Below are 72,089 nucleotides of genomic sequence, written 5' to 3'. Positions count from 1 at the left end.
AAAACTTGGTTAATTTATGTTAAGGCAGGTTTTCTGACCTCTGCGTGTGGAAAGTATTTGTTTATTTCTCTCTTCTGCAACTTCTTATCTGCAGTGTTTTCCAACTCATCTTATTTCCTACTAATCTAACTAAAGCTAAGGTTAAAAAATGCTGCCTGTTGTTATTCATATTGGGGGAGTAGCCACTCAAAAGAGAACTATCTTACTATTTCCTATATCAGTTTTCTGCAATAAAAGGCTAAGTGATAGGCCTAACCTGGTCAGATCAGTGTTTCAAGCAAAAATGTAATTATTTTTTTCTCTGTGTTAATCTTGGAAAAATTCAATTTACATGGTCTCCAGATGTAATGAATGTGTGCTTATTTTATCTCACTTCTTAGAGAATTCATTCTTTTTGTCCACAATAAGGACCCACACACCAGAACATCCTTACCCACTACAATATCAGTGCTGAATGCCAGGTTTATATAGTGGTTTTATTTTTATTTTGATCAGACAAGAACCTTCCACCACAGCCTTCACAGGTCTCTTTCAGTCAAGCCACAGAATGTGGTGATTTGGCTACTTTGGTCTCCTCCCTTTGCATTTCAGTATAAATTGCATGGTGACAACTATCTTCTGCCTAACTGATCAGTGATTAGAGTAGCCACCCACGAAACAGGACATCTAGTTTTAGGCAGTCTTCAGCTGGAAGTCCAGCAGAACCATGTCCTATCTACTAGACCAGGTTCTTACGGAAAGCAATCTCTACTTCATCCCTTGACTCTTATATTCATGACTGTTGAGTGGCCTATTTCAAAAAGATGTTGCCCTAGAGCTTATAGCCAAAATAACCTTCTATGTATGGGTGGTCTGACATAAACTCTAAGCTTGAAGTTGATCTAAAATCTTACTTCATAGCAAAATACCGTAGACACTGAAAACTGTAAGCCATTATGCAAAGAGGAAGCATTTCCACTGCTTTTTTTTTTTTTAATAATATCCAAATGTATCCTCACAAAAGGAAATAAATTAGGATTCTGAGTAAATGAGGGCAATAAAATTTTCCTGTATATAAAATTTTTCCTGTATAGTCAACGTTGGAACTTGCTCTGGAGGACTTCAAAAAGTGTATCTCTGGAAAATGGAAAACAGCTTTTTACTGTGATGGTGGTTCAACACTGGAGTACGTTGCCCTGTGAGTTTATGGAGGTGCCATTGGTGGAGATACTCAAAACGCAACAGGACATGGTCCTGGACAACATGCTGTAGGTGCCCCTGCTTGCGTACATGATCTCGAGAGTTTTCTTCCAACCTCAATGATTCTGTACTTCTGTGATCTCTCTCCATTGATTTTTTTTTAAATTTAAACAGGAAAAAAAGGTGTCATTGTCATTGCTCAGGACTAGGCAGATGAATTTCAAATGCTTCTGAGCCTACACTGTGGACAGTGGATCCTATCTTAAATGCCTACTTTAGGCAGGTATTCAGAAACAAAAAAATTACCACACTGCAATTTTAGTACTTATTTAAAGAGTCTAACTCGTACAGGGTAGATATTTTGTATGCCGTGGGCTTATTTTTTTGCTATTGTCACATTACTCCTCAGTCATCTTTCAGCTTTGGTAGTAGGGAAAAGTAAAGTTATATGAAGAAGTTCTAAGGATTTTTATTTTAAGTTTTAAGAGAACAATCCTATCCTGCTTCATTCCTGGCAAAGTCATTCAATTTACTATTGTGACAGGAAGAGCTGACATGTATTTCTCTATATGTTAGAGACTTTTTGCAGAAACTTGATTTTACAAAGAAAAATATTATTGTTTGCTGTTGGTCCGTGGTTCTGTAACTGGGGTGATGTCACCACTTTCGTAACAAATAATTGCACTGCAATGAACTTGGAGGGGATTTTTTTAATCAAAGACTTAGTATATACTATGCAGAGCCATATTTTTCTCCAGAAAGGTGAGTAATCAATTCTGAGAAAAGTAGAATTCTTGTAGCTGAAATGCAGTAATGCCCTCAGGCCCTGGTCCCTGCTCTGTTATAATAATCACTATAAAAATACATGCAATAAGAAAGATGATCATCAGAGAGCTTTAAAACCTAGATAAATACTACAAAATGCATACATATTCTTATCCATTCCAAAGCACAGGAAGTTGAGCAAGCATGGCAGAAGGCCAGCATGGATGAACATGGAGCTCCTGACAGAGCCCCGGCACAAAGAAGGACCCAGAAAGTGGAAGCAGCAGCAGGCTATTTGAGAGGAACACAAAGATGTTGCCTGTGCATGTTGGAGTAGAGTTTGCAAAGCCAAAGCTGGGCTGGAGGTGAAACTAATAAGGGGGTTGGAGGGCAACAAGAAAGGTTTTATAATTACATTGGCAGCAAAAGGTAAGGAGCATGTGGGCCCATTGCTCAAGGGGACAGGGGATCTCATGACTAGGCAGATGAGAAAGGACAAGGTACTCAATGCTTTTTTTGCCTCACTTTTCACCAGTAAGGCTTGTCCTTAGGCTCCCCTAGTCCCCCAAGCCTACTAGCACAGTCTGGGAGTGAAGCAGGACCCACAATAGAGGAGAGTTAGGGATCACTTAATCCAGTTCAGACATACACAAGAAATCAGAGTCAGTCAGTATAGGACAATAGGTAGCAGACAAAAAGATGGAACATGGGAAATTCCAATTACATATTAGGGGCAAAAAAATCACCATAAGAGTGGTCAAATACTGGAACATGTTGCCCAGAGAGGTTGTGGGATCTTCGTATTTGGAGGTGTTCAAGACTTGAATAGAACAGTCTCTGAGCAACCTGATCTAATTAGATGTGCTGTTAGCAGGGAGCTGGACTAGATGAGCTCTGGAGGTCATCTGTGATTCTGTGAATTTTACCTTGTTTTATAGCCCCATATAATGAATACCTCTGTCTCTACGTTCTTCACATACACCATGACAAAATATAACTAGAACAGCTAGAACAGATCAGAGAGAATAAGGGCTATAGTGAAAGTTTCCAGAAAATACATGTTAAAGCATCAAAATATATGTAATGCCAAGTGCGCAGACACACAAAACTTCTAAAGGACACAAGCTTTTTACGCTGACTTTATATAAGACTGAATGAAGTCTGGTCCCTTAAACAGACCCAGCAAGATTGTCTGACCACAGGTATCACAAGGATCTTCTATTAGTTATTTAGGTTTCTGTTAAAGGTAAAGGCTGATAAAAGTACCTGTTGGGCCTGATGTTTCTGGATGACTTCTATAAAACGAGATCACAATTTGCTCTGAAGATCAGGACAAGTCAGGCCTGTCTCTATTTTACTGGATCATTCAGCAACATTGATCAGGAAGAATGAGAGCTTAGTAGACTACCGATGGGCTTAGTTTGATACTTTCAAGTAAGCCAGAAAACTAACCAGCTCTACACAGACCAGTCACTGGAGTTTTCAGATGAAGCTGTGGGCATTTGCATGATGTGATAGTTACAACCTTCATGAAAAGAATAGTGGGCTTGGATATTCAAAACCAGCAGCAGTGGGGAGATCTTGAATTTTAATCATCTGCCATTGCTTCTTTCTTGTCTTCAAAACGCAGTCATATACAAGTAAACTATAGGCTCAGTCTCATCTTACCTTTCATTCTTCCTTCCTTGCTCACTACGATGTTGAGTTCATGTTGAGCTCTGCATCCCAACGAGCTAATATTCCCATTAAAACCACCTCAGGTTCTGTTCCAGGGAATCTACAGAGATTAGGGTGAAGCTAAAGGGAACTTCACCATGTTACTGCATCTAGTGTTTTAGTATTTTATCTTTCAAATATTGGAAGGGGAGGAGGGAAAAGCAGATACTCCTTCATTCTCAGAAACTTCTTAATATAGCTTTGTACGTTATTATCACATTGTGCATTGGCAGTGTAGTGCACTCTGCTTTAACCCACTAGAGGCGTGCATCAGAATGCATGCAACCAACTAAACTTTAGAATCAAGCTATGAATCAAAGTTTCCTACTTGCGACTTGGAGTACTGTACAACGTACATAAACATGCTGTGTATTTTGTAGTGAAGCATCAATACAATGTAGTGTTACAGTATTTTTCATAAATACATTCCATAACAGAGACCAGTAATAAAACCAAGATGTTTTTTCCTGTTAATGAAACATGGCTGATTATAAGTTTTAAATACGTGCCAGAATTTACAGTAAAAACAAAAAAAGGAGTAATCTGAGTAGTTTAGAGGATCTTTTATTGTCCAATTAAGGATTTTCCAAGTGGAAAGTAAAATGCCTTTGGTTGTACTGTTTTGTTATTTCCAGATGTCTAATACACTGAACCCTGCGCTGCCACGTCAGTAGTACTCGGGCTATGGAAACCATGTTATCATTTATTTATATTACTGTAGCATCATAAACTGGGTCAAATAATTAGAGTTCACCAAACTGAAATTTACAAATTGATGACATACTCTTGGAAAAAGAAAACAAAAGAAAGAAAGGCAGTTTCATAACATCAGAGATTACATGTCCTTTAAAGACAATTTCTCATAGTCTGGAGTATCATTCCTGGAATAGATATTAAGTGTAGTTTAACCAAGCTACTTTTTATTTGGAACACTCAATCAGTTTCTTTTAATATACTACACCCTACATGTTCCTTTTGATCTAGTTGAAACAAGACTGTTTGGGCAATAACAGGCTGATTACCGGTCCCAAATAGATGGCCACAAAAATCTTATGTATGGTGGTTGGGAACCATCAGCTGTAAATGTGGAACACAGGCCCCTGGAATCAGTTTAATGTCCTTGTAAATTTTCTGTGTTTAACTAAAAAATTATTTGTTTTCACAGTTTTTTTATTCTTAGAGAGGAAATGGAATGAACCTTTGAAGACAGTAGCCATCTATCACATGGAAAATGTTCTACTGACATTGCAGCATTTCAGATTTGCACCAGGCAAGCTGCCAACTAATCTCTAGCACTCTGCTTTTCTTAAGCATATGCTGCATTTTAAACCAAAACCAGACTATACCAATACTCACATTTCAGCACACTCAAATGATGATGAACTATGAGATTCCCATGCTCAAAAGCTTTTCATAGAAAGCTTATTCAGATCCTCTCAACTGCTAGACTCCATGAATGAAAATATAAATCATTACATGTTCTTACTTATTATCTAATTACTTGTTTTGGTGCCACAGGAGCATTAAGTGTCATCATGATGACTAGGTAATATGGTAAATGCAAGAGGAGAAATTCATAACAATCTCTCTTTTCAGATAGGGTTTCTAATCTGAAAAAGGAATGAAGCATTGTCCATCTTTTGCTTAAGAACACTATATTGAAAAATTGTACCTGAAGGATTTAAAGGAGTGAAAACCTGACTAGTGGTGGTGGGTTGATCCTGGCTGGACACCATGTGCCTACTAAAGCTGCTCTGTCACTGCCCTCCTCAGCTGGATGGGGGAGAGAAAGTACGAGAAGCTTGTGGGCTGAGATAAGGGCAGGGAGAGATCCCTCAGCAATTACCATCATGGGCAAAAACAGACTCAACTTGGGGAAAAATTAATTTATTACCAATCAAATCAGAGTAGGATAATGAGAACTAAAACCAAATAAATCTTAAAACACCTTCCCCCCACCTCTCCTTCTTCCCGGGCTCAACTTCACTCCCCATTTCTCTCCCTCCTCCCCCCGAGCGGCGCAGGGGGACGGGGAATGGGGGTTGTGGTCAGTTCATCACACCTGGTCTCTGCCGCTCCTTCCTCCTCAGGGGGAGGACTCCTCACCCTCTGCCCTGCTCCAGCCTGGGTCCCTCCCACAGCAGACAGTCCTCCACGGACTTCTCCACCGTGAGTCCTTCCCATGGGCTGCAGTTCTTCACGAGCTGCTCCAGCCTGGGTCCCCCCACGGGTGCCATCCTTCAGGAACAGGCTGCTCCAGCCTGACCCCCGTGGGGTCCCAGGTCCTGCCAGCAAACCTGCTCCAGCCGGGGCTCCTCTCTCTCCCCACGGGGCCACAGGCCCTGCCAGGAGCCGGCCCCAGCGCGGGCTGCCCACGGGGTCACGGCCTCCTTCGGGCATCCCCCTGCTCCGGCGTGGGGCCCTCCCCGGGTGCGGGCACAGATCTGCTCCCCCGTGGAGCTCCATGGCCGCAGGGGCACAGCCGGCCTCCCCGTGGGCTTCCCCAGGGGCTGCCAGGGACCCTCTGCTTCGGCCCCTGGAGCCCCTCCTGCCCCTCCTGCTCTGGGCTGGGGGCTGCAGGGCTGCTCCTCTCACATAGTCTCACTCCTCTCTTCTGACTGCAGTTGCCATTGCACTGTTTTTCCCTCCTTCTTAACTCCGTTCCCCAGAGGTGCTGCCACTGTCACTGATGGGCTCGGCCTTGACCAGTGGTGGGTCCATCTTGTATCCGGCTGCATTGGCTCTGTCGGACACAGGGGAAGCTTCTAGCAACTTCTCACAGAAGCCACCCCTGCAGCCCCCCCCAGCTACCAAAACCTTGCCCAATACACTAGTATTTGCAATTTGGACTTCACCCTGTTAGCAGTTTACATTGCAGATCCAGCTCACATGGCACAACTAAGACACAAGTCAAGCCTGGCACAAAATGAATTAATTTTCTCTACGAAGGGAAGGAACTCCACAGAGAACACAGTGTCTTCCTGTGACCTTGCTAGTGCTGCAGTACTTTAGTGGTATTAAAGCATATGTATTAAGTTCAAAGCAGTCTCTGCAAACAGTCTTGGAAATGTTTTTATCTTCCAAGGAAGAGCAAATATTCCCATGTCCCCCCACAGTACTGATATTGAGAATTCAATTCATTTTTGTACAGGTTTACAATTTCACCTGACTTTAAGCTCCAGTGTCCATTTGAAAGAGTGATCCTTCAAGCTTTAGTTATCTTTTCAGGCCCATCTCCTCTGTGATTTGTTACTGCCAGCTAATCGAATCAATGCTGACAAAGGAGAGATTAAACCTGGTAATTAAATGTGGTAATATATCTGCCAGTACAGATCTCTGATCTTCATCTTCCACCTTTATTTTTAAGCTGGGATTCTAATAAAGCCAAAAAGAGCCTCAAGGTGTCAGCAGACCCTAGCTCTACACTCAGCATCCACATTCCCTAGTTAGACTTCCTTTCTGCTGGCAGGCTTGGACCTGGTTGTCACAGCAGAGGTCCCACCGTCAAAGTTTGAGGCTTTCATCAAAGTCTCAAATATTTACATGAAATTTAGCCACTGTCATTCTCCAGTAGGATTGTTGTACTGCAGCCTGGGGACTCTTTCTGACATGATAACCTTAATACAGTGACAACATCCAGGCTTGCAGCCAGAATTAATGCTCTTTAAACAATCACATACTGCTCTAATGCTTGTTAATCTTAGTGCAGAAGCTCTTTCATTTTAGTATCTACCTTTATGTGTCTGCTGGGTTGATGTTGCTGGCAGAAAGGGATTGCGTGCCTAATAAGCTTGGAATTGGGGAGTGATGTTCATGCTAACTCTCCACCTGTATTCCAAAGACTACACAGGCAGACAACAAAATACCCCCGTGCTCAAAGAATTCAGTCTCCCCAAGAGTGTGAGCCACCCCCTCTCTCATCCCTCTACAGGGCCTGTGATAGCTCTCTAGCAGAGAGAAACCTTCTGCTTTTAGCAGCTTTTCACATCTGGTTGTTAAGGACTAGTCAAGCATAGAAGAAAAGATATTTTTCTCTCCCTTAACCTTGTGATACATACCCTATCACAAGCTTCATTTCCTCCAGTAGCTACATCTATTGTTGGAAATAAATTCTAAAACATAGTGGTTCTGGACTGATGATGGTTTCTGCTCACTGCATTAATATCTGGTCAAAGTGCAAGACAGCAAATAGCAAACCCATAGAGTTTTTAACTGATTTCATTCCACACATTGCTACAAAGCTGATCTACTGAAACTGAAACAGAGATGAGAAATACAATGCCTAGTTGCTACAGAATAGATGCTAGGTTCCAGAAACACTGCTGTATTGATAATATTCATGTTTTTATTGATATTATTCTAGCTTTACTGACAGAAATCCAAACAATTCACACTTCTTAATTTAAAATGTACTTACACAACTCAAATTGGTTTTGTTCATTACCACATGATCATTCACAAAGTGAATGCCAATAAGAATGAAAAACATAAGATCAGGCCCATATATCCAAAAATTGAAACTCCAAAGATTATATGAAATGTTATACATTTTCTTTGAAAAAAAAGTGTTCATTTGTAGTGAATTGTGAAATAGACAATGGTAGAATAAAAATCTGATTATGAAACACATTGACTGTGAAAATTAAATACAAAACAGACCATAGCTGTTGCGTGTAAGTATCTACTTTACCTGTATAAAAATTGGGCCCTGAGAGTATATAGAACCTTACATATGTGTTGAAATAAGTCAGTGTCATCTTGCCTGATAAGGAATATAGAAAGAAGACCTGATTCTGGAAAATGAACCTAAGGTGAAGAAAAGGTATTTTTCAAAATACAGTGATGGAAATGGCAGGTATATGACTTTTTTAAAGAAAATTTCCTGAAATTTCTTGGCAATTGAGATACGCACAGAAAAACCACATTCAAAAGCCAGCATTACACTCCATTTTATAATCTTTCCACTGGCTCTGAGATTGCATAAGAGGCAGTTGAATAAAAGCTGACAAACACTAAGCTTTATCCGTTTACTGAAAACCCTATTCTTCTTAGGACCTTCTTACTCAAGTGGGAACACTACAAATGCTGACATTTCATAATAAAAATGAGTAACTGTATTATGGCAATATCTAATAAAGTTTTAAGACTGAACTGTTCAAGTGAAAGTGAAATGTTTTTATGATGCAGTGATACATTATCCCACATAATTGCAAGAAGAGATATATTTCTTTCATAGCTTAATGGAAATATGGATTATAGGTTCTCCGAATTTTCATTGAAACGGATTTAATTTTGACTGCTTTATTGTTCGTTGTCCATGTATCCCAGTGAATCCCTGTTGCAAGAAATCTACCTGTGTAGCGATGAATACCATTAAGGTTTGCAAGGCCACACTGATTGAACCACCATCCAGTGTTATCACTGAAGTTACTGCAGCTCTTCACAGGCTGTTCTTTAATAGTGCACATCGGCCTGCATCCGTCATTATCAACATCAAATGTGCTGAAAGGCATTGAATTCTGGTTATCTTCTTTTCTATATCCTCTAAATGCATCACCTAAATACAACAGATAAAACAGAAGGATAAAAGAGTGAGTAATGGAGAAACATAACCTTTCTTACTTGTTGTATACCTCACAAATTTTTCTTCTGAATTTATTAGAAAAGTAGATTTCTCAAAAGTGGTGCAAGAGCACCAAATAATGAGCTGGCAATGTGTTACAGACATAGGAAAGAAAAAGTATAAAATACTGGGATGCATGGAAGAAGTTGAAATTTTATGAAACATCTTTATACTTTTGTTGCTTTTAGAGACACACACTAACTATGAAGGCTTCTGTCCTCAAAGACAGTGGAAGAAAAGATAAAAGAAACTAAAAGTGTTGTTAACTTCAGATTTTCCAGTGATGTGCCCAAAGCCACAGAGTGAGTCATGAAGGAAAATGGAGTTGTTAAAACAAAAAGGTCAGTGACTTCTGGTTCTGTTGTCTTACTAAAGAAATAACATTTCTTACAAATACAGGTAAAGCACCAACATATTTAGAGAGTAACTGTTACATTGGTAATAAGGAACATTCTTGCATATTAGTAAATATGAGGCAAAAAAAAAATTAGAAAAAAACAGTAAGACATGGTGCAGTACTTAACACAAATCTTTGCACATTTGTTGTAGCTATGATATTAAGGGAGGTCTGGAATTGTAAATTAATTTGTGTCTATAGATCAGCCAGGAGCTGTTATATACTGAAGGCCTAATTTGTTCCAGTCGGGTTTCTTTCTCCATCCTTTGTACACCGCTGTCTGGGCACTTCTGAACTAATCAAAGCAATGACATCAGGAACACTTCCACTAACATCAGCAAATTTGGGATGAGATAATGGACGTCTAAAGAATTAGACCATTAGATAGGACCATTAGATAGATATACACAAACACGCACAAAATCCCTTATTTTATATATATTCTGTAGATTTGAATCCATTAAAGTTCCTTTTTTTTCTTTATTAATTTTCTTTATTAAAGGAGTGTTTATTCAATTATTCCATTAAAGACCTTGAAGCAATAGAATAAAATAATTTCTACGTAAAGATTGATGTTGGCATAACCAATCACTACATCAGTAATCATCTACCTGCATAAGTGTTCATTATGCACCAAATAGAGGAAAACAAATTAGAAATAAACATTTTTAAAGTTATCTTAATTAAGTATTACTCTGTTGAATGCATTTTTTCACATTAAGAAAGGGAGCAGCTATCTTTAAGTACTATAAAGAAGGAGGTTCTTACCAGCGTTTCCTGAATAACGCCCCAAATGGATCTTAAAAGAACATGCTTCATCCTCTATCCAAAATCCATCATATGATGCATAGGCGTGCTTGTCATTTTCTGATTCCAAATCCACATAAAGACTAAAACTAGTGGCTTTTTGATTTACTATGTGAAAAATCTTCCTCAGTCCAAGCCAAAATTCCCCTAAAACAGAAATATATAGTCAGTAAACCTCTAGAAACAGAATGTGTAAAAGAAAAAATTGATTCCTCTCATTTTTGTACTTTCCTTCCTGAACCAAGTGTAATAAAAGTTGTCTGATGTCTTTGAAAGACTAATGAAGGTACAGAGTAATCTTCCTACTTTGTTGGGAAATCCATGGAAAGAATTCCCATGTGCACATTATCTTTTTTCTCTGTGACATTTTTAGAAAATTTTCAACATGATAACTTTCAAGTGTTCATCTTCAATATATATGCCTTAAAGACCACAAAAACTGGATGTGCTGAAGATCCACTTGATTAAACAGAATTCAGTACTGTTCCTAAGGGCAATACTGGGAAATGATAAATGATATCATTCTGTGAAATGCAACAAAATTCAAACCCTATTCTTGAGATTTGCTGCCTTGGTAAATCACACCTTTTTCCATGAAAGGTTGCCCCATATGAGCTGCTCTTTTTGGTATAGTTGAAGAGTTGTGTGCTTCCGTTGCACTCCCAGATAAAATCCTGAAAAAGCAGCTGGTTTTAGAATTTCTGGATGAAAGATGTCAGTAAAAAAGTAGTATCACAGTTGTATTGGTATTAGGTACTGAAATATTTCCATTCTGTTTCTAACTTTGTATGCACTGTGGTGAAATAATTACTGATTTTTCTCTGCTTTAAGGAAATATTTCGCAAATGTGATTAAAACCAACTACGGCGCTTTTTTTAAATATGAAAAAAGGGAAAATATAATTTATACATTATTTCAGGAACAAAATATCACAACATTTTAAATGCCTCTTGTGAGACTGAGGATGGGCAATGGCTAAAGACTCTAGTAAGATGATAATCATTATTGAGACGATTACACAATAGATTTGATGAAAAAAACCTTAAGTACAAATAAGAATTTTAAGAAACAAGAACTTTACTCTCCATAACACTAAAGATCCCACACAATTCAGTGGAATGTAACTCACATAAAGACCACAGAAATGTTAGGTCCAAAGCGCTTTAGAGTATTTAAAATTAATACCAGAAAGGTCACCAAATCCATCCAGATATTCAGACCATGTTCTCTGAAATGGAATGATTCCATCAGTTCTTTTCTGAACCACAGTCCATCCACCTCCTTGAAAATCCATGTCACACAGAACCTAAAATAGACATAGATATAATTAGGCATTCTTGAAGCAGCTGTTACGAAGAAAACTTTTTAATTGAATGAAGGTGGACTATGCAGATGTTTTCTAAGCAACACACCTTTCAAGTACCTTAACAAAAAGCTCAAAGAAAATAAAAAATGAAGCTGCAGTGTTTTCTTACATGTTCTTGTTGGACTGCTTGATTTGGATGTTTCCTCCACCTCAGCAGAAACTGTTGTGTGCAAATGTCTGTTCATATCAGATATAATAAATAAGACTTGATAAATGTTAGAAGCAACATGCAATGTCATGTATTAATCATGTAAAATATTACAGATACAGGCACTAACACTGAATATGCCTTTATTTCAGCGAAGCAAAATAGACACAACTTGTTACATGTTCTCCCTCACTGTCACACCTTCTTCCCCAGAAATACTGTGTTTTTGATGCCTGGGAAATGTAGAGCCCTTAATAAAGGTAAGGTAATGGAAAAAGTGACAGCAATAACCCAGTATATAATAATTTATGCTGCAGCAGCAAAAATCTCTACATAAGAAGGGGCCCCAATCCAGGGAGGTCCCAATGTGAACATTCAACGGCCTGCAACTGAGCAGTCCCACTGAATTCATAACATCAACTCTCAGATTTATGAGTCTTTATGAGTCTTCGCTAAAATTTGTGCCCAATGGCATGTCAAGTGGCAGTGGTCCAGCTGCCCTCTGCTCTGCTATGGGATATCACATTATGTGGCACATTTTCTCCTCAGCCCATTTAACTTTAGACACATAATTGAGTTCCCTAAGCTAGGTACCTTATTGCCCTCGTGTCCCCTGTAATCCCCCTTACAGAGAGAAATGTGCATTCATAGTGTGGCTCTGGGAAACCAAGATCTAAATCACCCTCTGCAGATGTCAGTCACCTCCACTGTCTACAGAAAGGGCCCCTAGACCTTTGGCTGCTCCATAGGGATTGCAGCTCAGTGCCTAAAGTTAAGTGGAATGTGTCCAGGACACTCTGGGTATTTGTCAAGTATGTCCCCAGTGCCAGAGCTTGGCTAGTTCTAACTGGGATTAGAAAGCCCGGGCACCCTAATGTAGGTAGGTGCATATTGCACATTAAATACTGCACCATCCTGTTCAAAGGAGTTCTAAGGAATATTATGCATAATTAGTGCTTAAAACCAGAGGCTCATTTGTTAAGTGTCTCCCAGTATGACTAATATCAGGAGAATTAACCTGGATAATGTTTATAGCTATGGAGCCATTAAACTACTTGTGATAAGAAAAGTAATTTCAAAGTATAATGTTGGCTATCAGTAAATCGTAACAGTAAGCAGACGCACGAGTGGTGGAGTAAAGTAGGAATTTTTTGCTCATGTTACAGGGATGTACACAATGAAACATGTTTCAGAACAGAGAGATTTGCAATCTTAGCCAGTTGCTAAAAGTAGAGTCTAGATGGAAGTCCATTTAAGCCTCAAAAATTGTGGCAATTTGAGCTTTATATGTTGCACCCCCAGTGCCTGTACCAGCCAGATATTTTTCATGAAAGCAAAGACTTGTTCCTTGGCAGGAACACATCAACATCATATTCAGAACCTTTGTGACTTAAAAACATCTTCTCTATGAACAAGAAAGCAACAGGACAGAGCTGCAATGTGATCCAATACAACTTGGGGAATCTTGGTCTTCAGGTAAGTCAATGCCATTGGATGCTTTGAGCAATCCTTGCAAGACAAATACTGAATGAATCACAGTGAGGGTCATGTGCGTGAAAGAAAATTATGGGCTTTATTCCTTGGAGAGTCATATGCTTATTTCAGTCACCCAAGGAGGGTGGAACTGGAACAAAAAGAAACACAGAAGATTCCAAAATTAATATTTAGATGCAAATACCTACAACTCATTAAAAATAATCCCATTGCCTCATCCACTGTCTTGAGAAGCTGATTGCATACTTGGCTACTCCTCTCACTATGAGTCAGAAATACAAAGAGGAGCCCACTTGGTCACAACATCAATCTTCAGCCCAATATAAATCAGTGGGAGTGCTGATAATTCTCAGAAGGAGCAGATTTGGTTCTACATGAAAGGTCATCAGCCAATTAGATATGGCACCAAAACATATACCAGCTAAGTAAAAATATGAGAGAAATACACAAAAAACAGTCATTACTGTGTAGTTCCTTAATCCCTTATATGATAGAAATGATGCAATTTTCTTTCTTAAAGCCTTATAATAGTTTACAGCTTGTTCTGTGTCTCATAGTATGCAACGTATGAGGGGCATGACTGTGCCAGGTACAATTTAAATTAAATGAGCAGGAGGGTGCTTCTACTGAATATTTCTTCCCTTTCCATCTTTAGTGTGTATAAGAGGTACATTCCAAACAACCGTTTAGTTTGTCTGGCCCACCTTAGAAATACCATTGATCTAAATTTACTCATTTTAAAATGTATCAGAAAGTGATCATGATTCACTTTTCCAAAAGTGAAAATGGTTTTAATTGCGTCATGTTTGAATGCATAGAAAAAAAGCCCATTTGGGACTAATTTTCTGAGATGACGAGAACCTGCCACTAGCACTGAAACTGGATATTTTTAGACCTCCTGGAATTCAGGTTTCAATTAGCCCAAGTTAAGTATCAAAATCTATACTCACTTTTGAAAGCATGAGGTTTCAGACATGAAAACATGAGAACAGGATCAAGTTGTCTAAAGCTACCTGGTATTTTTATGCAAATGTTTCTAAAGACATTTTGGTTTAGTTTCGGTTACATTTAAAGGGCAGCTTGTTGCTGAAAAGGTCCTCACTGAAATAAATTGTTTCATGCTGGCTTTGTTTTCTGTTTTTTAGTTTCTTACTATTGTTTTCTGCCTCTTTGTATTTTTCTTATTTTGCTAGTCTGCAGAACTTCCAGAACTCTTGCCTATTAGCCCCTTAAAATGCATTACAATTTCTTGCTTATGTTTTAATGTCCTTATATTTTTGTTCATCTATGATTTCTCTTGTACCTTTCTTATGCTTCAACACATGGAAGAATTTGCATTAAACAGTTTTCCTTAAAATAACATTCATTATGAAACACACATCTTTTAGATATTTTTCTCCGAGAACTTTTTGGCACTATCTTTTCAGTTCTGTGTAACATCTACCAGACAAGAAATGAGACACTCACTCCATGAGTGCAGGCCTTTCGTCTCATTGTTTATTGTTACCTTGTGCTTTTAATCAAAATATTATGATTTTTCCTTTTGTTTCATGTTCTCCTGAAGGAACATTTCCACTCATGTAACTGATTCTCAGATTCTGGCAGTAACTTTAAATGTGGAAAGGTGTCAAAAATACTTTTGAAGTGAAAGGAACTTTATAATTTCAGATTTATTTGCCAAAAGCTGTAAGTGAACTGAGAAATCACTTTTCTCACATAGATCTGTCATACCATCTCTCAGGAAAAGTAATCTGGGTGAGGTATGAATATTTCCTCGGTGGAACCCTCCACAATCCAGACGAAATTCTGAAACTGATGCAATTTATGCTATGGTTCATCCAGTGGTGAGGCAGGCAGCATTTTCTTCATACTATAGATATGGTTGGTCTGTGAACACTTCTACCTGTCTCTGCCTTCCTTTTACCTGGAAGGAACTTGCGGATCTTTCCTCTGAGCTCGCTGCATTGTATAAAGAGAATGACAGGTTTTTCTATCAGGGGTCTGCAAAACCATATTCATTTTTTCTTTTGAGATCCCAGCATACTTCTGAAGCCTTCTCATAACCAGTTCGAGCTCTTCTTTTTTTTGTAGCATTTTGTAGGGTTCCAATTGGCTAGAGATAAAGGGATTCCTCCTTCCTTTGTTGTATATAAAGGAAGACTATAAAGTTAGATCCTAAATTTTGCAATTTATTAGCTGGCTTAAGCTCTACATTTTTTCTCCAAAAACTAATGACCCTAGCTTGTACTGCAAAATTAAAGGTTTGAAAGTGCCATATCTGTCTTTCCACTATGCATAAGGACTTCCCTAAGTAAAACAGCCCGAAATGGAAATGAACAGACAAAACAAAGTATTCCTTGTGTTTGCATGGATCTGAATGTCCTGAGCCTGAGGAAATTAACCCAAAACTCTCTTAGCTGAGCACTCTAACTCTGAGCAATTACAGAAAATGCAGGTGGTGATAGGAATCATGACTGCTGCAGTTCATGCTGAATTCCATCCTTTTTCCTTTGTCTTAAGAATATATATCCTGCAAACTGGATATGAAGACTAAAAGTTTAGATGCCTCTCTGCCTCAAGACTGAGTTATAATGATGCTCAGACAAGAGCTAAGCACCTATTCCTCAAACTGATATACATCTGCACCTATAGTTAGATACCTATACAATATCATGGTCCAAGCTATAGGTATCTGCAGAATCACCTCTCAAGAGAAGGCAATAGTATACAGTCAACCAGCAGAATAATTCAAAAAGCAAAAGGTCACATTTTAGGATCCAAATAGATCAGACACTTGGCTCCTCAATTTTCCATCTCTGAAATAGAAAAGAACAGCACTTCTCAATGTCCAAAAGGGATGCTGGAAAATATCTTGGGTTTTCCTCTTTGGCATGTTTTTCACCATATATGAAAACTGATGGTGGGATCTTATGACAGAGATTAAATTTCTTTGTAGAAAATGAGAAACTCGTCAAAGTTGTAGTAATGGCAGACACATCTAGATTATTTAATACATTTCTTACTAATCTGTTGAGAAATTGTCAAGGAAAACACTTCAAATGTATTGAATATATTCTAAGTACATCTTTTCAAGCAAAGTGTGACTATCCTGAAAGATAAATTTATTACCTCAAAAGGATAATTTGATCCTTCTGGATGGATAATGTACAGACCAGTTGGAGTTTTTGAAACTGAACCAATGGTATCTTTAATATCAGTGCAATCCAACCCTAGAGAACAAAGAATTTTATGAGGTTCATTAGCAAAATATGTTTAAAATAATCAAATACATCTTAAGCACAGAGCATTACTTTTCTTGGTAGCATATGAATGGTCTCAAATAGTGTTTTCTTGTCATGCAAACTTTAAAATCATGTTTTGTCGTGAATGTACCTTATAAATGAAAATTCTATGAACTCCATTAAGATCAGAAATAAGCATAAATTATATTTTATAAAGAAAGTTCTTTCTAATCCTAACTGGTACGATACTGAAATTAAAAATTATGTAACTGGGTTTTATTTTACAGATTTTGTTTAGGTAACACTTGTACTAAGTAAAAAGATGTATTATATGGGGAAGGATGTCTTTTTCCTGCAAATATTTGTATTTATACTTCTAAAAGCATTTATATCATAACATATACATTTAAAACCCTTTGCTTCTAAGTGTTAAGCCAGGTTTCTCTTAAACACACTCAATCAAGCAGTTTCTATGGCCAGTAGGTCTGCTCAGAGTTTCCTTTAGTTGGGATGGATACTACAAAGAAGATTAACTGTCCAATGTTCAAGTGACTTCAATCTCATTTGAAGAAGGTTATTGCAAATGCTTAGCACACTTTATTTCATTACAAAACAAAGTGCCATTTAGCAAAATCACACCTCTTATGAACAGGATATCCAGAATTATCAGTTGAAAAGGATTTAAAGCAGTCTTTATGATGGCACTCTTAACAGTTCACAAATTTTCTAGAGTTTATTTGTGCATACTAACACAGAATAACTGTAAATGTTATAATTGCTTACCTTTGCTTTAATTAGTTCTTTGGCAAGGTACAAAGATAAAAAGGGAAGAGGTCAAGACTAAATGCAAAAAATACTTACCATGAGATTGAACTGCTTTGTAAGGAAGTGGATCCAAATGCTTTCTCAAAACTTCTGCGTTCAAAAGAAGTAGTCTGTTCATGAGTTCGTTCACCTGTAAATTCAAATGAAAGACCTTTAAATGGTTGCAGTGAGGAATTTTATATTCTAAAGTTGTTCTTTTTGTCTCCTGGTGAATATAACCTGAAGTTAATTTTTGTGATGTGTTACTGATTCATACCTTCATTATGTGAATTGGTCCAACTTTTAATTTTTGCATCCAAAATCATTCTTAGGCACAATTCCATTTAATTCAAGAAAAGTCCTTCATTTTGATTGAGGCTTTTTATCTCTACTGAGTGAGTGCACAGTCTTTGTAAACTACTGTCAGAGTTAATGATAATATAATACACTATACTATATGACAGGACTGCAGATAGGAACCAGTGTGGAGGAGTGGTCCATCGCTTGCCCTACTGCCATGTATACCACTAAGTTATGGACCAGGTGGTGCTAATCACTCCTCGCAGAAATGGAACTCACACCTTACCCAAGGTGCAAGGAATGGCGATAGACTGTAATTCTATGGTTTAAATGACAACATAAGTGCTTAATTTTCCTCAGTTAGACAATAGCTGTAGTGCTAAATAATAAATAAAAATCTGTACGATGAAGAAAAAAGTACCTGATTAGAAAGGTAATCCAAAGAAGACTGTTGATCATCCATCATGTTTCTTACCAGTTTTTTTGTACTTCTTGCATATTCAACAAGAGAGTTCTGCAAATTTCCTTGAAAAGAAATATGTTCATCCACTTTGTTATCATAAATCTAGAAATATTCTTGACTGAATAATGACACATTTATTTATGATACCTAAATGACTATTGAAGGTGTTTACCCTGAGGGTACCTAGAAGTGAAATTAAAGTAGTACAGAGACCACAGATTAAATCCAAAGGTGCTAAGAACCTCAGCCTCACTGGTTGTAGTGAAGACATCTTAGAAAGAGATGGCTCTTCTTAAGGTTTGAAGAAAAATTTCATCTTATCTGTGGGCAACTTGGATAACCAGTTAATGGATACCACAGAAATACAAATGCAATTGATAAAAGACAAATACATAATGTTTTCTGTCATCCTACATTTACTCATTCACTCTGCTACTTACTCATGCTCCTGTTTTTTGCCTAAATATAGGCAAAAATGCTAAAAATACAAAAAATTAGCCTTGTCAGGTAGTTAATAATACATATTAAAAATCATATGGGAACGACAAAAACTTTGACAATTTTTTCTGATGCTGACTAGCTCATTTGCTGTGTAGTTTGTCAAGGCAGTGAACAGAGAACGTCCTGTATATATATCTATAAAAGGCAAGCTGAAGTATAGATTTCCTCCCACTTAACTAACTCCCACGTCCTTTCTAATGGAGAGAGCTACCAACATTCACAGACTTAGAGTGGCTGAGCTGCTGCCTGGATTTGCCTGTCCTCAGCAGTGATTATGAAGAGAGATTAGCACGATTACACTCTTAACTTTGTGACACTAGCTGCACCCCAAAACCACAGCACCCCAAATTTTCTGAGCAATACTCAGCCTGGGCAGCAGGGTCAAAGGCTGTCACGTGTGCTCAAGAAGATTAAAAAATACATTAGCACAGCGTAGCGTAGCATAGCGTAGCGTAAGATTGCATAGCACGGCATTGCATAGCTTGTTGCTGAGAGTATTCTTTATGAATACATACTGCACATGTAATGTTTTTCCCCTCGTAAAATTTTAGCTTGAACATCACATGGTACAAGGCATTGTTCTTTTTGTTTTGAAATATCTGCAGATACATTTTTCTCTTCTGCCTTGAGTGGTTCCTCCAGAGCTCCAACATTCCTTGTGCCCTGTTGTACCAAACAATGGAGGGGGAAATAAATTGATCATAAAGCATATATAAAATAGCTCAGTCTGCCAAAATGAAGTAGAATACTCCATGGATCGTCCTTCAAAACCTGTTTTTTTAAAGCTTTATCAAGCGATAATCGACAGAGTTGAGACCAAGGCCCATTAGTTGTCTTCTCCTTAGCCATACCTCACAAGAGAAAGAGAGTGTGAGGTGGAAAGAATAACCTCTATTAATTTAAAAAATACCACCAACTTTGCTGGTAAAGTATTTTCCTGTGAGTACTGTGAACTGGAGGCAAGAACTTGCAACTCTTGCATTTAAGAAGCTCTCATTTTAGGAATCAACACACGCAACAGATGTCTCAAATGCTAACAAAGTTATTTTCACTGGAAAGGAGCAGGCTTTTGGATTTACCACATATTAGCAAAACACTTTCACTCTTGAAAGTCCCTAAATTAATTACTTAGACTCTGATCATGCAAATACTTGCACAAGTTATTAATCTATGCATATACACACAAGCAGTCCCAAGCAGATTTGTAGACAAACCCAACACTAAAAAAAATATTTTAAATGCTCTTACAGAGGAAAGAATAAAGGAAAACTATTCACAGGCATACAATTATCTGAAATAGTAACAATAAAAGCATTGGTAAAAGTAGTTACACTTATTAATGTTTTTTTAAAATAATATTTTCATACTTAGTATTTTTTCTTCCACGGCACCATTTGATATAAAATAAGGGAATGCCTCTGACTCATCACTTAAAGAAATGCTAGAAGTAATTCCTGAAATCTGTGTCATTGTAAATAGACTAAGAAACATATTTTCATTTGAGTCTTTGGTTTTTAATTCCATAATCTCAGCAAAGCATTGTAGTATGCTGTATTTTCAAATGAAAATAGGACCTTTAGAAACTTAAAGATTTTAATGAAAAAGAAAACTTATTTAGACTTGAATAGATCTTCAACGTAATTGTTCTCCTTTCTCCAGGTTTCTCTTTCTGGTATTGGCACTACACTGGCAAAGCACTGAACAGGTTTTTTTCCTGGTTTTTGCTTTTAAAAAGTGAAAATAAAAATTACATAAAACTGTTAACAAGGAGGTTTTACAAAAAAAAGATTTCTGAATTATTAATGTAATTGCATTCTCTGTCTGGAGATAAATGCTAGCGAACTAAAAGAATATGTTTCTTTAATTTTGTAATAAGCAAAAAATAAAGGAAGAAAAACCCTCTAAGAGTTATAAATAGATCACTTGAAATCATGGGTTGTTCCAGGGCTTTATCAATCACAGCTACTTACCAGACGTTCAATTAAATACTATCAAGCAATATTTATTTTTTGTAATCAATATTTATTCTTAACAAAAGCCAACATAAGACAGGCAATTAAATCTGACCTCAGCAATTCAAGCAAAAACTGTGACTCTGCCAAAAACAATAGTTACTCTGCATTTACAGTCATGCAGATGAGTTTAAAAATATGGCCTAACAACTGAGCTGTGATGAAGGACATTAAGACAAAAATGTTCTAATATACTAAATTCCTACAGTTTCTGTGTAGTTTCTTTTCTCTACCTGAAAATACCTGATTCTTCTGTATTTTTGTATCTATCCTGAATAAAGCAAAAACATCTCTCACTCTCCTGAGAAATCATTTAGTTACATTCATTATCTTATCTAAGCAAAGTAATGTAAAATCTTACCTTAGATGAACAAGGCTTGACATTACTTATGACAGCTTCTCCTAAACTGAACAAAAAAGTATTAAGACAAATCAGTGAAGTTGCCCTAAAGCAGTTCATCTTTTACTTGAAGAAATGAAAACGTTTTGAGGGGTTTCAAATTTCCGTGGAAAGGATTGTACGCTATGAAGTCCTGAGCTAACTATTTGGGAATGTCTACAGCACAAAAAGCAGCCAACACATCACTCCTTTAATGCCTGGATTTAATAAACCACATTTCAATTCCACAGCAGATTTTATATACTACTGCCTCTATCCTGAGAGCAATTACTGCTTATCACCTTTACATGACACATCGAACATACATATTTTCATCGTGATAAAACTGTGACAGATTTTCTTATATGCTGTTTTTGAGCAGTGGTATATATTTGATATTGAGTAGTCTGGGCTACTTGGAAAAAAAAGCAAGTATTAATCGATGTTTTCATCTTTCTACACAGATTTTTACCATTAAAATGAAGGCATTTACACTGGTGTGGTGGCAATGCACTAGAACTGGCTGTGGAAGCAATTTTAGAATACGGCCCAAAAACGAATTCTAAATGGAAAACTGAAAAATATTACTTTAAAATAATATTTTGTGTTACGTTGAAAATTGTTTACTGGGAGGACAATAGCAGTCTCTTGGTCTCACTGGTAGCCCATCCTTAGGAACAGAAGTATTGATAGTGGGGCAACCATTCAGATACAATGATTTTTACCCCTGAAAAATGGCAAAGTATGAAAGAATGTCCTGAAAAAGAAGAATAAATGTAGTCCACAGAAACTTAATTAAAGCTATATAGCAGGCACTTACAGTTTTCACACACTCAGATCCACTATTTTTGTATCTTAACAACTGGATCTGACATTTTAACCAAAAAGCAAATTATTTGGAAAGTTTATTTGGAAAGTTCATACAGGTCCAACAGATTCTCAACTCCTCACACATATTAGAGAATTCAAGTTGGCTGAATAAACAAAACCTCTTCTTCTAACGTACCACTGGGAGATAGACTGTCTAGAGGATCATCAGAATGCACTGTTCAACATCACCTTACACTGGTAGAGCCAGCCAGTGTTCCAAATTCGTCTGGATACTGTGGTTCATCTCCATCCCTGTCTAAAGTTGGAATGCACTGGAAATAGCTTTTGCTACAAGGAGATTTGAAAGCATTTGGGGGGGGGAGTTAACACAGCTTTAAATCCAGATTTTAATCCTTTTTTTAATCCAATGTTTTATTTCAAAATTAATAGCTAAAGGGCATGAAGAACCTGCACCTGGCCTCTTCCTGAGAGGAGCACATTCAACTGCCTGTGAAATCTTTAACAACTTTGGTTCTTCAGTATCTCTCAAAAGAAAAAAAATTAATCTGTTCTAAAGTAGTGCATGGCACATTATAGTTTTCCAAGATAAGAGTTACTAGAATTTAACTAGTGTATCAGTTGCTGCTCTCTTAAAAAGATGCAGGTTGTGATCCATAGTACAGTCTCAGGGAGGTAAGAAGGTTGAAAAGATTTTCACAGCTATCTGTATATGATGTTAAGATGGAATAAACCCTTTTTATTCCTCTTCCTATGCACAGAAATAGGAACAGAAGACAAATTTCAGGAAGGAATGGTTAAAATAGTCAGAACCTTGGCTGAACTCCTTCTCCCGTGCAGTTGCCTACATAGTTAAGCTGAAGCTTGGAGGAAAGCTTAAAGGGTATTAGCAGGTTAATCCCCCCTGAAACAAGAAGGAAAGAAAAAATGTGTTTCTGCAGCAGCATAGCTATGCTCCAGCCTTCAAATAAGATTTGTAATAAATTCAGAATCTGTCTCACAAAGTTTTAAGGGCTGATCTTTACTTTTCACTGGAATATCAGTCTCCAGCCCACAGTAAAATTTATGAAACTTCTTTCAAGCCAGCTGCCAGAGTGGGACCTTCCCTTTTATAACCACGTGAGATCAGGCTGCTTGCTGTCCCAGAGTAATCATACCGTTCTGAAATACATGGTCCTCAGCTAGTCACCTTCTTGTCCCACAGCCTGAAAGATCTGAGGTTACTCACTGGGAGAAACACCTAATAAACCTAAAAGAAGGCTATGAAAAAGTAAAAAAAAAAAAAAAAAAAAAAAAAAAAAGGGAGGAAATTTGAGAAGGTATCTAAGGCAAAGCTGTGAGTGGGACTGGATAAGATCAAAATGTGCAACAAGTCTAAAGGTCAAATTCTGCCAGCCTGAATTGACCATGATCTTGAATCTTCCTAGGTGTGACATGGGCTCAAATTCTGCAGTTGTTTCCCAGCTCCGATTCAGTCCCCTTTGGGTGACTTGTTCTCCATATTGATAGAGCCTTCTACCGCATGCTGGATGAAACACAGCATCTTATCAGGCAAACTGGGATTTTAAGAGTTTCTGAGGGTTGAAAAGTACATGGGAAGTACCATCTCGAGGTAGTAAAGTGACAACCAGTCTTCTACTTGCAACATGGAAGAGTTCAGATTGGGTGAAGAGGTGGATTTGAGGCTGGTATTATGAAATATTTTAGGGTCATCTTCTCAACTGTGATAACCGGGGTGCTATAAATGGTAAGCACATTTGGCAACTTGAGCATCGGTGGTCTTGACTGTAAAATGGTAACACCTACTTCACAAGCTCTGCTACAAATGGAGGGGGGGGGGAGTTGTGGAGAAAAGTATTTTATGAATGTCAAGTACTATTTTTACCCTGCTAGTCAAAGACGTAGAACAGCTGCACACTGAAAAAAGAGAAGAACTGGTTTAAGCTCAAACACAACAACCAAGAAACGTCTTGCCAGGAAATCACCAAGGCATTTAGCCTTCTGCCGACAACTCATCCAAGGTATGGCAGTATCCCAAGACAACACACCCTGCCTTGTCTGAAAAAAAAAAAGTTTTTCAGTCTTAAGAACAAATCACATTTTTTCACTTTGTGTAACTTTATTTATTTTATGTACTTTTAATACTTTTGTACAAAATTTTATACAATTTTACACATATTTTCACTGTTTGCATTGCGATTTCTACACCCTGTGGTTAAAAGAAAATGTTTATCCTGTTAACTCCAAATCTTTACCGTCAACAGATTTAACAGACATCCGCAGGGCCCTCTGCAAACACACAAGCAGCAACGGGCTCAGGGCGGTGCTTCGTTTGCCCCGCAAAACTAATGAGAAACGTGTTTGTTGAAAACTTGGTTTGTTTGTTTGTTTTTTTTAAAAAAAAAAAAAACAACAACTGTATCCAGTTATTTATAAAAGTGCAGAGCAGATGGAAAGCCCGGTGAAAGCCAAGCTCTCTCCCCGGTGAGAGTCCGGCACCGGAGTCCCCGAAGAAGGGGGCAGACACGGAGGGTGCCCGGGCGGAGCGCGGTGCCCAGGCCCGGCTTCCCCCCTCGGCCGGGGACCTCCGCGGGCCGCCGAACTCCGGCCCGGCCCCCACCCGCCCGGTCCCTCGCGCCCGGTGTGAAGTCTAGCGCAGGCAGCAGCAGTCAAACCGCCGCCCCCCGCAGCCCCTTCCCCGCCGCCCCCCTCAGCCGCGGCCCCGCCCCGTTGCGAAGGAAGCGGCGTCCCTGGTTGCTACGATAGCGGCGGCGCGGCCGGACCGCGCTGAGGAGCTGGCCGGCGCCCGGCACTGACCGCGGCGCGCTCCGGTATGGGGCGGCGGCCCCGGGGCTGAATGGAGCCCGGCGGGACGGGCGGCGGGGCGGCGCGGGGAGGAAACCTCCCCGGCGGCCTCCGGGACGGTGCCAGTGGGAGGCGGCTCGCTGCTTTGTATCCTTCCGCGTGGCCGGCGGCGGTGAGGGGCTGGGGCGGGCCGTGGGGCAGGCGGTGGAGCGGGCCGCGCGGGCGGCCCGCAGGCGGCCTACGTCGGGAGTGGCCTCCCGCAGAGGGGCAGGGCCCGCGGGGCCGTCCTGCGCGCTGCGAGCGGGGCTGCGTGGGGCCTGTGCGGGGCGGCAGCGGTGGTGGTACGGCGGCCAGGGTTCGCCTCGGCGGGGCTTGAAGTAAAGCTTGCACGTCGTTTTCTGAAGCTGCTGCAGAAGCGTGGAGTTGTCCGGCAGCTTCGGAGTTTTGTTGCTTTCCCTCTTGTAAGAGATTCGGCCACTGCGAATCGTATTTTCCATCCTAACTCGGGGATTAGTATTTTCTTGAGTTTAAGTAGTAAGAGACACTAACACAAGTTCTAAGCTGCTCTTCTGCAGTGCTGCCTAAACCATCACATAAGCGAGGCAGGACTGATCTTGCTCAGTGGAGAGCTTTTATCTAGTGATATTAATGAATTTCCGTGTAAACAACCAATCCTTTCGATAAGGAGGGGGCCTTTCTTTTAATTGAAACATTTTCCCCGTGATAAATGTATCCATGTGCTACAGATTTAGATAATGGAAAGATGTATCTTCAAATAAACATAATAAAGGTGAGATTTTTTACCTGCTGATACCATGAAAGATGAGTGCAAAACCTGTGATAAGATCACTGCAAATAGTAAAATGCAATTAATTTTTTTTCTAGATGAACATAAAGTAAGGTATTACCATAATATACACTTCTGGGACCAACTGTTGCGTACTTTGTCAGAAGGCGTACCAGCAGTTTGTATGTCATGGATAAAGTTTGCCCTTTCCCAAAAAGGTATGTAAAGTCAATCACAGAGGCTATTACACCTTTTATTGGGCTGTTTGATACACTTTCCATTGTCCTTAACACAGTACTAGGAATAGAGTTTTAACATTCCATTTTGAACGGGATTTAGAAGAAGAACGTCGGGCATTGAAAGAAGATCAAAAAATATGTCGGAGTAGAGCACAGAAATATTTGATAGAGACAAACAGAAGAAGAAGGTAAGTAACGAGAGTTCTTTGGTGGGAGATTGTGAAAAAAAGAGCCAAACCTTGAGACACCTCTATATATTTCTACTATTTGCACATTCACATTGTTAAATAGCCCCACTGCTTTGTTCTAGAGGAATCTAGGTTGAAAAGTTTCACCAATCCAGTTTCTTGCTATAAGACAAATAAAATACAAAAGGAACAATATTCTGAGTTACTCGCTACTTTTTGGAAACTCACTGTAGTCACCCCTTATTTTATAAGGTAAAGGTAAGTAGCACTTTCATCTTGTGGCTCTGATCTGCATTTCTAGTGTTTCTCTGGTTTTTATTAGCTTCAATGGATGTGTGAAAAATACGTTCAGATGGACAGAACAGGTCAGCAGGCCGGCAGCTGTCATTGCCTTCTGAGGTATATGCTTTTCCATCTGAATGGCGTAACAGTCGCATGGCCTCCCCTGCGTGGTGGGGCTTTGTGCTCCCACTTCCCAATAAACAACACGCGTAAGGAGATGAGGCTCTGTATACTGTAAAGGTAGGTGAGTTCCTCCTTGAGACAATTCAGAGCAAGTCCCAGCCTCAGACCAGCTTCCCTTGCCTAGTGTTAACTCTCTGAAATGCTCACCCCCTGTAGTTCCCATATCAGATGATTTCTGTTATACAATGTTTACTTATTGAAATACATTGATAACGCATAAGAGAGGCAGTAGGTATTGTTTATACTGCTGTTTTAGCTTGACAGTGTGTGCTGTCAGCATATATTTTGAAATACAAAGAAAAATGGAAGAGAAAGTATAATCACCTGGGAGTGATTAAAGACTGTGCGACCCACAACCTTTGCAAATAATAAACTAAGTCTCAGATGAAAGATTAAATATCTTATTTAGTTTCTGGAACAGTACCATTGTAAGACTGCACATCTCAGATGAACACTGTTTATTGTATTACTGGTCTTGAAATATTATACTCTAATGTAAAAGCAAACACCAGACAGCCTGCATATTTCTACAGCCTGGTGTAGTTAAACTAATACTCATTGGTGTATAAATACATTTCCATATGAATTTCATTGGGACCTTAAGAAGCACAGTATAAATCTAAGTTACAAAGGTGAGCCAGTTAAAAATTTAGGTATGGTATTCATAAAATGAAATTGTTTCCATTTGTGATAATTGAGAATGGCATAAATATAAGCATGATAAGCAGTTCAAATGGAAGTCTGTGTTGACAAGTCTTCCCCTAATATCTGAAAAGGAGTTAGTTGTCTAATGTTAGAACGGTCGTAAGTGCATACGGTATTAATAAACTGTGTAATATAATTCAAAATTCAAGAGTCATTGCATATATGGACAAAAGTAATTTGGAAATAAAAAGATCCTTGAAATTGAATATTTTTTTCCTGACTTATGCAGGTAGGAAATGATTTATCTCCTAATGGATCAACTATCAGGTCATGTCTCAACCCTGTGTATAAGCCAAGATCCATTAGCTTTGTAACACATGTGAAGGTGTTGGCTATGATGATCGTTTCTCAAAGATAGCATGACTTCCTTAAGCTCCACATTCTCACCTGGCAGCACCCTAAATTCTCCCTAACAGGGCTTGCAGGCATGTATCTGAAGTTATTCTTGGCACTGCTGGTTTGTAATTTCAAAACTGAAATTGTTTCTTTCTTTTTTTTTTTCTTTCAACATATGGAGAGTAGACATGAGTGCACCGTGAAGTATGACAGGCCATTTTCTACTTCTAACCTTCACACAGAATGGTTGAAGTTGGAAGGGACCTCTTGAGTTCATCTGGTCCAACCCCCCTGCTCAAGCAGGACCATCTAGAGCTGGTTGTCCAGGACCATCTTTTGAGCATCTCCAAGGATGGAGACTAGAACCTCTTTGGGCAACCTGTGCCAGTGCTTGGTCATACTCACAGTAAAAAAAGTCTTTCCTGATATTCAGAGGGAACCTCCTGTGTTTCAGCTTGTGCCCATGGCCTCTGGTCCTGTCATTAGGCACTGTTGAAAAGAGCCTGGCTCCATCCTTTTGAATACCCTCCCTTCAGGTATTTATAGACATTAGTAAGATCCTGCCTGAGCCTTCTCTTCCTCAGACTTGAACAGTCACAGCTCTCAGTCTTTTATCCTAGGAGAGATGCTCCAGTCCATTCACCATCTTTGTGACCCTTCGCTGGACTCTTTCCAGTATGTCCATGTCTCTCTTTTACTGAGGAGCCCAGAACTGAACACAATCCTCCAGCTATGGCCTCCTCAGTGCTGAGTAGAGGGGAAGGATCACCTCCCTCCACCTGCTGGCAATGTTTTGCCTAATGCAGCCCAGGATACCCTTGGCCTTCTTTGTAGCAAAGGCACATTGCTGGCTCATGTTCGTCTTGGTGTCCACCAGGACCAGCAGGTCCTTTTCTGCAGGGCTGCTTTCCAGATGGGTGGCCCCCAGTGTATGTTGGTGCCTGGGTTTGCTACTCCCCAGTTGCAGGACTTTGCGCTTCCTCTTGTAATCTTTAAACTCATAAGGTTCCTGTCAGCCCATTTCTCCAGCCTGTTGAGGTCCCACTGGATGCCAGCACAACTGTCTGGTGTATCAACCACTCCTCCCATCTGCAAACTTGCTGATAGTATAGTCTGCCCCATCATCCAGATCAGTTTTGGGCAACAGCTGACTGAGTATGAGCTGGCAGTGTGCCCAGGTGGCCAAGAAGGCTGATAGCATCCTGGCTTGTATCAGAAACAGTGTGGCCAGCAGGGCTAGGGAAGTGATTATCCTTCTATACTTGGCACTGGTGAGGCTGCATCTTGAATACTGTGTTCAGTATGCCCCTCCTGAAAAGTAATAGCAGTGAATTCCCTTTAGCAAATAGATCTAGGGACGATAGAGCAGAAGCTCAGTCATGTCATTTAGGTTCATTCTTGCTGTGTTGCATCATGGAGGAAATCTTTTCTGTGGGTCTTTTTTTGTGTTTTTTGAAGAACCACCAGCAGCCTACCAGAGTCCAAGTCTGGTAGCCCCTAGTGCCCAGCACTTTTTAAGCTAATGAGAACTGCATATGCAGAGAGCTTGCAGATTGAGGTCTTCTATTTTCAACCTTTTCTAATGGTATTTATAATGAAATTTTCCCTGATTGTGTGGTCAACACCTCTAAAATGCAGCAGCTTCAAAAAAAGCTTTTTAAAAAAACTTAACTTTTGACAAGGTGTGCTCAGTTAATTGTTTTTTTTTTAGTAAAAGACAAAAACATCACTTGCACAGAAAAGAGCAAGGATAGCTTTGCAAAGCAAAGTCTCAGTAACTTAAGTCACAGATGTTTTTCAAAGTGAATACTTAAAGGAACTCATACTCCTACCCTATCTGATACCATCAGTTTCTTTGCATCTCTGGTACTGACCAAGCTGCTTAGTTTTGTGTTAACAGCAGTGCTTCAATACAGCAAACAATCAGCCTACTGCTTATCTTTACACAAGTTGCATGACTAACAAGAAAGTCATTCCTTTATTGAATTGCTAATACATGAAGTTGTTTCAAGATTTCAAGATCGCTTAAGAATTAAATGTGCTCTGGGGCAGTGGCTGACAGATATTTTGTTTAAATAATAATTTAATAAATAATTAAATAAATAAAAATTAAATATTCCAGAAATAAGAGCTACTGACTGAGCTCATATAAATGAATACAATGTCATATTTTGTGTTTATATACCACAGTGCTTTTTAAATAGCAGCAGTCAATTTGGGGACTGTACCCATCCCACTGTTACTGCTCAATGCAAAATATGTCAGTCAGCCCCACGCATTATGGCTACCTCTGTTAAGAAAGAAAGGAGGGTAATTGTCATAGGCGACTCCCTTCTGAGGGGTACAGAGGGCCCACTATGCCGACCAGACCCAACTCACAGGGAAGTCTGCTGCCTCCCTGGAGCCTGGGTGAGAGATGTCACCAGGAAACTCCCTGGTCTGGTACAGCCCATTGATTACTACCTGCTGTTGGTCATACAGGTTGTCAGCGATAAGGTTGCACAAAGAAGTCTAGAAGTGATTAAAAAGGACTTCAGAGTGCTGGGGCGACTGGTTGATGGAGTGGGAGCACAGGTAGTGTTTTCATCAATCCCTTCAGTGGCAGGGAAGAATGCTGAAAGGAACAGGAAAACACACCTGGTTAACACATGGCTCAGAGGCTGGTGCCATCAGCAGAATTATTTTTTTTTGACCATGGGGTGGTTTACATAGCACCGGGCCTGCTGGCAGCAGATGGAGTTCAACTATCTCAAAGACGGAAAAGGTTTCTTGCTTATGAGTTGGCAGGGCTCATCGAGAGGGCTTTAAACTAGATTTGAAGGGGGAAGGGGATAAAACCAGGCTCACTAGAGTTGAGCCTAGGGGTGGCGTGCCAGAGTTGGGGGTGAAATTGATAGCCCAGCTCAAGTGCATCTACACAAACGCACGCAGCATGGGCACCAAACAGGAGGAGCTGGAAGCCATTGTGCAGCAAGACAGCTATGACTTAGTCACCATCACAGAAGCATGGTGGGATGACTTTCATGACTGGAGTGCTGCAATGGATGGCTATAAGCTCTTCAGAAGGGATAGGCATGGAAGGAGAGGCTGGGGTGGCTCTGTATGTTAGGGAGTGTTTTGATTGTACAGAACTCAACAATTGTGATGACAAGGTCCTTACGGATAAGGACGAGGGGAAAAGCAAACAAGGCAGATATCCTGCTGAGAGTCTGCTATAGACCACCCAACCAGGATGGAGAGGCAGATGAAGCATTCTACAAGCAACTGGCAGAAGTCTCACCATCGCTAGTCCTTGTTCCCATGGGGGACTTCAACTTACTGGATGTCTGCTGAAAATATAACACAACAGAGAAGAAACAGTCTAGGAGGTTCCTGGACCGTGTGGAAGATAACTTCCTGACACAGCTGGTAAGTGAGCCCACCAGAGGAGGTGCCCCGCTTGACCTGCTGTTTATGAACAGAGAAGGACTGGTGGGAGATGTGCTGGTCGGAGGCCATTTTGGGCTTAGCGACCATGACATGATAGAATTCTCAATTCTTGTTGCAGTAAGGAGGGGGTCAGCAAAACCACTACCATGGACTTCTGAAGGGCAGACTTTGGCCTGTTCAGGTCACTGGTTGAGAGAGTCCCTTGGGAGACCGTCCTAAAGGGCAAAAGGGTCCAGGAAGGCTGGACAGTCTTCAAGAAGGAAATCTTAAAGGCGCAGGAGCAGGCGGTCCCCAGGGTTTTCAGCTCCCTGAGCTGGAAGACAGGGATGGAGAGCACAATAAACTCCCCTTAATGCAGGAGGAAGCATTGAACGGCCTGCTACACCACCTGGACACCCACAAGTCTATGGGGCCTGATGGGATCCACCCGAGAGTACTGAGAGAGCTGGCGGAGGAGCTTGCCAAGCCACTCTCCATCATTTATCAGCAGTCCTGGTTAACAGGGGAGATCCTGGACGACTGGAGGCTTGCCAACGTGACGCCCATCTACAGGAAGGGCTGGAAGGAGGATCCTGGGAACTACAGGCCTGTCAGCCTGACCTCTGTACCGGGGAAGATTATGGAGAGGTTCATCTTGAGGGCGCTCACAGGGCATGTGCAGGACAACCAAGGGATCAGACTCAGCCAGCATGGGTTGATGAAAGGCAGGTCCTGCTTGACCAACCTGATCTCCTTCTATGACCAGATGTCCCACCTAGTGGATGAGGGAAAGGCTGTGGATGTTGTCTACCTGGACTTTAGTAAAGCCTTTGACAGCGTCTCCCACAGCATTCTCCTAGAGAAACAGGTTGCTTATGGCTTAGACAGGTGCATTCTTCCGTGTCCAGAGAAGGGCAACGAAGCTGGTGAGGGGTCTGGAGCACAAGTCTTATGAGGAGCGGCTGAGGGAACCGGGGTTGTTTAGTCTGGAGAAGAAGAGGCTGAGAGGAGACCTTATCGCTCTCTACAACTATCTGAAAGGGGGTTGTGGTGAGGTGGGTGTCGGTCTCTTCTCCCAAGTAACTAGTGATAGGACAAGAGGAAATGGCCTCAAGTTGCACCAGGGGAGGTTTAGATTGGATATTAGGAAAAATTTCTTTACTGAGAGGGTGGTCAGGCATTGGAACAGGCTGCCCAGGGAGGTGGTGGAGTCGCCATCTCTGGAAGTGTTCAAAAAACGTGTGGATGTGACGCTTCAGGACATGGTTTAGGGGACATGGTGGCGCTGGATTAATGGTTGGACTTGATGATCTTGAAGGTCCTTTCCAACCTAGTGATTCTGTGATTCTGTGAAAAATCTGGCTGGATGGCTGAGCCCAGAGAGTTGTGGTGAATGGAGTTAAATCGAGTTGGTGGCCAGTCACAAGTCGTGTTCCCCAGGGCTCAGTACTGGGGCCGGTCTTATTTTACATCTTTATCAATGATCTGGATGAGGGGATCGAGTGCTCCCTCAGTAAGTTTGCAGATGACAACCAAGTTGGGTGGTAGTGCTGATCTGCTGGGCGGGAGGAGGGCTCTGCAGAGGGATCTGGACAGGCTGGGTTGATGGGCTGAGGTCAACTGTATGAGGTTTAATAAGGCCAATTGCCGGGTCCTGCACTTGGGTCACAACAACCCCATGCCACGCTACAGGCTTGGGGAGGAGTGGCTGGAGAGCTGCCCGGCGGAAAGGTACCTGGGGGTGTTGGTCGACAGCCGGCTGAACATGAGCCGGCAGTGTGCCCAGGTGGCTGCAGGTAGTTGGTTCACTCTGGAAATGCAATTGTCTATGTGCATTTTTAAATAAACCTTACAGTCCGCTATCTCAGTTCAGCGTTTTGAATTACCTTGAAATGTGAATAGCTAATCCATCTGTTGTAATTGTGGAAGGAAACACTTTCCCAATTCATATCACTTTCCAGTCTATTCCCATTACGGTAATTTTTTTCAAAAATATTTTATTTTCAGTATACTCACAAGCTTTGTGCTCCACCTGCTGGCTGATTATCATTGATTATTTAATGAAAGCTCTTTAAATTATTCATCAGTGTTGTTGATGCAGAGCAAAAAGCAGTCTACTGCCAGAAATGGGAGAAAAATGTTAGCACTTGGTAAACAGAGAGGGCGTAGTGTTAAGAATTTAGTATTGTTTTCTACATCAGAATGAAACTGTGAAAAGTAGTGGTCACTGTAACCATGTAGACTTGTCATCCAGTATTGCCATTTCTGGTAATGGGCCACAGGCTTGTGCTGAATTTGCAAGGCCTCCGGACAGATGCTTGCCAAGCTTGCGCTCTCTGAACTTTTCTTGACCTGCCTGCAGCTTTGTTTTGCTTGATTTAGCTGTAACAGCAGTTTCTCTAATTGACCAGGTGTCTGTGGCTAATTTATTTTGCCTTTGTTTATCTTTTTATGGTATGACTGTAGTTTTATATAGATAGCAGTAACAAGCAGTTATTCTGTGTAGAATGAGATATTTATGACTAACATAATGATGTTGTGTAGGGAAATACAGGCCCGGCATGATCGCAGAGGCCTTGAGAACTGGAGGCGCAGGATGCGGCGTAGAGGAGTACAGGCAGGGGATCATAGGAGATGGCACACAGGCTTGGCTCTGCAGACCCCACGGCCACAAACAACTCACCAATAGTAGGTGAAAGAAATGCAGATCTAGATCTGACAAAACTGGCTTTAGGGGTAACAATGAGAGCAAAGAAATATTATGTAAGATATGTAGAAGGCATGATGTATGGAATATTTGGATGTACTGTGGAGCTGCAGAGCAATGAAGAAAGACCAAAGGTGTAAAAGTGTGTTAGCAAATATAAAAATGACAGCAAGTGGCTCCTGAGGTAAGGAAAAAGAAAGCATTAATCAATGACATAGACAGTGGGATCGAGTGCACCCTCAGCTGACAAATGAGCTGAGTGATGCAGTTGACATGCCTAAGGGATGGGACCTCAACCTGTCCAGAGGGACCTGGACAAGCTCAAGGAATGGGCTCGTGTGAACCTTGTGAGATTCAACAAGGCCAAGTGCAGGGTCCTGCACCTGGGTCGGGGCAATCTGCGGTATCAGTACAGGCTGGGGGATGAAGCGATCGAGAGCAGCCCTGCTGAGAAGGACTTGGGGGTACTGGTGGAGGAAAAGCTGGACATGAGCCGGCAACGTGCGCTCACAGCCCAGAAGGCCAACCATCTCCTGGGCTGCACCCAAAGCAGTGTGGCCAGCAGGTTGAGGGGAGTGATTCTGCCCCTCTACTGCGCTCTGGGGAGACCCCACCTGGAGTCCTGCATCCAGCTCTGGAGCCCTCAGCACAGGAAGGACATGGACCTGTTGGAGCGGGTCCGGAGGAGGCCACCAAAATGATCAGAGGGATGGAACACCTCTCCTGTGAGGACAGGCTGAGAGAGTTGGGGTTGTTCAGCCTGGAGAAGAGAAGGCTCTGGGGAGACCTTATGGCAGCCTTCCAGTTCTTAAAGGGGGCCTGTAGGAAAGATGGGGACAGACTTTTTAGCAGGGCCTGTTGCAATAGGACAAGGGGTAATCATTTTAAATTAAAAGAGGGCAGATTCAGACTAGATAGAAGGAAGAATTTTTTCACAATGCAAGTGGTGAAACACTGGCCCAGGTTGCCCAGAGAGGGCGTAGATGCCCCATCCCTGGAAACATTCCAGATCAGGTTGGACGGGGCTCTGAGCAACCTGCTCTAGTTGAAGATGTCCCTGCTCATTGCAGGGGGGTTGGACTAGATGACCTTTAAAGGTCCCTTCCAACCCAAACTATTCTATGATTCTATTTGATGATTCTATTAAATAATTTTATGAACATGAATATGATTTTGCATCTGGTGAAGGGACTCCAGGTGCTGACAACTCACCGTAACACCCCAGCACCACCAGAATGAAACACCCAGCCTTGGGACACAGAAGAGCAATGGAAGTGTGAGCATCAGGAAACGGGGTAGAAACTCAGTGTGTGAATAGCAAATTATCACTATTATTGAGGCTTTCTCTGTACAGAAGTATTCTAACTGTCATTATTTTTTTAGTAATAATTAGGTAATAATTATGTCTGGATTAATAGGGGTTAGACTCTTAAGTTTTATCTATGCTATGTCATGTTATAACGCAGCCAGCAACCAAGCACCACGCAGCTGCTCACTCACTCCCCTCTGGTGTGATGGGGAGAGAATCGGAAGAATAAGAGTGAGGAAACTCGTGGGTTGAGATAAAGACGGTTTAACAGGGAAAGCAAAAGCTACACACAGAAGCAAAGCAAAACAAGGAATTCATTCACTGCTTCCCATCGGCGGGCAGGTGTTCAGCCGTCTCCAGGAGAGCAGGGCTCCATCATGCCTAACAGTTACTTGGGAAGACAAACGGCATAACTCTGAATGTACCCCCCCTTCTTTCTTCTTGCCCAGCTTTATATGCTGAGCATGATGTCATATGATATGGGATATTCCTTTGTTCATTTGGGGTCAGCTGTCCCAGCTGTGTCCCCTCCCAGCTTCCCGTGTTTCCCCAGCCTTCTTGCTGGTGGGACGATGTAAGAAACAGAAAAGGCCTTGACTCTATGTAAGCACTGCTCAGCAATAACAAAAACATCCCTTTGTTTATCAACACTGTTTTCAGCAGAAATTGAAAACATAGCCCTATACTAGCTACTGTGTAGAAAATTAACTTTATCCCAGCCAAAACCAGCACGTGCTAACAAAAAAAATTCTTCCCTTTATATAAGGTGTGCTTACTTTTTGGCCATAAATAGGATTTGGAGTGTAACAACTAGTGGATATTGTGGGCAACTCTCCAGTGAACTTTTGAGTCGTTTTGGAGGAAAGCCATTATGTAAGCCGTTATGGCATTGTACGGGTCAGTCCTTCTGAAGCCCTTAGAGCAATTTGTGGGTGTTCTTTTGTATTCAGCATACAATAATCAGAGAAGATGAGTGAATAGAGTTAATATGCATCCCTATGGTCCTGGCAAGTATCTTACTTAAACAAAAAAATTCATTTATGGGCAACCTCTGCAAATTCTCTTAAGGATATACAGTGTGTTTCCTGTTTGCCCATGAAGGGGATTTTGAGTGTGACACCCCATTGTAGCCTTTTCTTGATCTTGCTGTCGTCATTAAGTGTACAAGTACACTCCTACCTCATTTTTAAAATTATTGTGCACTGGTTTGCAAACATGATATGGCAATGGATGAATAATATCAACCCATTATCAAAAGGTTAACTTCATAGCATTCCGTATGCACTGTATATATTCCTTTTTTTATTTTGACCCAAGGTAGTAGTAAGCATTTAGTCCACCTGGGAGTGTAGCATCCATCACTTCACTGTGAAGATAATTTAATAAAATTAACCAGGAAATAGTTCCACCATCTGGTCATACTGTTTTTAATATAAAAATGCCTTCCACATAATGTCTGTATATGTGAAACTGCTAAATATTTTAAGTTTCGTATTCCAAATTCACTATAAACATTTTGGCAGCCGTTTCAAAAATTGCTGCACTGCTGGGTTGTTTATAGTAGTCAGAAAAACTGGGTTAAAAAAACACCAGTCAGGAAATTCTTCTGCTAACTCTCCATCTTAAAGCTATACTCTTTTGCCAATGTTACATCCGTGATATGAACCTAAGCTAGTGGCTTAAGAAGAGTGGCTGAAGAAACATTTGCTTTAACTGTTTTTCTGTAAGATGTCAATGCGCATTTGTAAAATTATTTATTTTACATAATGCACCTGGGTATCACAATTTACATCCTGTGAGGTCAAGGAATTAATGATGCAGGCTTCACTGAATATCTTTAATGCATGTCCTTACATTTAAAATAAGATCCTTTCTCTCCCTCATGTCTTAATCCAAACCAAATAGTGATCATGATGAGCTGTGGTGAAAAAGATCTCTTGCATCAGCATTTGGACTTTCTTATTTCCAGCTATACGGAAAAAGAGTCTTTTTTTTATGCCAGTTAATAGGAATGTGGAAGAGTGCAGCTAAGTCATACTCCAAAATCATTTTAAAATGAAGGCTCTGTCAGAATTTACTCTTTCCTTTTTGGAATTATACTCTGGAATTACTCCAGGTGCGAAGTTGTAGCATTTCCCACATGTCTGAATTTAACAACTACAGTTCAACTAAAGGCCTTCTTGAGCAGCTTCTAGAAATTTTAAGGGGATCAAGAAGAAGATGTTTGAAGTCCTTACTAGGATAAGTAAGTCTGTTTTCTCAGTTGTGATTTTCCTATTTCTTTAGTCAGGATAAAGATGTACAGTATTGCGGATTTCTGTATCAGATTTTAACATTGGTGAAATACAGGAATACTGAAAGTTGACAATGGACTCTAGTTCTACTTTTTTCGTTCTAATTTCTGTATGAACAATTGAAGTTCCTAACCAAATTGCAGTAAGACATTTTATGTGGATAGAGTTCTCTGCAGATTTTTTCTATTTTTGAATAACTGCTTGTTTGGCTTCACCTCATGCCTCAAGTGAAGTCATTCCTGCTTACTGACAAGCTGAAGTTTGCAAATGATACTTGCAGTCTTGCGATCATATTTTAATTTAATTATTTCACCTTGCATAAGTCAATCTTCTCTCTTACCGTTCAGCCGAAGCTGTAGAGTTTTATAACTTCATCTCTAGAAGAGTTACCTTGAATTGTAGAAATTCACCTGGATTTTTGAAAGTGTAAGCATTAAGCGTCATTTGCAATAAACAGGTTGTTAAAATAAAATGTAAGCTACCATCTGTATGGTGTATGTATGGTGTATATATATCTATATGGTGTGTACATATATAACAAGATGTAATCTCAGCAGTTCTTGTGATCTAAGACAGTTTTGAGGAGTACTGCTGCTGGGAGACCAGGAGCTTTCTGCAGGGAAGGTACTTCCAAAGTAGAAGCAGTAACTGCTTATGTTGTTCACTGGCATTTTGATTTCTGACCTTGGAGAACATTAATCCAGATTGCTACATACATTAGCAAAAGCAGAGGATCCTTTTGCACATTTTGTCTCTCTTCTTACTTTTGGCTTTTCATGTGCTCCAGCACTGTCTTTCTTGAGCTTAACGTTGGTAGTACAGCAGGTGTAGTATTGAAGAAAGGAAGATCAGATGTAACACAACTTCCAGTTTCCCCTTATGATATGGGGAGGAGTTTTAAGTGCACCCATAATGACGGCAGGAATGCAAGTACATAGTCTTTGTAATTTAAGGTTTGTAACAGCTGCATGGAAACTGTTTACAGTGCATTTCTACTTTAAAAAAAATAGTATCTATTTTGTCTTTGGTTTCTATTAATGAAGTGTAATAATTTGTCCATAAAATTGGGAAATCTTAGTCATTAGTTTCAGTATGTTTTGACAACCATGCATATATAACTTTTGAAAATAGTGAAAGTTCCTTATGTCTCTGTCTGCTACGCGTTGGCTTCCAGGAGGATTAAAGTGCTTATTCCTGTAAAAATATGTACTTAGAAATTAGTTGGAAGTTTTCCTACTTTTTACTGTTATGCAATTACAGCATTTAGACTTTCTAAAATAAAAAGTACCTATTTCAAATAATTTTTCTGTTTGTTTTCACAATCAGCCTTTTGAAGGAATACTAGGGAGGGTCAAGTTGAATATTTCAGTTTGAACTTTTTCCCTGAAAAGCAAAAGAAAGAATAATTAAAATAGCTTGAGTTAGGGAGTTCCTCTGTTAAGTAGCAGCTTTGCTCCATTAAGCAAGAAGATCTATGAAGCAACTACAAGTGACTACAGTTGTGGGAAGGTATCTTATTGTGATGAGAGAAATAAAGAATGTATGGCTAAACATTACTGCCTTTCTCTCCACTAATGCTGGCGATGAGTGGGACCCTACCTAGTGTACTAGTGACCTGTGAAATCACAGTTCTAACACACAGAGAACTTTAAAGATGGAAAGTTCCCAGCTGTAGTGATCCTTGCATGGCAGACTTTAGAAGTTTATCTTGAAGAGCGTTACTTTTACAGTATTACTGTATTTAAATATGACTTGCCAACATGGGCACTGTGCCAATGGATTTGCTGGGTTTACTTGACTCAAGGAGCTAGTTTAAGTTTGTCGGTAACAGTTGATGATTTTGTCAGCAGGAATAAAAATTCCACATAGCTTCATCACGTTCATGCCTACCGAAGGAAAGCTTTGTGATGATGGTTGTTTTCGATTAGAGCCTGCTTTGCTTTCCAGCCAGTAGGACATATTTAACGTATTTGATATTAACAACTGATTCTGTCAGTCATAGTTTCACAATACTGTTTTATCCCATTTTGTGCTACTAATCTGATTGTCTTTCAGGAAGCTTCTCAAAAACTAGAAGTTGATACTAACTCTTACATAGTTATAGGTAAAACTTCAGTTCCTTTGCCTTATTTCTGAATAACAGCTTTTAAACTGTTACTGTTTCCCCTGACAGCTTGTGAAAGGCACACACACAGGGTATTTGCAGTTCACCTTCCTGTTGATCTGCCCACTGTGATACATTTACGTGGTAATGTAAAGGTTGTGGCAAAAGTCATATTGGTCACAAGAACTGTCTGAGTCTGCATGTTAATTCATGTCTAAGAAAGAATCAAATCTCTGGTTGAGGCTAAAAATTACGAAGATTATGGTGTGTCCCTTCTTCACCACCCAGTGTCCCATTTATGTTCAGACAAACCATAAAAATCCAGCTATGCTGAAGTTCATAGCATTTAATTTATGGACAAGCAAGCTTTTGTACTAAAATTGCAAACTGATAAGCAAGTAAGTTACTAATATTTTGGCAAATGTAATTAGAAAACAGGGATCATCTACTTTTGCTTCTTAAATACAGAGCCTTTGAAGAAAGACGGAAGCAAGACGAAGACAAAGAACAAAGACTTAGAGAACAAGTTCTGCAGCAGAGGAAAATTAAACTTCAGGAAGCAACTGATAAGTTCCAGCGTGCTCATCTGCCCTTTCCTCAGCACAAGCAAATAGGTTTGTAAATTAAAATTTAAACATTATTCACAATATAAGCGTTTTTCTATTAATAGAATATAACTGAGGCAAACAGAACAATTAACTTCACTCAAATTAATTGAATTCATTAGTATAAGCAAAACACAACTGACGAGAAGCTCAGATCTGATACATACAACAAAAGTGAGTAGAGGGAATTTAAAAAAAACGTGTTTTTTTCCCTAAAAACTATTGTGATATATTTCATCATATTCCACTCACAGTAAGTACATCGCCTCCTTGGGGTATTGTGGTTTCCTGGGTTTTTACCCAGTTTTTTCACTGCAATGTGCTTATTTCTGACAATACTGTGCTTCCACAGCTGGGTGTGAAGTGTTACAAGGCCACTGTCAGTTACTAGGGTAGCATAATGATCCCCTATTTGAACCTCTGAATATGAAATATTCAAGAATGTGCATTTTGTTTATGATTAAGTAAAAGCAGTTGTAGCCTATATTAATGTATTACATAACTCTTGCTGAATTAGTCAGCTATTTAAGCTTTTCTCTTGCTGGGAAGTAATGATCACTGCAACTCAGTTCCTGCTTTCTTGGAATCAGTGCAAATTGGCAGGCAGCATCATCCAAGTCTGATTTCCAGTCAACTTTCCAGTGTTGAAACTCTTAAGATACGGTATATTACTTAGGTATTCTTTAACAGATTTACTCTCCCAACTGCACTTGCGCCAACTGTGAGGTAATGTCTCTGACTTCAAGATCAAATGTCAGATTAAAATAACAAAATAGAACAGTACTGGTTTAGGGCTTCTTCATAGCTCTACTGACATCCCAGACTGTGTAGCAATATAATGAATCACAATATTTTTTTTCTTGGTTTTCCTTTATAGCAATTCTGCCTCTGCCACTTTCTACCCTACTTTTGCTAACTTGAAAGAGGCCATACCTTGTGCCTGTCTGGACTCTTTCTTTCTCCACTGGTTTGATTAGTAAGTTGCAATTTGGCCTTTATAAAATGTCTGCAAGCCATAACTTTGGCTTAGTGCGTGAGTGGAATAATCATGATGTAAATACAAAGTTAGTGCTGGATTTTTTAACCACTTTTTCAACAGTACAGTCTAAAAACAAATAGCAAAACTGTGGAATACATGTGTTACTGTAAACACTTAATAGACTGGGGTTTTGTTTCAGAGGAACTAGAGATGCTCCAGCATGTCTAATGATGCTAAACCACTCAGTTTATCGTAACAATCTGGATTTAGGGTTCCAAACTTAAGAAACTTAACCAAACCATTTATGGTAAAATATTCCAATTTTTAAAATATTTTTTCCATTTTACTTTTTACTCTAATCCCTCTAGTCCAGAAAAAAACAGCTTTTCAGTTAGAAGAAGCTCTTGAGCAAATTAAAGGGTCATTTTTAACACCAGGACTGTGCTTGCCCGACAGAAACAAAACCAACTTCAGGTAAGCATTTCTGTTTACCCTGATGATCAAAAGAAGTAAATTGCTTAGTGTATTCAATAAACAGTAGATGATTACTCTTTAAGAAATTGCAGGCCATTTCTCTAGTGGCAAAGAAAGCATTTATATGAACTGTTCCAATGAAATATTATGAAACATCGTTGAGTTGTTTGTCTGCGTTTGGTAAAACAGCAGAGGAGGTGACACAAACCTTTTCCCTTCAGCAGAATTCTGGGAATAGTTGGGTCTAACCCGGTCCCCATTCAGTTATAGCCTGACTCAGATTGCCATGGTTATCAAACCATCTGCTGTTCTCTGAAATATAAAGAATTCTGTCTAGATGATTTCTTATTCTCAAGCAGATTTTTTTCTTTTTGACATTCAAGGATAGTTTAGTTTGTATATTCATCCCATGATCTTACCTTCTTTGCAGCTGTCATTCCTTTAAATTTCTCATCCTCTATATGTATCTTGAGCATCCTGATAACAATTTCGCCTGCAGTTTCATTTTATATCACACACAATTTCAATTGCTTACTTTTCACGCTACCCAAGCACTTTTTCTAAGGTACCTTGACTTATCACAGAATGCTTCTCCATGCATAGTTTATCTGCTGTACTTGATACTCCTTCCTGATTATCCCTGTCCTAATCTCTTATTTTTTTTAACGTTTCAGTTCAGGGTTTTGTTTGTGTTGTTGCTGCTTTTGTTATTACTATTATAATTATTTTCTGCATGCTGTAAGTTGTGTAGATGTTCAGAACACAGATAAATTCTGTCTAAAAGGGGTCTCCCTACTTTTGAGCTTCAGTGTGCTCTTCATTGTGACATTAATATTCAGTTTGATTACATTTCTACTGCTGATTAAAACATGTTTGTAGGCAACTAACTGGGCAATTGAGAAAATATTTCATACCTTTCAGAGCTAAATACTCATGCTATCTGCTGGTCAACATGCATATAGTTCTGCAGCTACTACACTGGATTGACATAATAAAGAAGAATTGCAGCCATAAAAACAAACAAACAAAAAATCTACCTGTAAATTGAAATTATGACCAAGAAATGTAGATGTTTCTGAACCCTGTCTCAGGGTTTCTGATTGTTTGTCTGATTTCACTCATAGGCTCAATTAAGGACAGCAGCTCAGTGCCTCTTACCCCTGCCTTTATCATTTGTTTCTTTGTTTTTCATCTTTCTTCAAACTGCTCCTTGTGCCTCAAGGGCTCACAGTTTTCTCTCAGGCCATCTTTAAACCACGTACATTTTCCTTAATTTCTTACAGTATAACATTGCTGTCACTCCATATTATATTTGTATAATTTAAAAAATTCACTATCCTGTAATAATGATAGTCTGTTCTTTTCCTGATTTTCATTTTTATAACCTGATTTCCTGAGGAAATTAAATTTATATGTTCATATTCTTTTACAGTTTGTGTTCCCCTAGGAACCAAATTTGAGAGAGAGCTAAGAATCTCAAAGATAATTATATTTCTACAAGTTTGAAATTAGCAATTGAGCAAGGAAGAAATTATTCATACAAGTGACCCCAACTTGAAAAAGACTTAAAAGTTGAGTCCACATTGACCAATTGGCAGGTCACAAGCCAATTAGTACAGATAAGACAGCAGACTAATATCTTTGAACCTGCCACAGAATGTGCTGCCTCTTCCCCAGCTGGTAACTTGAGGATCAGCACAGCAAAGTAAGCTTTGGCACAGAAAAGAACTTTGAGAAGGTTCTCAAAGCTGAAGGTTCTTCAAAACTCACCAGTTCTGAGCTGTAAATCTTTTTAAATGTCTTATAATCCCTTTAGTTGGAAATTTTGGGACAGCTAATAACTAACTCGGATGAGGTAGTAAATCCCTTTCTGTATTTCTCTCTCTTCTTACACTTCTATGAACACTCAAACTGAAAATCTTGTATCATCTTTAGAATTCACCCTCCCTCAGAAATAGAACGTATAGAATTCATTGACAGTCTCCTTTTATGGGAAGAAATTAATACTGTATTAAGTATTCAAGATAAATATGGCTGCAGACCCAACTGGATATAGGTGAATTTTATAAGGTTCTAGCATTCTTAATGTCTATGTTTAAAAAGTTGTAAAAAATTAAATTAAGCAATGGAGACGTATTACCTCCTCTTGGAGAAAGGCAAAAAAACCTGCAACACCCAATAAGTGAAAGATTATATTCTGTGCTTGCAGTAGAGCTACTTTGCTGCTAGTAAGATTTAGTTATTAAAAGCTGAAGCAAAGATTTTGCTCAACTCGTTAGCTGACAGGGATTGGTATGTGTGCATATCAGGTGTGTAAATGGTGCGCTGCTCTTTGTACAAGATATATTTCCCTGTTTGTGTTTAAAAGCAAATTTGTATTTGATTAAGTTCAGTCTTGGGATAGAAACTTAATTACAACAAATCAAAAATGTTGTCTGAAAAAAGTTGGAATGTAGAAACTTTTATAAATATAAATAGTCTAAACCTCCAAATAGATATCGAGGAACTTCTTCCTGCCCCCCCTGAAAAAAAAGAACAGATTGGGGGGCGGGAGGCAGATGTATATCAGTCTGGTCCACGGTAACAAAGTCTTTAAAAGTGGATAAGTACAGAAAACTTTTGGATAGGGAGGATATCTCCCATTCAAAATAATACAGAATACAGTTTTCTGAGTTTTATAAATAAATATAAGAAGTTGTTCTCCCTTTTTGTTATCAGCCAGCTCATCAGAAATAATAAATTCCTTTTTAGACTCTGCCAAATATATATCTCTGCTTAGGTCAGTGCAATTAAGCCAATCTTTTTGGAGTATTGCATAAAATCTTCTGATTTTTGACCCATTTGACACAGATGTACTGAAAAGAAAAGAGATTGATTTTAACAGGGAATGTAATTTTGGATACAGAAGGAGGATGAAACAGGCTCAGAAAAAGGAACTGTGGAAACTTAAGACGAAGAAGTGGAGACAAATGAAGGAAAGGGACTATTGAGTTTCTGTACATCTATTAGACATATGGTAGCCATCTCCAGCTAGTAACAATACATATTTCCTAATAATGCATCTCTGCTGGATGGGCAGTAGAGGAGGATGAGGTCTGTGTATGTATTGTGTGACTGCACTGTTCAAATTTGCTCAATAGAGGAAGGTAGTTTTTGTGTAGCATGAAATAGTCATAGAATCATAGAATCTTTGGGTTGGAAGGGACCTTTAAAGGTCAGCTAGTCCAACCCTCCCACAACGAGCAGGGACATCTTCAACTAGATCAAGTTGCTCAGAGCCTCATCCAACCTGACTTTGAATGTTTCCAGGGCATTTACCACCTCTCTGGGCAACCTGTGCCAGTGTTTCACCACCCCCTTTGTGAAAAATTTCTTCCTTAGATCTAGTCTATTTCTGCCCTCTTTTAGTTTAAAACTGTTACCCCTTATCCTATCACTACAAGCCCTGCTAAAAGTCCTATCTTCTTGTAAGTTCCTACACTGCTTATTGCCCATATATGAAAGAAACCATCATCTTCACCATCACCTTCACTGAAAATGAGGATGGGTAAAACATGCATGGCAGATCATCTTGTCAGGCCAGATTCCAATAAAAAAAAAAAAGAAGAAGGAAATATGGGGAAGTACGATTTTCATATTTAGTTGTGTATAGACTAAAAGTTCACTTTTGTCCCAAATAGCTTGGTGCCTATTCCTAGTGATCTTACCCAGCCTTGTTCCAGTTATGTCTGCTTTTTATTCTTGAACATATCTTGTTATACACTCCCTGCCTTCCTAGTCTCTGATTGCACAATTTCCTTGTCATTTGGCTTCACATGCTTCTTGGCTGCTTTAATTTCTGGGTGTCAACCAACCCAATGATACTTGCTAATTCTCTTCATCATTTTCACATGTAGAAACCTATGGTTTCCTCTATCTTAATTTGAGCTCACCCTGACCACAGAACCCAGCTACACTAGCTATTCCAAAGATTTTTTTTTCAGGTAGCAAATACAAATTCTTTAATGTACCACATTGCTGACATTACATCTCATCAGTAGACTTGGGATCTCTAGATACTGCAAAGCCTTCTTGCTGGTTGAAGTAAGGGAATATCTGACAGTATCTGTATAAAGTTATCCTCTATGTAAGCCAACTTTATGCAAAAATAAAGCCCATTTTGCTTGTTTGTTTTTTTTAGAAAAAATCCTCTGTGTTCCATTTCTTTAAATGACCAAACCATTGGCTGACATTTTCCAGATTCATTCAGCCTGATGCAGTCACCCAACAACGCAGTCAGAAAAGTCTGACTATTTATAAATAACAGAAGAGAAGGTTTAAAATGGAAAGTGTTGGACAGTTTTAGATAGTACTAACAGCACCACCTGTAGTTATATATGGTATAGCTGTCCTTCACTTGCCAGGCATTTATTGATGAAGTATACTTTTGGAAAGGAACATATTTAAAAGTGTACAGTTGACGCATAGGAATAAGCCAAGGTAATAATTTATTTGCTTGCATCAAGAACCACAGATGACACATCATCCTCATCAGCATCTAGAAATGGTTCTTTCCATCAGAAGCAGATTTCAGCAATGGTTGACTGGGATAAAACAATACAAGAAACCAGTAGAACGAACATGGATAGTAACCAACTTCTCTTCCAGAAAAATCTGAAAGAAATGCAACAACTGCTTGAAAAACAGCATCTCAGCAACTTGGAGGTATGATATTTTCATGTGATTCATTAAATGATGCTTCTTAAATGTAATAGAAAGTTTCTTGAATGTGATAAAAATGAAAGGTCTGTCAAGCACACTTTACCAAGTAGACAACACTTGGGGGCACACTGCTCTATGCCTTACCAATAGATTATTTACAGTAAAATTATACCTATTTTTCAATAAGAGATCAGAGATCTTTAAAAATGTTTGTAAGAATATTTTCACAGATTCTTCAAAGATATCTGTCACGTTGTCTTTCCTTCTGTGAACATAAGATTTGTATGTCAGACTTTTTTGCCATTAGTCTATCACAGGAGTCTTGTGCTAGCTGGAAACTTAAGTTGGCGGCTTGCAATTTGCACTTAAGTTTCTGCTTTGCTGATTGCTACAGCTCAGCACAAAATTCTATAGCAGTATAATTATGCTAGGTCAAATGTTGAGGTTTCTTGGGTTTTTTCCCAATGTGTGGTTTCTTAGGGATTGACTTCAAGTCTCTAGAGATAATTTTGTGTCATCTTTGGAACAGATGTAGGTGTTCCAGTAACAAGCCCATTAACTTTCTGCCTAAACTATTTTTTGTACCCAAAATCAGTTTCAAAAGTCACCTTAGAAACACAGTGAAAATCAGGAAGGACTGAGCTCCAAAGAGGTTTCTTATAACTGCACTTTCAAGTGTGATTTTAGGTCTGTCATTGTTGTCTTTGATTTTGGAAACACTGTCTTCGATATTACATTTTTCTGAAACAAGACAACATAAATTTGGACTCATTCTTTTATTCTATAATATTATCTACTGGTATCTTGATTCACGATGTCTGAAATGACCTTGACACTATGAAGCACCATCCCTTTATATTGGTGATGGCTAGAGGCATGGGATCATTGGTGGCAATAGAGCAAGGGCTTTTCCTTTTAATGCATGTGTATGGATAACTTTTGAAAGACTGTATACAGTTCAGATAGATTTTGGGTTCTTTGATACTGACATGATATTTTCAGGCACATTCATCTCTGTACCTCCTCTGTTCTGATGGTTATTCATGAATCTTGAACGGCTGATGGCTAACACAGAAAATCTCACTCAACTGGAGTAAGTTTCAAAAAGATTGCAGAGACAGAAAGTATGGTTTATACTGTCAAGGTTGTTGATTCATCTTCAGTCTTATTTCCAAGCCTAAAAGAAGGAAGAGCAATTTATGGAGGAAAGCTGATAAACATGAATTCTAGATAAACACTTTCAAACAAAATACAAAAAGGTCTAAGCTTTTTTTTTTAATACTACATTGTGCTTGTCATTGGTATGGTGCTTGCAAATCTCTCCCTAAATGATGATGCTGAATTTGGCAGTAGCTGCATTAGGATGTCTTAGAATTAGAAAAAAAAAAATGTAATCTTTCTCAAAAGAATAATGTATAAAAAGGTTCTTCTTAGTATATCGAAACACAACTATACTGTAGTGTATTTTATCAAACACAATTATCACATTCAAATTGAATTCTGTGGAAAAAATGCTGAGTCATGCATTATTTTTTACTTATAGATTTTTTTAAATGTTATCATCAGCTTCGGACACTGAATATAATACAGGAATTTTTGTTTACAATATTTTTGAAAATACTTTGGCCCTGTAAAAAATTTTGCTTTTTTTTTCCCAGAATATATTTTTCTGCTACCACTAGGGGTTGCTCAGCTTCTTCCCTCTGATAAATAGTTTCAAATTATAAATTTTTATACTTCCAATATTTGGACTTCCTTTCTTGAAATTACATGCTTTGAACTCTGATTAGAAAAATAGTCAAGAGAACTATTGTCTTTGTTCTAAGGCCTGAGTTTTGGAAGTTTAATATTTGGATTGTGCTGGTGTGCATGTGCATTGTGACTTCCTGTGATGTGAAATAGTATTTCTAATACTCTTACTAATAAAATTTATAATTCAGAATTATTTATAATACTCTTACTGACATGAATAGCCTTTGGTAGCCTTGTTATTCTCTTGTTGTCCAAAGCCATTTCAACAGTGCTTGCCTTTCTGAAACTTATGTCAAAGTATTTCACTGTGCACATGCTTTGCAGTCTAACCATCCATTGAGATCCTTTGACCTCTCTTTGTTTCTGTTTTTACAAGCCCAGCAGGATTATAAAGATTCCTAAAATTCTTTTCTTTCCTACAGGGCAATAAAGTTCTATGTAGACCCTTACCAGTAGATTTGGTGTGTTCCCTGCTTTCCATCCTTAAAAATTTGTATAGTTTCAGTAGTAAGACCAGGTTTTTAGTGACCCTTCTACCATTCTCCAAAATTATTTTGCTTAAAATATTGAGAGCAGTAGATTTCATTTTGTGCAGAAGTTAAGTCTGAAACAGCACATCAAATTATTTGTTATATGTCCATAAGTATGTTCCGTTTTGAAGAAATTCATATTATTAACTTCATTCACAATCAAAGGTTTTGTGGCACAGTCCTTTCTTGGTTTTGTTGCAGGCATAAATCAAATCTTCAAGGTGGAGCTGGTAGCACAGTCTTTAGCTAAAGCTGCATGCAGCTTTTCACCAAAAGACATTACTCCCAAGTGCTTACCTTTCTTCCAAATGTTAACTGTTTATGTTGAAATTTTCCATTTCTGGCACCTGCCTTGAACTCAATAATTTAGAAAATTTCCATTAAAATGGCTGAACTGTGACAAGGAATAGTATTATTCATGTATCTTTTGTCTTTTTTCTTTTAATCACCTCTTTAATTTGGTGGCCATACAAAATTGTTTGGTCAATACAATATTTTTATGCTCTTCCAGAAAAATACATTATGCTTGGATTGAACTGTTTGACTGATGTAACATTTTGCCTCTATTGTTTCACTTTTTAAATAAAATACTTGGAAATAAGAGCTAATTCACAGACAACATAGGTATAGCTTACAACACGGAGAGTGTATTTTCCTCTTCCGTCCTTTATATGACCATAATTAGATTAATCAAGTGGTATCTGTGAAATCCAAACTTAAATCCCTTTCTGATTGATTTGAAGCATGAATTTTACCTGTGTTCTCTTTTTTTTTCCAAGCATATTGTGCAGCCATTGAAGTACGTAGTATCAGTCTTTCTATGGATAGTGTTCTCATTGGCATAAAATACTGCAATATTTATTGAAACAGGGACTGGAACACAGGCATAATTTCTCAGAAATTGCAACCCAAACCATGATGTCATAGAGTTATTATTATATTATCTCAAATACAGTAAAGTTTTGTATCCTATTATACTGTGTGTGTTTATGTATGTTACATAGAAAATTAAGTCTCTGAGACATAATGAAGAATTTTTGCTAAGTAATGTTCCACTGAATGAAAGCAGCAGATGCTTCAAACACAAAGGTATGGACATTACCTTGCTTGCACGAGTGAGTTGACCTGTATGACTGGTAGATGTTTGTGTTACTATGCTTTTGAGGTTGGACTGTGTCTGTGAGATGGAGATTTTTCAGGTAACTGATGGAAAAACTGGATTCATTTTCAAGTGCATTTGTAGTATGACTGGAATGAGTTAAACAAGGGTTCCTCCTGCAAGGTGTATTGTATCAGTCTAACTCTTCAGAGGCATAGACAAGATCAGTATGGAAAAAAGGAGTGCCTGTGTGCAGAGTCCCTCCCGAGTGTCACGGTCTTGTCGAATGCTCAGGGCTAGTTAGTGGGAAAACAGACTCTTAAGGGGAGGGTTAGGATAAAATGGCATTGGAACTGAAGTCAGATTTGATTTTGAAGAGACTGTTCAAAAGGTTGAAAGAGGTTTCTATGGTCACCTTAAATCTAGAAATGTTGCCCATTTCTTACATATAACTGTGAATGTTAACATCTTTTATGTTGAGCACTTGAATTATATGACAAACTCAAGTGACTTCCCTACTCATTTTCCTTTTGACAAGGTTGGGGGGTGAGTTTTTATTTGATTTCAATCAGTATTGCAACATAGCACTGTCTTCCAAGTTATTTCACTAATTCAAAATTCACATTTCTTATAAACGCAAATTGAAATGTATCTCCAGACTAAACTATTTTACCCAAATACTTGAACTTGTTTTGATTGTGTATTCCTCAAGAGTAGGTTTTTTTTACGTAAATTAGTGGTTTATTCCAAGCCTGTGCTGTATAAAATGACATTCAATCTTCATATCTGGCAATCTGGATGTTCAGTCATTTGAAGAGTGTCTTGCCTCAATTCAAAGCCCAGCTTTCTTCCAGTATTCCACTTCTGTCCTAGTAGGCTCATGGTGGCCTGTGTACACAGAAATATAATAAATTCTTTTTTTTTTTAATATTAATTATTATAAACCCACAGCAGCACTTCTGTGGTATTTAGCAGCTTGAGCAATGCAACCAATACTGGCATATCTCCATAAGGAAGTATGGCTCTCCAACTGTGAAATAAAGCATTACGCCAAACACCCAGAATTCAGAGGACAGGAATAAGCAGAGGATAATTGGGATCCAGAAGACTGAAAGATCTTGTAACAAGCAACTTAAAGAATTACGCTGTTTCAAACAGTGGTAAGAAAAAAAAAAATAGCAGCCTTTAAATTCAGTAGGCTGTTTAGGAAAAGGTAGATGCTGAAATCTTGTACATGTTTGTATAAGTCATATCTGTAAAGTTCTTAAGAAGAATGTATGTCTTGAAAAATATCTGATCCAAAAAATGGCATTTGTAAAACAGGTAACATGTAACAGTTTTCAAGATAAGTGATTATATTAATGAAGCATGCAGTGAATGTTGGGAATTACATGAAATTGTCTCATTAGATAAACTTATTTCTAGAGAGGTATAAATATATAATATTAGAAAACACTCTTAGATATATGGTTTAACTTTTAGGTTGCCTTTTGTGACTTTGTGGCTTTGGACTCGATGGTCCTCGTGAGTCCCTTCCAATGCAGGATATTCTAAAAGTCTTTCTGTATCTAACCTTTAGGATGTCCTAATATAAATCCACCTTCTGCCTGGTCGCTGCTGTGCAGTGCACAAGCTAGAGTAGACACATTAAAAAAAACCTCTTCCATCTTCACAATGTATTTACAGTGCTAAAAAAAAAAAGTAATGCTTTTTGTAGACTGGAAAAAAATATACTAATTTTTTAGCAAGCCAGAGAGATCTGGTAGGATAGTCCCTCAGCTGAACTAGGGATTATTTTAAAAATTATATTGACACACTCTATGGCTGTGGGTCTTTTAGGATGTGTGTACTGGTCAAATAGTATTAATAATTTTTTTCTGATGCTACAGCTCCAGTTCATTCAAATCTGTCAACACTAATGCTTTGCCTTATTTGTGTGTTTCTGAAAAAGAATAAACTAGGAAGACAGATTCTGAGTTTTCTAGAAGATGAAGAAATACTGCTCTCCATTGGTTATTCTTCTCTTCTTGCCCCTTAAATGAGACTTTGTTGGAAAGCTTTTCTGAAAAGGAAAAGCATTCTGAAATTTCAGGACTTTGAGTCTCATCATTAATACCTTAACAATCAGTGGGAGAAAGGATTAAAATTAAAATCTCCGAGAATTTTTTCCCTTTCATTTCTGTCTCTAAAGTATTGTCCAGAAATAGCTTCATCTATGAAATATTTTTTAAAACATCATTTCTCCTACAATCTGCAAATTCCAAAGAAGTGAAGATGGATAAGTTTTAGCTGATCTCCATTCTCCTTTTTTTGGGATAGCCATAACGATATTGAATATAACATAGACTGTAAATAATTATGAATTTTCTCATTAAATTATGTCATTAGATATTATATATAACATAAAAATGATTATTAGTTAAGCAGTTAAGAACTTCTAGAATTAATATTGCATATGCATGCCAAATTTTTCTCCATATCTGTTTGCCTTATGATGGCTTTCAGTTATGCAATCCCATACTATTTTTACATGACCCCATCTCTTAAATTTGCAGGGTACATGGTGCCTGCTCAAAATAAATGTGTTAATGGGTTTGAAATAAAAAGGGACTAATGCATTGTGGTGCTCAGTGCCTCAACGTTTAATCACTTAATAATATTAATAGTATTTAAAAGCTACCATTACAAATTCCACTTCTGGAGCTGAATTACTTAGGTTAGTCTGTGAGAGAGTCTGGCATCTGGAGTAGGGATGCTCAGAAGCAGCACTCTGAGTACTGAGATGCTAAATTAATTAATAGAAAGCAACACAGAGAGCAACATTTAGCTGAAAACCTCTTTCCTACACAGTTATGTACATTTACCTCAGGACTTTGTTAAAACTAGAAGTCAGAACTTGAAACCCTGACATTCAGCATTCTGATCACTTTTCTTTAAAAACCCTTCAGTACAATTTGGCTTACTGAAGTGCCTGAGTGCCTACGAAATTGGAAACTTGAGTTCTTTTTATGCAAAGGAGTTTGAACCTGTGTTTCTAGCATCCTGTGATGATTTTCCAAACAGGCAAATCAGGTCCTTTTAAATACTCAGGTTCATAAATAGCTACTTTCTGTATCCTAGATGGCTTGGGGGGAAATTATGCACCTCGGAGATAGCCTAGGAAAGACAAGGGTGTTGGTAGGAAGATTTTCTTTTGTCATCCTATACCTCCATGGCTTCTTTGGTGGGTTTGGCACAGTATAATGGATCTCTTGTGTAACACAAGCACCAAAATCCTGCCTCAGTGGCATTTGTTTTCTTGGGTCTGCCCAAATCTGCTGTGAAATCACTATTGTGTAGTGCCATGTACATTATGTTTTCCAGACTTGCGTAGAAAAGAGATTATTAATTTTCCAGTGGACTTTCCCATTCCGTATCTGGTAAACTCCAAACCAGTAAAGGTGCTTAGGGACCTCACTGGCTTTGAGAGGTAGCTTTGTATCTGTACGAACGGTGTCTTTTGCTTCACAATGAATGTGAAGTGTAACATTATATATACACACATATAACACACAAAGAACTCCTGTAAAAAACCCAGTCAAAATTATCAAAAATGCTAAGTATTGTGAGAGGTGAGGGGCCTGGTTTTTCAGAGTAGGTAGCATTTTTCCAGCATTTATCTTCAGAAGAGTGTTCCCATTCGCCTCTTGGAATTGTGAACAGTCAGCACTTCTTCTGCAGAAAATGTCAAATATACGTATAACAGCTCTTTAGTGTAACAGTGCTCTGACAGAGTCCTTTGGCAGAAAATTCACTTGTCAGGTTCTCTTAAAATTTGACTTGTTGCAATGTTGTTCTTTCATTGGCCTCATGAAAGATTTCTTAGGCTCATGTTTTCTTTTTGTTTTAATGTTTTACTGAAATGAAATTGCTTGACACAGCTGTTCTGAGTCTTAAGACATACAAGTGACCTCTTTAACTCCTCGTAAGTTTTCCCTTTCCTAGAATACCAAGTATGTGGACAGGCTGGGTTTAGATTTCATGCATTAGGACAGAAGATAATGCAGGCAATACAATAAATTGTACTTGCATAACAGGAACAATGTTCAAATCCAGAAAATAGAAAGATAATACATTCAATGAACATTTTTGTTTCCTTATCGTCCTATAATATTCTCACAGATTAAATCAAATTATCTCATTGGGATTTCCAGGATTATTTCCCTGTAGCTATTGACCACTAAAAAAGAACGAATAATTGTTGAATGCTTTTCAGATGTGCAGAAGTAGTTCTAGTTATGCATTTTTACAGGAAAATGTAACACTCACTTTCATTACAGAGGCTAGAAAGGGAAATAAAATATGTGAATATTTTAATGAGAATGATAAGCACCTTTAATGTGTGAAATGATGAAAATGTATGATGCAATAAAATAAATGTAAATTAACTAAATTTGCATGAACTAAGTAAAAGTGGGTATGTGTTTAAATGAGAAATCGTTCTTTATTTTTCAGTTCCTAACTTATTTCTGGAGGTTGCCTCAACTGAGATTTTGTGTTCCCATGAGGTCTACAAGGAGAGTTAAATAATATATATTGCAAGATCAAGTCTATTTTTAACCTCTGGACCACAACTGGGTAGAATTCTTTCATCTTAATTTTTAAAAGTTACAACTGTTCTTGCACCCTCCAGATTTACCAGTTGAAGTTAACCTGCTATCGGAACAGGTTTTTTAAAATCAATCTTTATAATTTTTTTCCTCTATTTAACTTAGTCATTTCCCTCTATTTAACTTAGTCATTTTAGAAACACATGTTTACCTATACAGGTGCAGTTTCCAGATTAGACAAATAAGCCTGACACCTGTAATTTCTTTTTTTTTTCCATCTGAAAATTTCAGAGTTATTTCTTAAGTTTGGCCTGACACAGAAAAGCATATGCCTTTTCCTTGCTTGGTGAAGTTCAAGCAGAGGTTAACAATAAAATTTAGCCAAACATAAAGGTTAATAAATAACTAACAAAGCATTATTTATTCTTTTCTATTAGAAAGACACCAGTTTGTATAGCTTTAGTTTGAAAATGTTCCCTAAAGGGACCTTTCCCTATACTTGGTTATTTGTTCTTCTATTTAGTTTCTTTATCTGAGATCATTACTGTAATGGAATACTGCACCAACCTCTGAACATTTAGTGCAAGATAAGGTTTAATTCAATCATAAAAAGTCTCTCAGGACTCACTAAGCTTTTCATTCTGCAATTTAAAGTATTTGTACAGCTATAAACTATGCAATATTACGGTATAACAATTTTATTGGAATAAACAAAGTTTTACTACAAAAAATATGTTCTTATTGAATAATTAATTTTATGCATTCTTTGGTAAGTTTTCAAAATGTTAATTCTATTGTAATTGCCAAGTGATAAATAATCACTTTCCTAGGTTAACAGATTTTGCTACTTGAAACATTTTCCATTTAAAGTCACTAATGAAAAAAAAATCTTTATTGCATAAGATTGCATATCTAAAGCAGATTCTCTTTGTTTTTCACACCAATTTTTTCCAACATATGGTTTAAAAAAATTACTTAGCTGCTGAGTTGTGTGGAAGTAAACTTAACAGCAGAGAGAGTTTACGAGATGATTGTGAAAATAGTTGATATGTTTGTTTTCCTTTATGTTTATGTGTACGTTGAAATCTTGTACTTAAAAAAGTATGTATTTTCAACCATGTCAGGCATCTCGGTGTTTGTATGGAGAAGTAATAGAGAAGAAAATGCCTGTATAGTACATACATAAAGTTGTCCCAATGGTGATTCAGATGGTGCCAGTTGCTCTTATTCATCATAACATTAAAGTTCGACGAAGAACTTGGGAGAGTGGATGGGACTTCCATATGCCCTTAGACCTGATCTGTCCTCATAGATCAGACGATACTTTCTTCTTTCTGAAAGATGAGAAGAGAGGCTTTCGCCGGGGCGGGGGGTGTTAGTCACTGTGATTATGATAGCTGAGAGATGTTTTCTGCGTTTGCCATGACAAGGTTTAAATCCTCATTATTTGTGGCACTCTGTATGAAAATAAACGTATTCAGTCTAGTATTATGGAAAAACTCCCATTTGGGGCAGATCCACTATCAAATCTGCACTTTTATGGGTTCTCTTTCATTTTGTAAACTCCCTTACATGTTAGAATACAAAAACCATTCTGTGCTGTAGGGCAATCCGAAAACAGTAGTGTTGTTTACACAAATCTTGTTCCTTTATTGTAGAATTAGATAAAATTTAGGAATAATTTTGTTGCAGCTCTTTCCTCTGTATTTCATGCCTAAACCACATAATCTTCTTTTGCAATTGAACACAGGTAAATTTTGACTTGATGGAAACACTTATGGTGCTATGACCCCGAGTTGTAAAAACACTAGGCTCAGTATTGATCGTATTTTAGCCTAAGCTGTCATTAATGAAAAATTAGTACCAACAAAAAACATTTCTGATAAATGTAACAATCTGGTTTTATGCCTGTGTTTCAGAATTTTCATCAAGAAGTCAAGAAAACAGATGATTCAGAAAGTTTGTCAAGCCTTGACAGTCTTGAGGCTGGAGAACAAAATGGAAATTACACAACAGCAAGTGAATCATCTTTGACTACACAGTGTGACTGTGCCTTGTACAATCCAGAAAAATCACAGACTAGGAATAATTGTTTGCTTTATACAGCTCAAAGTACTTTTTCTAAAAATATGCATCTGAATAATTGTCTGAGAAATGTAAATTTGCAAAACAACCACAACTTACCTATTCATGGTTTTTTAGCTAAACATAATGCTATAACTTCTGCTGAACATGTAAACAATTCAGAAGAGAAATCATCTGCTTCTCACAGATCTGGAAAAAAACCTGCAGAACTCTCTACCTCTGTTAAGCAAGAAAGCCCTGTAAGTAATGCATTTAGTTTTCTGCAAAATATAAAAGAAGAAAGAAGCAAGCCATCTTCTGGAACAGCTAGCACATTAGCCACTGGTCATCCTGTTTTCAACCCTAGCAAAGTCTGGGACAGCCCTGACTCTATTCCCGGAGAAAAAGTTCAGGATCTGATGCAAGATCAGAGCTTTAAAATGACCCCACAAAAAAGAACTATATCTGTGCAAACCTCCAGTCAACCTATTGCAACATCTGTCATCTTATTTCCTAATCAGGGATGTTCCACTGGCATTCCCAGCACAGCTGATACATTACCAAAGGAAAAAAACATCAGTACAGAGCTTTTAAAAAATACCTCAAGAAAAATGACTGCAACAAAAGAAGAAAATATTAAATATATTGATGACATTAATCCAGGTTCGTCTTTATTTCAGGACATACCAAACACCTCAGTTCTGTGTGATGTTAAGCAACAGAATAACAAAGAAGAAGAAAAGGGAAATATGGTAGAAACTATCTCACTGCTGTCTGATACAGAGTTAAATTGTGGCACTCCTGCACAGCACAGAACCCTGAAAAACAATATCCTTGAAAGAAAAAAAGCAAGATTATTCACAAGTATCTTAAAGAAAGAATCAAAATATGAACCCAGTCATTTCAAAGCTGTGGTTATGAACCACGGGATCAGTTTTGGAACTCAACCCGTGTCTTCTATCAGAGACAGCTTAGAACTGGCAAAAATAAAAAAGAAAAGCACGGAAAATGAAAAATACAACAGAAAGCTAAGATGGTGTAATCAAATTAATCAGATAATAATAGAAAATAATGAAAAAAACACAAGTGAAATATCTTCTGCAGAGCTGCAATGTGTTCAGACTACAAGTAATGCTCCTAAGAGTAACTTAAATATTGTTGCTCAACCTTCAAACCCCATGTTCATAGCAAATCAGCAGGAAAACTCTCATATATCAAAACCAAGTGTTAATACTGAAAAATCAAATAAAGAATGCACATCTCTGAATATATTTATGCCTACTGGATCCTCTTCTGATAAAAGAGCTTGGATGGTATCAAAAGATGAAGAAAATAAACCCCTACTATGTAGTAATAATTCTAAAATTGTTGAAGGTAATCAGCTCAAAAATAAGGCAAAAAAACCTAGACGAACAACATTTGTAAGAGCCCAGTCAAGTTTTATGCCCAAGAAGAGAACAGGCACTATAATCCGACCACAGTCGGATGCTGAAGCCAACAATAGTCTAAAAGCTCCAGGGAAATTGCTAGCACCTCACCCACCATCCACACCTCTGCCAGGAAACAAAAGTGGTGAAAATGCAGCCAGCCCTGGGTGTCAGCCCGTGTCACCTTCAAGTCTTCAAGCTACCACTACAAGCAGGGACGATTTAAATGAAAGGCATGTTTTGTTAGCAGATCGGGTTTTAAATAGAAACGGTACAGAGAACAGTGAGAGTATTACTTGCAGTTTGGACTTGGCCACTGCGATACCTACACCTGGCTGCAGCACAGCCAAACACGAACCTTGGGCAAAAAATATTTGTTCCGTAAATAGTCTTCAGACAAGCGCCTGTCAAGATCATTTGGTAACCTGCACTGAAAGAAGACCTGTTAATGCAGAAAATGGATTACGTCTCCATCACGCCCCAACAGCTGGAAAAACAAGGACCTCCTGGCAAGCAGCTCATACTGCCCAAGCTCCAAAAGACTCTGCTACTGGTAAGAGTCATGTTTCTGGATTTGGGGTGGGGGGATGTTCAGAAGAAAGTCTTTTTCTATTACATCACAAATTTGTTTTCAGTTAAAACATCCAGCCTTTCATCTATTCACACAATACAGCCAGTTTGAACAAGTCTTCACCATTTGTCATTGTCATTTCTATTCTAGCGGTGCCCAGAGGCCTCTCAAACGTCGATCCCCATTTTTAATAGCTCTCTACAATATTAAATGAAAAAAAGTCTTTTCCCTGATATTATAGTCCTGATTAATGAGCAGATGTGGCAGGTGGTCAAAATAATGATATAGGAGGAAGTGACTAAGTTTATATGAGCAAGTTTTACAAGGTAACTGGGAGTCATAGCTTGTTGTCCAACAGTCACTGCTACCTGAGTGTGAAAGAAATGTAAATCTACCATGTTTTTAAAATGCTGACACTGTAAATGTCTAAAATTATTATGATCTAGTCCCAGTAATACTATTAATGCCCAAAATATTAAATTTAAATCTAAAAATAAAGAGCTTCTACTGGACAAATTTTTCTGTGTTGCAAAATATATCTATTTTATAAAGAATTTTAAGAAATTTTAGGATCAATCCTGCATTGTATGAAAAAGTAACCTCGGGGACAATATGATGCAGAGATTGACTAGTAAGATAGAGGAAAGATGCTTAAGAAATTCTGGGAGAATAAACTTTGGGTTTTACATTTCAAAATATGTTTCATGCTTTTTGATTTGCCTTGTTTCTCCTCTGCAGCCTAACTATATTCGGTGCCTTGGCCACTGATGGCATCCTTGTGCTTGTAATTTATTTGTTGTGTGCTGGTTTCCTTCCTATTGAGGGCTGCAGCTGGAGGCAGAGCTCCTGAAGCTGAAAACCCTGCTTCAGGTACAAGCAGCACTCCAAACCACTTAACATATTGGGATCGCCCCGAGGATCAGCCATGCCAGCTCAAGGATACTCGCTAGCAAAATAAGTAATTCCCATAACTTAAAAAACAAAATTTCTACTTTTGTCTATAGTAATACATGGTTTTAACTATGGAGTGATTCAGAACAGCTCTGTTGTATAAGAGCAGATGTAGGTGAATATTCTTGGCCTAAAGCAGCGGTGGGAAATGAGAAGTGTTATCTGCTTGTCCATTCTAGTTCAAAGTCAAACAGATGAGCTTAAGATATGTGTGACTTAAGCTAACCTATTTGATTTTACATTGGAAATGAATGACGTCTTGCATTACCATGCCTCGCCCCCAGCAGAGATACTTGCCTGTTGATATCCTCATTTGCACATCAGATCAAAGAATCGGGAAATTTACTGCGCCAAAGTTGTGTGCATTGCTAATACCGTCTTCACTGCGACTTTAAATGCTACATCCCAAGTGTGACATAGCTGCAGCTCTTTTAGAGGGAGAGCTGAGTAACGTCTTTTTAAAATTTGGGTGGGTGGTCCTCTCTCTTGTTATCTGCTTAGATTGTGTGTTTTGAAATTCGTCTTTATTTTAAATACTCTAGATAACGCTTAACGACTTGCTATTATTTGTCCTACTGCCTGCAAATGCACAGAGATCACCATAGTCTTTGTTGTGAGGTGCTTGCTATGAGAGACTGTATTGTTTCAAGTAAAGACATTTTTTATACATATTCATCAAAGATACTCATTGTTCTTGAGTAAAATATCTGCTGTGGCACTGTTACAGAGTTCAGTGAGGTCTGTGAGGACGCTGTGGAAAATGTGATCTGTTGCAATGCTTGGCCAAATGTACAGAAAGAATAAGTGAGAACAGGATGAATAAATAAAATTGTTGTCCATGAAGATCTTACTTTAACTAGGCTTCCAGGCTTCAAGTGGTGTATCTTCTGGCTGACACATATACTGTAGCTGGATGTTAGAATTATTTTAAGTCCTTCAGTGTTCAGACAGTAAAATGCTTTAAAAATCTGTTTAACATTTAGCCTGTGACAAATACGGGACTAATTTACATGCTTATAGTTAAACGGGTAGAATGTTCATTATCTCGTGCCCTTAAAGATACTACTTCTTATTATATTTTTAGAATGATAGAATCATAGAACAGTTTGGGTTGGAAGGGACCTTTCGAGGTCATCTAGTCCAACCACCCTGCAGTGAGCAGGGACATCTTCAACTAGAGCAGGTTGCTCAGAGCCCCGTCCAACCTGACCTGGAATGTTTCCAGGGATGGGGCATCTACCACCTCTCTGGGAAACCTATGCCAGTGTTTCACCCTCATTGCAAAAAAATTATTCCTTAGATCTAGCCTGAATCTACCCTCTTTTAGTTTAAAACCATTACCCCCTGTCCTGTTGCAACAGGCCCTTTGTCTTACATTTCTCAAAGGAGCCTTCTCCTAGGCATAGATCTAATATGTCTTGCAAACTAATTAAATTGTTGATCCAAATCAATAGAGCAATTTTGGATTCTCTTTTTCAGAAAAATATGTTACTATTGATGGCAGCAGCCAGATGACTAGTTTCAAATCTGCTTCTAGGATCAATGGTTTTCTTTTTCCACAAATTGTAAGAATTCTGCTTTGTTAAATATCACTGTAATAACAAGTAAAGAAATAAGATTCTGTTAAACTCACTAAAAGACCTCTCGGTCTAAGTGTGAACTATACCTTAAACTGTAAACAAGTAAATATTTATTACGTAAATAAATACGTAATTTATCTTCCCAAGTATAAATCGAGTAACTGCATTTAAAAATCAAGTAACTGCGGTTACAAATGAGAATATAATATCCCCTTGGATATGTAGATTCCTGGCTTGCACAGGAAAATGCTGATTTGTATCTCCAGTTTTATGTGCATGAAAGTTTAATTAAGAACTTCATTTTAATTTTGAAACTTGATGCTTTAATTTTGAATATGTATTATTACATGAGAAAAAACTGAGATAAATTTGAAGTACAGTGTCTCATTTAGGTCTCTCTAGCCGAGGCAAAATGCTATACAGCAGTATTGTCGTTCAAATTAGTATACAGATGTATAAATTAGTAAGATAAACTACAAAATCCCAAGCTGTAGAACTAAGGTTTTAAACCATGGCTTTGCATTTGAATCAAACCTGTGAGGCCACACCTGGAGGACTGTGTTCAGTTCTGGGCTCCTCAGTACAAGAGAGACATGGACATACTGGAGACAGTCTAATGAAGGGCCACAAAGATGATGAAGGGACTGGAGCATCTCTCCTAGGAGGAAAGGCTGAGAGGGCTATGACTGTTCAGCCTGGAGAAAAGAAGGCTAACGGGGGTCTTATTAATGTCTATAAATACCTGGAAGGAAGGTGCAAAGAGGACGGAGCCAGGCTCTTTTCAGTGGTGCCCACTGAAAGGGCCAGAGGCAACGGGCACAAAATGAAACACAGGAGGTTCCCTCTGAGCATCAGGAAACACTTTTTTTTACTGTGAGGGTGACCGAGCACAGTAACCTGGCACAGGTTGCCCAGAGACTTTGTGGAGTCTCCATCCTTGGAGATACTCAAAAGCCATCTGGACATGGTCCTGGGCATCCAGCTGTAGGTGGCCCAGCTTCAGCAGGGGGCTTGGACTAGGTGACTTCAAGATGTCTCTACCATTCTGTGATTCTGTGAATCAGAAAAAACTGTGTGAACTATTACACGTTTTCTGCACAGTGCTATGTAATCTTAAATGTTGAATCCATTAAGATATAAACATCTTGGCAACAGGCATTTACTGTGTTGGACAATTAGACTTTAGCATTATTCTCTAAATGCAACTTATTTTCAAAAACATTACTTTTTGGCACATTTTTCGGTATTTGTTATATCATAGTTCACTGTCTATTCATTCTCCCTCTTACTTGCTAAGACGACCTTTTATCTTTGTACAGACCATCTTTATTATCTGTGTTTCAAAGTGAGGCTTCACTTAACCTGCTTTATAAGTATCCACATGTAATCCACATCTGTATCTTTTAGTCCTATGCTAACATGAAATTAAATATGCCAGTTTCTCTCTTTTCACTATAAGAAAATACATTTAGCGAGATCAGATGGAAACATACACAAAGTAAACATCTAAATTTGGACAGAGACATTTACTTACCATTACTAGTTTTGCTACTACTTTCTTTATCATGTTTTTACACATTTTTGGTTTATTTTTGTATGCATGTCATTTAAGGTGTTGTCCCTGTTACAAGACAAAAGCAGGTTTTTGACAACCATGAAAATAAACACAGAGCTTTTTCAGAACACAGAAGACAAAGTATAGCCTCTAGAAGATGGAAGCCTACTCATCATGCACAGGTAAATACTAACTACTATAAAAAAATAAAAAGCTTATTTATCCTCAAAATGGAAAGAGTTTCAGGAATATCAAAGGTTTGTTCAGTGTCACACAATTTTGAATCAATGTGTTTAGTCAGCTTGCTGTCACTGCAAATAAAAGGAATAAAGCCAATTAGAATATATCACTGTATTATTATACATTAATATTTTTGCACTTGAAAACATTTAGTAATATGAAATAATAAATAAAAATGTTCAGAAAGTAGTGTAGTTACCTTAAATTACATTTAAAATATTCTTATAATATTTTTGACAGAGTTCATTGTGTACTATCCAGCTGAGTCCTGTTCAATCTGCATTTGATCCAGTACAAAATAAGACTAACAACTATAAGTCTGATGAAGGTATAGTAACACTCCTCAATTCAATTCTTTGTTATACATAAAGTCTTGACCTAATGTATCCACTGTGTAATGTCACTTGTGTCTTCTGGCATCAGTGATTCTAAGTAAGAAAGAGTAGTTTGTTGTGCAGACCTAATTTTTTTTTTTTTTTCACAAAAATGTAAGATATAGCATCTTGTGTCATGATATTGATGGTTTTATAAATGCATTACAACCTATGCATAAGAGGAGGCTGACGGAGACCTTACCACTCCCTACAACTACCTGAAAGGGGGTTGTGGTGAGGTGGGTGTTGGTCTCTTCTCCCAAGTAACTAGCGATAGGACGAGAGGAAATGGCCTCAAGTTGCACCAGGGGAGGTTTACACTAGATATTGGGGAAAATTTCTTTACTGAGTGGTCAAACATTGGCACAGGCTGCCCAGGGAGGTGGTGGAGTCACCATCACTGGAATTGTTCAAAAAACATGTAGACGTGGCACTTCAGGACATGGTTTAGTGGGCATGGTGGTGTTGGGTTGATGGTTGGACTTGATGATCTTAAAGGTCTTTTCCAACCTTAATGATTTTATGATACAGTCAAGTTTCATTCCATTCCTGTTTATATTTAACTGTATGATGGCTGTATGATATGGACAGGTATTTCTTGCTATTGTCATACATTTCCGAAGTCAGCAGAACTTGTTCTGGTGCAAATTTTAAGATGCATTAATGACTTAATTATGTCATTTTCTAACACATCATACTTCTTGCCTTTGACACTTTTTTGATCTTTTAATGCGAATTTTGTGTTTCGCAGACCTAGAGTCATGAAAGCAAGCAGTATATTTAAATGTCATGAACTCTTTTCATTTGAAGTTACCCCTGTAATCTCTTCAGTTTCAGAAAGCACTGTTCAGTTTCTTATGGCAGAAAAACTAGCAAGTACACCAGTTGCAGAAGATGAAATCCTGGCAGCTATGGAAAGTGTGCAACCAGCCAGACAGCCCTTGCTGCTTAACAGGGCTCCGTGTCTAGGCATGAGTGCACTTTCAATAGAAGAACAGAAGATTTTCCAGTCTCTTGATCGTCTCAATCAAAGGCTACAAAGTAAGTTTGATAATAAACAGGATCCTACATCAAGTGATTAAGTAACTTTATATTTTGTTGTCATGGATTAATTTGGATTAAAAACATTAATCTTGTGATAGAAATATGTTTCTTCTTATTTTATTATTATTATTTGTTACCAAGTGTAGCAAACAGGAGATCAAAATCATGAAAGTTTTCTTTGAGTCAATGAAATTAATTTAAAATAATGGTGACTTCGCCTTGGTCAAAAAAATAATTCAAAATATGACTGTAGGACACCTTCAGAAACTATCGCAGCCCAACTGTAGCTGTTGTTTCTAACAGATGTTTGTTAAAACTGTTCTTTAAAGTGTACAGATACAGATGTATCAGCCTCACTTAGGAATCTATTTCAATGTTTATCCATCTTAAATTTTTGCAATTATTTTTGCAAATAATTACCCTTTATGTTATATAACCTATATTTTTGCAAATATAACTGTTTATAACGAATGACTTTTCATTTCCTTTCTTCTAGTCTTTTAGGATGTTCCTCATCTCCACTAATTCTTAAAAATCACAAATACAGTTCTGAGATTGCTGCATCCAAATTTGAATGTCTATGTGACTATCACTTGCACAACTATTTTGAAAATCTCGAACTTAACCTGAGCATTCTCTAACCTATTATTTCTCTACGCCAGAAAAGCAAGCTTTTTCTTACCTGCTTTATACTGGTGCTTGTTATATGAGCTGTCCCATTGCTGTTGACATTTTATTGAAGAATGTGGGGGAAAAGTCTGTACTTGTTCTTGATAATTTTTTCTCTCCAGTGATTACTTAGCCAACACTTTCATTCATCATCCTATTATAACTAACATATTCGTAGAACAAACTTACTTTTTGGGTCTCTTGCAACTGTATGTAATGGTTAGTATTTCCTTTGACCTACATGATCATACAAGTCTCTCATAAAAATTCTCATTAGTTTGACATAGTTTCTGCATTTTGTGTGCTCCATCCTCTATTTGAAATCAACAGGGACCTTGTGCCTTAGTCCACGTGGTCTCTTCACTGGACTGCTTGGCTTTCCGTATCATTGGAATAACTTCTCCTAGCCATTTTTGCTGTTTATGGAACTGCCAACTCTCCTGAATTTTATGTTTTCCTTGGATTTTTTTAATCTAAAATTTTACATGCCAATTAATTGACTTTATAAGAGTCTGCTTTCTTGAAGTCCATTGATTTTATTTTACTGTTCTACTTCTTTTCCTTGTGGACCGCACCATTTCGTGTGGTGGTTACCCACGTTTACCTCCCTATTGACTGGAATCAAACTAAACCACGACTTACTAAGCTCCTGCACACTATCCATTCGTTTCTACATCAGATGGTGGATTGCTTGGCTTGGAGGAAAAAGGCTTCAATTTCCTGTAAACTGCAACAGCAGAATAAAAGATCTTTGCAACCACTTAGAAACCTTCTGCAGCTATAGCTTACAATGCCTACGCCCATCAAACAGTGGTTCAGAATTTTATTATGTCGTACCTCATGGTTATTTCTTCCAGGCAAATAGAAGTGAAGAATTCCATCTTTTGTCAGAGAGGAGTTTTAGTATAATGTGCTTGGGTAGATATGGAAAGAGAAATACAAGAAAATAGAAAATAAGTTGCTGTATAAATTACAACATAGAGGCAAAGGTAAATGCAGCAAAAAAAGTGGGAGCAAGAAAACTGAAGTTTGCAAAGTGTGAAAAGGAAAACTGTGAAAACTGTAAGAAAAGTATATAAGGAATATGAAAGAAACAGTGAAATAATCACAGGAGTTAACTGACTGCAAATGAAGTAACTGTGAAAATTAATGTAATAGATATACATATGTATCTTGGAAATTTAATTAGCTTGCCTAATTATTTCGGGATTAAAACTGGTAACAAGAAGCTGTGAAATTTTACAGGTAGACTTATAGGACATGTAAGTACATGTAAGTATGTGCCTGTAAGTAAGTAAGTAAGTAAAATGTTGTAAGTACTTACATGTCAGGTAAGTACATTGCTTTTTTAAACTGTCACCTTTTTGAACCCCTTTTTTTGGCTTTGTTTTAACATGTTGCCAAATTAAGTGACTAAAACTGTGTATTTTCATAGTGCTCTTTTTAATGAATAACAGTCACTACCCAATCTGGAATTGTTGCTGCCAGCTTACAGTAGCTGGCATTCTTTTCTCCAGCTTTAGATTCCTTTATTGACACTAATTTTTTTGTTCAGATAATAATATCTAGCTGCAAATTTTGAAAATACAGATATGGCATATATTTCAGCAGCTGTTGGTAGGGGAAAAAAGAACAGTGCTATTAAACTACGTTTCCACAATCTTTGGGAAGTTTTATGTTGAATATTTGACTGAATACTGAATACTGAATCATATTTCTATTGTAGTATTTGGTTTACATAATATTTATTACATGCTTTTATGCTGTTTTTAGATGTTCAAGAAGCCATTACCAGAAACCCATCTGCTTCAAATGTTTTGCAGATAATCACCCCTTTAGTAAGTATTTAATTTAAATATGTTCAGCTTTAATTCCTGCAAACTGACCACATAGCTCATTTTATAGTAAAAATATAACTGAAAATATTGACATCAATCTGTTCAACTGGCTTGCCAGATTTTCAGACTTCTATTTATGTAAAAAAAAAATGCACATGTGAATTTTATAGTACTGTAAATAAGCTTTAATAGTTTATACCAGGCTGCCTCATCCTCTGGCTTCATTTTCATTTCAGAATCTGAAGATACTTGCAAAGTCCAGGAAGTTCCAAGAACTTTTAAGGAACAGTAATTTATCAGGGTCCATTTGAACTATATACAGCTCAGAACTAATTTGTATTTCTTAGTAACGTAGAGAGGAAAGAAGGAATGATGCATGGTGGTCTGTAAAATAATTGGTAATACAACGAATTCTTTCTCTGACCTGCAGATATGCCGTGTTCTGTAAGTGACAGGTATTGCCGTTCCTCAAGAAGTGTTTGTATTTTGTTTCATGTAGTCTAGATCTCTGTGGTGGGTTGGCCCTGGCTAGACTCCAGGTGCCACCACAGCCGCTCTGTCACTGGCCTCCTCAGCTGGGCAGGGGAGAGAAAGTGTAACGGGAAGCTCCTGGGTCGAGATAAGGGAGAGATCAGTCACCAGTTACTGTCACGGGTAAAACAGACTCGACTTGGGGAAAAATTAATTTATTACCAATCAAATCAGAGTAGGATAATGAGAAATAAAACCAACTCTTAAAACCCCTTGCCCCCACCCCTCCCTTCTTCCCGGGCTCAACTTCACTCCCCATTTCTCTCCCTCCTCCCCCCAAGGAGCGCAGGGGGACGGGGAATGGGGGTTGTGGTCAGTTCGTCACACCTGGTCTCTGCCGCTCCTTCCTCCTCAGGGGGAGGACTCCTCACCTCTGCCCTGCTCCAGCCTGGGGGCCCTCCCACGGCAGACAGTCCTCCACGGACTTCTCCAATGTGGGTCCTTCCCATGGGCTGCAGTTCTTCACGGGCTGCTCCAGCCTGGGGTCCCCCCACGGGTGCCGTCCTTCAGGAACAGGCTGCTCCAGCCTGGGTCCCCCCATGGGTGCCGTCCTTCAGGAACAGGCTGCTCCAGCCTGGCCCCCGCGGGGTCCCAGGTCCTGCCAGCAAACCTGCTCCAGCCGGGGCTCCTCTCTCTCCCCACGGGGCCACAGGCCCTGCCAGGAGCCGGCCCCAGCGCGGGCTGCCCACGGGGTCACGGCCTCCTTCGGGCATCCCCCTGCTCCGGCGTGGGGCCCTCCACTTACTGAGTTTGAGACTGAAAAACCCCAGACAGCATCCAGGCTCCTAAATTCAAAATGAGTGCCTGGTTTTGAAGTGGGACTGTGAAAAGAACACAGAGCACATCATTACCTCTCTTCTTGTGAATCCAAGTAGTAGATGTGACTTGGAACCTCAGCTTCCTCTCTTCTGCCTCCTGTCTCACAAATTTAATTATTTATGGCTAAACAACTTGCAATTTTTTTTATTTTTCAGCAATTAGTGTAGCATAGCTACCTTTATTGGATCTAACTGTGTTTTACTAAAGCATTTTTAAGCTTGTATGTTCTCTGGGGCTTCCTTCATAGCCTGTCCTACTTTACAAAAAAAAAGAAAAAGCTATTCCCCCCGCCAGTGCACTTTCGTGGCTTCCAGTAGTCAGACTTCTTGGCTGGCTGGTCTGTGACAAAGCTTTCTGCCACTAATTCTTCATCTACAAGATTTTTGTTTCATGAATAAGATATAAACACTAGACATTGCTCAGGCTGTCCAGTCTCTGGAACTGTAAGTTCTCTGATGGACATTTAAGACACTTCTTTCCCTACAAGTATATATTTAAGCATTTAAACAGGTGTCCAGCTGTAGATATACATTCAGATCTCAGCTACTGGCTTGGAATTCTTCTTGATGATAAGAGTGAACAACTGTCATACAAGTTCCCAGCTGCAGAAAAAGTACAGATGACTGAGATTTCATCAAATCTTCTGCTATGAGAAGCGATGGGATTTTAAATTTTTACTTCACCACGAGAACAACCTGCTTCAGCTCTCCTAGTTTTAGAGCATCCAAATAAAATATGGATATTCCCTCAATAATTCGTGTGAATGACATTGTGCTCTGTAATACCGACTTCTAAATCCAGATTAAGGTGCACAGTTGTTTATATAATGGAAAAGAGGTCACATGATATCACCAAATTATATTTCTTGAATGTTATATTATACATAATCACATTTCTGTTTATATATATGTACATCTCATTATTCTCCATTTTATTATAGAGTATTCAGCAATGTATATCCTCCCCTTTGGTGAACACTACAGTTGCCTCACAGGAGTACCAGAATGCCTCAGCTAGCAATCGATATCAGTTGTACAGGAGATACTGACATTATCCGCACCAGGATATTGCAGCGTTACGTACTTTATATGTAATGTATATACTATTTGACACTATAAAATTAGCAACAGAATAAAGATGAAAGCACTTACTCAAATAATGAATGTCAATTGACTGGTAAGCTTTTTTAGGATAATGAAGTCTATTTTATTATGCACTTTATTGTAAAATTAAAAGAATGAAAATACTTCACATTTTTAGTGTTCGTATTGGTTGTGTAAATTTCCTGTACCCATAATTAAAGTGAAAGGAAAACAAATATTTTGCTACTTAGATGATGTGTAAACTACCTTCCTTCTCATGTTTTTTAAGATTCACTAATGGATTCTATTACAACTGTAAAGGTACATTGTAAAATAATACACGGAGTTTCACCTTCTATCTTTATATTGGTGGCTGTATTGCAAATTACTGCAGACTGTGTGTTGCCCTTATCCAGTAGCTACATCTGATGGCTCTAAAACTGACTGTGCTCCCAACATCATACTTCTCCTAGCATATGCTCTTGCAGTTCTTGTTGAATTTGTTGGAGATTCCTGTTCTCCAGATTTTCCCAACAGCATTTACCAGCACTTGCACTTAAAGAGGGGAATTAGAAAGAAAGGTGCTTCGAAGGAAGGTACAACTAATGGTATGTAGATGCGCTTTCACTGAAGCACGTAGGGAAACCTCTCTACATCAGTGTCAGCTTAGGCTAAAACAATTATTCTAGAGGCACAATACCATAAGCACACAGCTTGCTCATCAGAAAAAGCTGGGTTTTGGTTTTCCTGATTGACTTTACTTTTGTAACCTATATTGCACAATCTCTACATACTGGGAGTTAACATGGAAGCAAAGAGGAGACAACAGGCCTGGAGATGAGGACTCCATTCCTGTGTTTAGGACACCCAGGTGGAGCCAACTATTAATGCATGAGGGCATATATAGTCTAAGAACATGTCTGAGTGTCTTTCTGCAGAGCTAGATGCACTTGTAGTTGCCTTTGCAAGTGGTTACTTTGGAGGGACAGGGTGGTTTTGGCAGTCTTGGACTGGCAGATTATACATTGATCCCTCGACTTTGAATTCATCTGTAGCATGACGATTAGCATGTCAACAGATTTGACACTTTGGTGATAAACCCGTCTGCATTGTTATGTCAGTTAGGCCTTTAAGGCCTTTTGTTAGTTAATTAGCATCTTACCTAAAGCTGTGAAGTTAGTTAATTGCTAAGAAGGCATAACTTTTAAACTTCCTCTCTTTTGCTTTTCGTCTGCTGTTTCTGTACAAAGTAGATAAACATTTAAACAAGCTGTAGAAGGTATATACAATGTACAGAACTGATCAACACATCTAAGCTGGTAATTAGCTGCAAGAAGCAATAATAAATCTCTGGATTTATAACTCCGTATTAGATGCCTGTTTTTCCCTTTGTAGCTATACAGTAAAAATTGTAGGGTTAGTCCAGGAGCTTAACCATTAACATACTTCCACCAGAGATGTGCCTGAACCCCAGACAGTGTCATTGCTAGCCTTTGTTGAAGTGTACGGGAGCTTAGGAGAGTTGCAGTTCACAAGTGGGCTCGGGGCTGTACCAGTGCAACCGTGGGAATGTGCACTCAGAAGGACACTGGCATTTCTCTGAATGGAATGCATCTTCCCAAAAGAAGCAATGAAATTATTTTGCAAAAGTATTTCTCAAACTCGTTATTCCCCATCATACCAAGATCATCATTATCTTTAATAAGTGCTGCCACTGCTTAGGAGGGAGCCAACCTGTAAAAAGGAGAAAAGAGGAAAACATGTGCCCATCATAACAATGGACAATTTATCAGGGGATTCCAGCTACCTGCTAGTGCATGGTTTCAGCCAAGACTAAGGCACATTACACATGTAGCAAATAGTTAGCAGATGAAATTTTACAAAGGACGTTTAGGGAAAGATTGATTTTTTTCAAAACAATGTTTTGAAGAATGGAATAATGCTACCTTTCTCCTCTAGCTAGGCATTGCAACATCTTTTGAGTAAAAATATGATAGGCTCAAAAGGGGCTGACCAGTCTGGAGGCTGTTGAGATAACTGTATTTAAACATCAAAATTGCAGAAACTTCGTGTCTTATGATTGCTTTTACAGTCTGTTCTGACACTGCTGCCAGAAAAGGGAAACTATAGCTGCAGTCCACATGCCTAAAGGATTCTGATGTGTGGCAGTACTTATTGGGTCTTTGGTGCTCAAACACATGTAAAATTCCCAGCAGAAGACACGCGTGTATCCTCAGAACAGACAGACAAAGGCCTTCTGAATTGGAACTCAAAGCTGGTTTGCACTGAAAATACTGAGCCCTTACAGCTCTGTTTGTATGCAGTACACTGCAACATTCCAGTATGGCAAGGATTTAATACTTAAATAGCGAGGGAAAGTTTCCCCACAGAGATTTAGAGAGAGGAAAGCAAATAATCCAAATACCAGAGGCCATGGATCAAAAACAATCCTGCTAGTCAGCAAGCCAGAGCGCCAGCTTAACCAGGTTTCTTCTCCTGTTAATCGGTTTAGGTGGCAAAAGCGAAGCCCATGAGTCAGCTTCCTCTCTTAATTACATGGAGAGGTTTTTTTTCAAAAACAGGTGCCTGCATTTAAGTTTCTAGGAAAATATTTTCACATTAGTTATTTAATTTAGGGTTACAGGCTTCAACTCAAAGATAATAACCTTGTTTCCTAGATCACTGTGGCTCTTTTGACAATACTAAAGTATATTTTTTTGTTTAGGTGTCCAAACAGTGTGACACTCGGGTGTCAGGAATGTCCACTACAAGAGTGAACCCAGAGGCAGCTTCTGGATTCTGAGCAGTTGTGAAGAGCCAACGAGTTCCTTTGTTCCCGTTAGCTGATGGTTATTCTTCAGATGGATGTTTCCAGGCTTTTCTAGTCATCACATAGAAAATAATTTTTAAAAAAGTTTAATTTTATTTTTTGAGTATGAAGAAAAGTAACTTAAAATTAACAAGCTTGGTTTAGACATAAACATATTAGAATTTGGGTACCTTAGATTTCTTTCAATAACTCTTCACTCTGCCTACCATTTTTGCTGCTTTTTAAAGAAATTAGTCCATATTCTTTCTACAATAAAATTCTAGTATGAAAAGAAAACATGAAAACTAGGTTAAGGTTATGGTTTCCAACATAAGCCCATATAGAAAAATAAATTAAAAAAAACCCCAGAACACAAACCTTCTTTAAATGTGCACCTATGTGCCTGAATTTCAATTTGATTAAACACCTTGCAGG

At 38.5% G+C, this 72,089-nt stretch overlaps 2 protein-coding genes across 2 annotated transcripts; one reads left to right on the top strand and one right to left on the bottom strand.

Annotated features, from left to right (window-relative positions):
- Positions 1 to 8,897: 8,897 nt before the first annotated feature.
- ANGPTL5 (angiopoietin like 5) lies at positions 8,898 to 21,277 on the bottom strand (the record flags this gene model as incomplete). The annotated part of the gene is made up of 8 exons (XM_082014223.1): positions 8,898 to 9,217; positions 10,449 to 10,634; positions 11,673 to 11,793; positions 16,625 to 16,725; positions 17,599 to 17,692; positions 18,263 to 18,366; positions 19,321 to 19,468; positions 21,179 to 21,277. The coding sequence occupies 8 exons, from the start codon at positions 21,275 to 21,277 to the stop codon at positions 8,898 to 8,900; spliced, it is 1,173 nt and encodes a 390-aa protein (XP_081870349.1).
- A 4,528-nt stretch (positions 21,278 to 25,805) lies between these two features.
- Positions 25,806 to 71,648, top strand: CEP126 (centrosomal protein 126; the record flags this gene model as incomplete). Its single annotated transcript, XM_082014898.1, has 11 exons — positions 25,806 to 25,834; positions 25,912 to 26,043; positions 39,840 to 39,985; positions 41,324 to 41,429; positions 45,935 to 46,133; positions 56,020 to 58,144; positions 62,306 to 62,430; positions 62,729 to 62,816; positions 63,694 to 63,903; positions 66,349 to 66,413; positions 71,571 to 71,648. 11 exons carry the CDS (start codon positions 25,806 to 25,808, stop codon positions 71,646 to 71,648), a joined length of 3,303 nt encoding a protein of 1,100 aa, XP_081871024.1.
- Positions 71,649 to 72,089: the final 441 nt, after the last annotated feature.

The sequence above is a fragment of the Phaethon aethereus genome (genome assembly GCF_964289735.1).
Source record: "Phaethon aethereus genome assembly, chromosome: 1".
NCBI classification, from domain to species: domain Eukaryota; kingdom Metazoa; phylum Chordata; class Aves; order Phaethontiformes; family Phaethontidae; genus Phaethon; species Phaethon aethereus.
This window is presented reverse-complemented; position numbering and strand designations above follow the sequence as displayed.